Here is a 72,089-nt window from a genome sequence, read left to right on the forward strand (position 1 = left end):
CCGGTGATACTGGAACCCGATGAACCCGACACTGGCATTCAAGCCGAATCAGCCTTGCCAAAAGAACCTACTACACCACCAGAAACTACTACACCACCGAGGCGTTACCTGGACCGAGTCAGGAAGCCTCCAGAGAGACTGACTTATAATTAATTAACTGCAGCAATGTGTAGATTATTTTTCTTGTAACATGTAATTAATAATTACTTAAAATATTATGTACTGGTTGGCTAAAAGGGGAGGAATTGTAGTGTATGTGCCTTTAAGAGCCCCCTGTGTACTGTAATGCCGGTAATAGCCACTCGGGCTATATAAGCCTGTATATTGTGTTGTATCAGTTAGTTCCCCACCAGACTTTGTTCAGTAAACACCTGTGAAACCAACTCCTGTCTTCAGTGTCTCTATTAACACACGGATACAACAAACGGGACAACCAGTGGTACCGCCACACTATAAACATAAAAAAATTAAAATTCACTATTTCAAAAATCTATGGAATATTTATCATGGAATGGAAGCAATGACACTCCACACATATCAAATTAGTTTTTCAGGGCCAGAGAGGTTGTTCAGCTGTAATTATGACTTAGTACACTGTTAAAATCTCAGTTACACCTCATTCAACAAGACTTAATTTTTTCAATTATTTTTACAGTGAGAATAGTGCGTAAAAAGTTCATGTCAGATCAGTGATTTCTAATTGATTCCATCTGCAAAGATTGCAACAGCACACCCTATGGATGAGCAGGGTATCACTGGCAGCAATTTCTGGATTTCCACATTTAACTGCCCATGTGTGGACGTCAGAGGTTGCTGTCAGTTTTACACAGTTATGACGGCGAACACTGACAGATGTGTCCTACACCAAGTAGCTCATGCAAGCAACTGTGTATCTCCTTAACCAACCAGATTGAAGAATCGTTAGGGAGCCGTGCAGAGTCTAAACCAGGAAGTGTCAGTTAGAATATTGAATTCAATGTCAAATCAGGTACAGAAAGTGAAATAAAGAGGTGAAAAGAAATATTCGATTAAGATAGAGAGGTCCAAAAGCCAGCTGTTAGATCCGTGATTCTGAAAGTATGATGTTTCCAAATAACTACACAGATGCTGTAACTTAACAATCAACAGGTGTTTACTGGAGTAGGGTAGTCTCAAGACTGGGGGTACAGAGGCATCCTCAAGGCTTATATACAGGTGTGGTCACTGCCGGTACTACAGTATACAGGAGCTGTAAAAGTAGATCTCTCTTAAAGGTACATACACTACAATTCCTCCCCTTTTAGAATATCAGTACCCATAATATTCAAATAACAATTAACATTTTAACATGTACATTAAACAACAATAGTCCATTTATAGATTCAGTCTTTGGGGCGGCTTCCTGATCCTTTCGGGATAGCGCCTTTCCTGCAGTTCTTGTTCTTGGTGTGGAGGCGATTCTGGCCCCTTTTCATCGGTTAGTTCATCGGGTTCCACTGCTACTGGTTCGGAGGTAGATGCTACCGGTATGTCGGGTTCATCCCTAGGTACACAAGACATGGGGTTGACTCATTCCTGTGACGCTAAGATCTGATCAACGTGGCGTCTCACAATGTTCTCCCCGACATCCACTGTGTACATTAATGGCCCCTGCCGTGTGCATATCGTTCCGGGTTGCCATTTCTCTGTTCGGTAGTCACGGGCCAAGACTGGTTGTCCTACGTTGAAGCTCCTTGTCGGCTTCTCATTGATGTGCTGGAATTGTTTATCCTCAACATTTCTTCGCACATTTGGTCTAAGCAAATCCAGACGAGATCTCAACCTTCGGTTAAAGAACATCATGGCCGGGGTCTGGTTGGTAACTGCATGTGTCGCATTTCTGTAGGCTAAAAGGAAATTGTCCACCTCATGCTGCAGTGGAATTTCATCGTTGCACACAGCCTTTATCGCCTTTTTAAAGGTTTGTACGAACCTCTCAGCCAATCCATTTGTGGCTGGATGATACGGGGCAGATGTGTAATGCCTTACCCCATTCCTTCTCATAAATTTCCGAAACTCTTCGGACACAAACTGTGGTCCATTATCAGAGCAAATCTGCTCTGGCAAGCCGTTCCTGGCAAATATGGTCCGTAGGACTGCAATCGTTTTCTCTGTAGTGGTTGAGGACATTTTTATCACCTCAGGCCATTTCGAGTGAGCATCCACTCCTATTAAGAACATTGAGTCCATGAATGGACCAGCAAAATCAATATGCACCCGTTGCCATGGAGAGGAGGGCCACTCCCATGGGTGTAGAGGGGCATGTGGTGGTGTATTTTGGACCTTCTGGCATCCTGAGCAGCTCTTGGTCAGGTCCTCGACTTGTTTATCGATTCCCGGTCACCACACATAAGCCCTGGCTAGGCTTTTCATTTTTACCCCTCCCAGATGACCCTCATGAAGCTCATTGAGCACTCTATCCCTTAACTTGGGTGGAATCACCACTCGGGATCCACACATCACTGTCCCCTGGCATAATGACAGCTGTTCTCTTCTGGATGAGAATGCTGGCAACAGTGAGTCGCCCTGTGTTGGCCATCCCCTCACCGTCAAATCATATACCCGAGACAGTGTCGGATCATTGCGGGTCTCCTTCTCTTTATCCGCGTTAGTTACTGGCAATCGTTCAATTATTGATGAATAAAATATCTCGATAGGGTCCACTGCTGGTGCTTCCTCCACAGTAGGCAGTGGCAGGCGTGATAGCCCATCAGCGTTTCCATGCTGTTTCATGCCTTTATATTCTATTTCATATTGGTTCGCCCCTAGAAAAAGGGACCATCTTAGTAACCATTGTGCAGTCATCACCGGAACGCCCTTCTGGATTAAAGATGGAGACAAGTGGTTGGTGGTCAGTCAGCAAGGTGAACTTCTGCCCATGCAGATAGTGGTTGAATTTTTTTACTCCCCATACTAGGCTGAGGGCCTCCCTGTCAATCTGGGCATAGTTGCGCTCGGCTGAGGTTAGTGACCGAGATGCAAAGGCTACTGGCCTCTCCAACCCATCTGGGAATTTGTGCGACAGCACCGCTCCAATACCATAGGGTGATGCATCACATGCCAAACGAATTGGTAGTGCTGGGTTGAAATGGGCCAACACCTCTTTTGATGTGATCAATTCTTTGCACTTCTGGAAAGCTCGTTTACGTTCGTCATTCATTCCACTTCCATGGTACCCCTGTTTGCAGTAGGGTGTTCAGTGGGTGTAATACCGTGGACAAATTTGGTAAGAACTTATGGTAATAGTTTACCAGCCCAAGGAACGACCTCAGTTACGACACATTTTCCGGTGCTGGAGCCTTGACTACTGCCTCAATCTTTTCAGGGGACTTATGTAACCCCTCTTCATCGATAACGTGGCCACAATACGCGATCTGCTTCTGGAAAAACTCGCACTTGTGGCGATTAGCTCGTAGCCCATATTCCTTTAATCTAGTGAGCACCTTCTCCAGGTTGGCGAGGTGATCACTGTCATTTTTGCCCGTGACCAGGATGTTGTCCAAATAACATTGGGTCCCTGGAATCCCTTGCAGGACTTGATCCATCGCCCTTTGCCAAATAGCCGGAGCTGATGCTACCCCGAACACCAGCCGGTTGTATTGGTAGAAACCTTTATGAGTGTTGATCGTGAGGTATTGTTTTGAGGCTTCTTCTACCTCCATTTGCAAGTACGCCTGGGCTAGATCAATTTTGGTGAAGCGTTTACCTCCAGATAGCGAGGCGAAAATATCCTCAATTCGTGGAAGCAGATATTGTACCGTGTGAAGGACTGGGTTCACTGTCACCTTAAAATCCCCACAGATGCGGACCTTCTTTGGTTCCCCAGGCATATTACTCAACGACCTCATCATTACAGGAACGATGGGTGTAGCCCACTCGCTCCAGTCTACTTTGGACAGTACTCCTGAACGTTCCAACCCTTCCAGCTCAGCTTTGACGGCTGGTCTGGCCTTAAGAAACTTTGGGCTTGCATTTTCCTCTATTTTAATCGTTGCTGTTATGCCTTTTAGTGTTCCGAGTCCCTCCTGGAACACTTCTTTTGTGTCAGTTAGCATTTTTGACAGTCGTCCAGGTGTGATGTCATCATCCTTTTTGGCCTCAACCTTCAGTGCCTGTATGGAATGCCAATCTAATTGTATCTTCCGGATCCATTCACGTCCTAGTAGTGGTGGTCCTCCATCTGGCAATACATATAGGTCCATTTTAGGTATTTCCTGGCCTTTGTATATCACTTTCACCCTTATTTTTCCTTTGGGGTAGACTTTTTGCCCCGTGTACGTCTTCAAGACAATCTCTGTAGCTTTCAAGGGTATGTGTGAAAATAGCCGCTTGTAGTCCCTTTGGTTTATGACTGTTAGGGCTGATCCTGTGTCCAATTCCATTTTCACTTGGGCTCCGTCTATCTTGAGTGTGACCCAGATAGTCTGGTGATCCTCCATTTTGGTTACCTTATGTAGTTTCAGGCAACCCAGCTCCTTGCTTCCGGAGTCTATCACTTTTCTGTTCGTCTGAACTACTGTCCATCACCTTTTTTGTACTTCTCCTGTGGAGATTTCTTGCTGTTGGTTTTCTTCCCTGACCTGCAGATTCTTGCTATGTGTCCTGCTTTTCCACACTGTCTGCACACTTGGTCCTTGAACCAACAATCCTTCTGGTCATGTGTTGTTCTGCCGCAGCGATAACACTTCCCTGTTCCATATGACATTTCTTTGCTGCCATATTCTTGCGGTCTCCGTTGTATCTCTGCAGCGCCCCTTGCGGCTGCTTCATGTGATACTGCCATGCTGAAAGCCTTGTCCAGCGTAAGATCCTTTTCTGATAGAAGCCATTTCTGGGTTCCCTCACTTTGAAGCTGTGGTGATTATTCTTTATGTTAGTAAGAAGTATTGTGATTGGTTGTTTGTTTCCTGCCTTGGGATATATGCTGTAATCTCATTGGTAGTTGATGTCATGTGATTTGTGGTGGCCATCTTAAATTCAGTTCTTTCTAGCTTTGATTGGGACTATGTGTGGAAAGATGTGCTACAGGACTTTAAAGTTAATAAAGCCTAGATTAGAAAGGCAAATCTATTCTTTATTTCAATTTATTAACTTTATGTCAGAATGGAGCGATATCTTCAACCAGAATGATTCAATGCTGACCCTAATTCTGCTGGAGTGGATGATAAATGGAAACACTGGTATTGTACATTTAAAAACTTTTTGGGCGTGTTTGATCAAGAGTCTCTAAATAAGTTGAATATGCTGATCAACTACATTGCTCCGGATGTGTATAAGTATATTTTCGACTGTAAAACTTACGAAGTGGCTATTTCTACATTGGAAAAGATTTTTGTTAAACCAAAGAATGAGGTATTTGCACGTCACCTTCTATCTGCCCGTAGGCAGCAGGTGGGAGAATCTTTGGATACTTATTTACAAGCACTTCGGTGCCTTAGTGTTAACTGTAATTATAAGGCCGTGACGGCTGAAGAATATAAGGAAGAATCGGTACGGGATGCTTTTATTAATGGATTACTGTCTAGATCAATTCGTCAGCGGTTGTTAGAAAATAAGACTTTGGATCTTAAGAGTGCTTTTGAGCAAGCTTCTACATTGGATGTGGCTCAGAGAAGTTCGGATTCTTATGCTCTTTTTAATCGGCCTGCGACTGTGGTTTCGGCAGTTCCGGATGAAAAGGAATTATGTGGACTTAATAGGAGTGGTTTACTAGATTCTGAAACAGTTTCTACTTCGGCGGCTGTTGCCTCTAGGATTCAGAAGTGTTATTTTTGTGGGAACGTCCGGCACCCTCGTCTGAAGTGTCCTGCTCGGGAGGCTGTGTGTAGTAAATGCGGCAAGAGAGGTCATTACGCACGTGTGTGTAAATCATCAGGTTCAATTACCTCCTCTGTGACTATTCAGCCTTTAGATAGGGCGTTTATTGCATCAATTTCTGCTGCATTTGCTCATGGCCTAAACAAAGCTATAGTTACGGCCCAAGTTAATGGGTTGGAAGTGAAGGCCCTTATAGATACGGGCAGTACCGAGAGTTTTATAAGTCTTCAGTTTGCAAAGGAGAAGCATTTGAAAATTTCACCTGTTTCCTATCAGGTGTGTATGGCTCAGACGACTCTCACTTCACAAGTAGCTGGTTGTTGCCTTGTGAAATTGATTCTTCTAGGTAATACGTATACTGATATACGCCTATCTGTTTTGCCTAATCTCTGTGCGGATATTTTGATTGGTCATGATGTGCTTCAGTTACACGAGTCTCTTAGTCTTTCATTTGGAGGGACTAAGCCACCTTTATCTATTTGTGGATTAACCTCTTTATCCATTTCTCCATTATCACTTTTTTCCAATTTGATGCCGGATTGTAAGCCAATTGCTACCAAGTCAAGAAGGTATAGCAGTCAGGATAGAGAATTTATTAATTCTGAAGTTCAACGTCTCTTATTGGAAGGAATCATTGAACCTAGTTGTTCGCCTTGGCGAGCACAGGTAGTTGTCACAACTAACGAGAGACATAAGAAACGAATGGTGATAGACTATTCCCAAACTATTAATAGGTATACTCAATTAGATGCGTATCCCTTGCCTAAGATTGATGAGCTTATCAATAAAGTATCTTAGTATAAGGTTTTTAGCACTATTGATTAAAGAGTGCTTATCATCAGATTCCTATTGTTAAGAAGGATCAACCATATACGGCCTTTGAGGCTGGTGGAAAACTGTATCAGTTTTGCCGAATACCATTTGGTGTTACTAATGGTGTTGCTTGTTTTCAACGGGCAATGGATGCTTTTATAAGTGATAACTCTCTCTCTGACACCTTTTCATACTTAGATGACATCACAGTGTGTGGCAAATCAAGGGTGGAGCATGATTCTAATTAAAAAGATTCCTTCAAGCTGCGGAAAAAGTTGGTTTAACTTTTAATAAAGAGAAGTGTATCTTTTCAACCACTGAGGTAAATCTATTGGGGTATATCATCTCGGGAAACAAGATTAAACCAGACCCAGAACGTCTGCGACCATTGATTGATTTACCTTGTCCTACTAATTCTAAGGCTTTGCAACGAGTTGTTGGACTGTTTTCTTATTATTCTAATTGGATTGCAAATTTTTCACAGAAGATCCGGCCTCTTATTCGGGTTACGACATATCCTCTATCATGGGAGGCCAGGACGTGTTTTGATAATTTTAAAAAGGATATCCTTGGAGCAGTTGTGCATTCTATTGATGAGCAGGTTCCTTTTGTGATTGAGACGGTCACTTCTGATTTTGCAATTGGGGCTACTCTGAACCAAAATGGAAGACCTGTGGCCTTTTTCTCACGTACCTTGAACAATAGTGAAAAAAGGCATTCTTCAATAGAGAAAGAGGCGTATGCAATAGTAGAAGCACTGCGTAAATGGAGACATTATTTATCGGGGCGACATTTTACGTTGGTAACTGATCAAAAGTCTGTGTCCTTTATGTTTGATGTCAAACATTTTGGAAAGATTAAGAATGATAAAATAATGAGGTGGAGGATTGAGTTGGCATGTTACCATTTTGATATAGTTTATCGTCCGGGGAAGTATAATGTTGCTGCTGATGCGCTGTCGAGGGCTTATTGTTCTGTGATTCACGGAGATACACTTATTAATCTTCACAATGCCTTATGCCATCCAGGGGTTACGAGGATGATACACTTCGTACGCAGTAAGAATTTGCCCTTTTCAGTTGAAGACGTCAAGCGGATGACTTCATCATGTTCTATCTGTGCTCGGTGTAAACCAAATTTTTTTAAGCCTCAACGAGCTCATCTTATAAAGGCTACTTCTCCTTTTGAACGTTTGAGCGTCGATTTTAAGGGGCCTCTTCCTTCAACTACTCAAAACCGATATATATTTACTGTTGTGGATGAGTTTTCAAGGTTCCCTTTTGCTTTTCCTTGCGCAGATGTATCAGCTGCTACAGTTATCAAATGTCTGACTCAACTTTTTGTTATCTTTGGGATGCCTGCGTATATCCATTCGGATCAGGGAAGTTCTTTTATGTCTTCCCAGTTGAAAGAATACCTTCAGAGTCGGGGAATTTCTACTAGTAGAACTACCCCGTATAATCCCCAGGGTAATGGACAGTGCGAACGATACAATGGGGTGATCTGGAAGGCAGTTATGTTGGCTTTGACATGCCGGAACCTTAAGAATACACAGTGGGAAATGGTACTGCCTGATGCCCTGCATTCCATTAGATCATTGCTTTCAACGGCTACTAATGTGACCCCCCATGAAAGTCTCTTTAACTATCCGCGGAGATCTACTACGGGATATTCGGTACCTTCATGGCTTACTATGCAGGGACCTGTGCTGCTTCGACGCCATGTTAGATTGTCAAAATATGATCCTTTAGTGGAGGAGGTGGAGCTGTTGGAGGCAAATTCCCAATATGCTCATATTCGATTCCAAGATGGGAAAGAAAGTACCGTTTCAATTAAAGACTTGGCTCCTTGTGGTGGCCAGCCCTCTTCTGAGGATATTAACAATAGTCATGATTCAGATAATGTGGATGCTGTTACAGATACTACGAATATTTCCAATCCGATTGCAGATAATTATACTTCTATTAGTCAGCCCTCGATGGATGTTTATGACCGTCCCAGTTTACCTCCTGATGGGATTTCTAATCCGGAAACCGTTGAGAATCGGGATATGGATAGCCTTCCTGCAGAAGATACTTCTGTGTCTCCTGGTGTGGGAGGGCAAGGAATTTCACCAAGGTTAAGAAGGTCGACACGAACAAGATATCCGGTCGACCGATTGAAAATGGACTTTTAAATTGATAGTGGTGTTTTAAAATTGTTGAAATATTATATTATATTGTTTTAGTTGAGAGATACTTAATACTTATGTGCAATGTTACTATTTGTTGTTGTCACTTAGTATTGTGTCATGTTGAATAGTTTTATTCTTGTCTGTGCATAGTTTTAGTTGTAAATAATTAATTATAAATTGTAAAGGTTATTTAGGTTGGAGTATATTTTAAAAGGAGGGGTGAATGTGGTGATTATTCTTTATGTTAGTAAGAAGTATTGTGATTGGTTGTTTGTTTCCTGCCTTGGGATATATGCTGTAATCTCATTGGTAGTTGATGTCATGTGATTTGTGGTGGCCATCTTAAATTCAGTTCTTTCTAGCTTTGATTGGGACTGGGTGTGGAAAGATGTGCTACAGGATTTTAAAGTTAATAAAGCCTAGATTAGAAAGGCAAATCTATTCTTTATTTCAGAAGCCCACACACAAACTTGCCCCTTAACGTATCTGCTAGTCCCACTCCAAACTGGCAGTGTTTCGATAGCTTGCGCAGTTCCGTTAAGTACTCAGCATTACTTTTGTCTTTATGCTGGTTCCTTTTGTGGAACTTAAATCTTTCTGCTATCAGCAGTGGTGTGGGGTTTAAGTGGTCCTGTAGGATTTCTACTATGCTTTCGAAATTCTTATCCACAGGCTTCTCTAGGGTTATTAGATTTCACAGTAAGCCATAAGTTTTTGCACCCATGGAATTTAACAAAACCAGTGCTTTCCTAGCATCTGGCACTTCATTCGCCCTGCAGTACACCTCAATACGTTCCACATATGTCGCCCAATCTTCGACTTCATTGTCGAATGTAGAGATACTGCCACTCTTTGGCATCCCTGGGTGTGATTTAACTGTCAAAAATGGTGTTTCCCGCGCTCTCCCTTCTTCTCCGCTGGCACAAAATGGCGTCTCCCGCGCTTTCCTTTCTTCCCGTGCTCGCCCTTCTTCTCTGCTGCGGCTTCTAAAAATGGCGTCTCCCGCGCTCTTCCTTCTTCTCCGTGGCTCAATGGCATCTCCCGCGCACTCCCGTCTTCTCCCCGCGGGCACTGTTCAGCCCTTGAGCCCGGGCTGTGCTCTGCTTTTTTTTTCCTGTGCGCCTTTCCCGTTTCCGCCGCTCAGTCCTGAACCCGGCTGCTGCTTTACCCTCTCTCTCTCTGTTTTGTTTTTCCTCGACGCCGCTCGGTTTTCAACCCCCGGCTGCGCCCTGTGCGCTTCACCCTCTCTCTTACCCTGTCAACGCTGCTCGGCTTTTTCTCTGCCGTCGGTCGGCTCCAGCCGCCGATGTCTGGGAAGGGTCTGCGCTGTACCTGTTGTCAGTCTGTTGCTGGATCGTCGTGGCTGGGGAACCAAGCCCAGCTCTCAACAGCCTCCCCTGCGATGTTCACTCTCTGCCGGACGACTGGGTGGTTGCTTGTGGTCGACGCCCGTGCTTCTGGCCTCGACTTTCTTCCACTGCCCTCCCGGAGCAAATCCTTGAAGGGAAATGCAGAGTTGCAGGTAGATTCGAATCGACACTCGTCACCACTGTTAGATCCGTGATTCTGAGAGTATGATGTTTCCAAATAACTACACGGATGCTGTAACTTAACAATCAACAGGTGTTTACTGGAGTAGGGTAGTCTCAAGACTGGGGGTACAGAGGCATGCTCAAGACTTATATACAGGTGTGGTCACTGCCGGTACTACAGTATACAGGAGCTGCAAAAGTAGTTCTCTCTTAAAGGTACATACACTACACCAGCGATAGAAACAAAATCTAAAAAAATAATTAAAATTTGTAGGAATGAGACTCCATGCTATAAAAAATTAATTTTCAGTGCCAGAGAGGTGTTTTAGCAATAATTAAGACTTATCACGTCATTAAAAGGGTACTTACACTGGATTGTACAAGCCCTAACTTTTTCTGACGAGATTAGTCTGTATCTATGAGGTAAGTACGGCAACTTAAGGGAAGCCAGATGGCGAGATGACATTTTCGGGAAGCTTTTGGTGGAGCAGGGCATATCAGATTACCTGATTTCTGATTTAACTGCACATGTCCGGTCACTGGAAGTTGCTGTCTGATTTCCACATATATAATGGTGAACGTTGTTAGCCTCACCATTAATTCTACCGCAAAATCCAGCCCAATGTAACTGCATGACACAAGGGACAGGGGGTGGGGAGTGAATTTCCGAGAGCCTTTTCCCACTATGCCACTGTAACTTCGGCAGAAACTCTATTTATGCATGTAAATAGGATTTATGCATGTAAATGGGAATTCTGCCAAACTTACAGCAGCAAAACGGGAGAAGCTAGGTAGACTTCATCCTCATGGTCATAGATTTGCAAACGCATAGCTATAGGATGGCTACTTTGGCCACTGTATATGTTCTTCAAACTTACAACATCTCAGAACAACTTTTCTGTTTACTTGTTGAATTGGTTCACAGTAGGAGAGAGCAGACTTGCATAAGAACATAAAAATTAGGAGCAGGAGAAGGTCATACAGCCCTTCGAACCTGCTCCGCCATTCAATAAGATCATGGCTGATCTTCGACCTCAACTGCACTTTCCTGCTTGATCTCCATATCCCTTGATTCCCTTAGAGTCCAAAAATCTATCTATCTCAGCCTTAAATATGCTCAATGACTCAGCATCCACAGTCCTTTGGGGTAGAGAATTCCAAAGATTCACAACCTTCTGAGTGAAGAAATTCCTTCTCATCACAGCCTTAAATGGCCGACCCCTTATCCTGAGGCTATGCCCCCTAGTTCTACACTCTCCAGCCAGGGGAAAACAACTTCTCAGCTGTTACCCTGTCAATCCCCTTCAGAATCTTACATGTTTCAATGAGATCACCTCTCATTCTTCTAAACTCCAAAGATTACAGGCGCAATCTAGTCAATCTCTCCTCATAGGACAACCCTCTCATCCCAGGGATCAATCTAGTAAACCTAAAGAGAGGGTTCTGCTGGGATTGGAGAAGGGCTGGTTAATCACACACCACTGACATCATTTGAGTAGGCCATGCTGGACAAAATCAGCTACAAGCGCATACAAGAATTTGAACTAAGACATCAAGGTTAGTGAACACAACACGGGACTATTGGGATCTCGAGTAGTTAAACAGAAACTGGGTTTTTGTGGAACAGAAGCAGGATCTGACGACAAGAAAAACTTTCATCCTGTCCTAGTTAATATCCTAACTAGAAAGAGCCAAGAGACTATAATAGATCTTAGAGAAAAGACGGATCAACACTAATACAGAATATTAAGATGAATATAATCTTTTTCCTTTCAACTCTTATCTCTAGTTTAAATAAGTTTCACTGTGTTGCCATTTTACGTCTGTTTTGTTCCTGTCAGGAAGTTTTTTAATAAAGCAGTATGATTTAAATAAGACTTACAAAAGGCCTCTGTTCATGAAAATAGAAATGTTGAACCTCGTCTCCAAACAAATCACCATGCAGTCTGTGTACAGCTGTTAGTAGCTTTATAATGTAATCTTTTAAGCATTGCAGTTTTGATAAAGTACTCCTCATAATATACAAACATTGCAAATATGGTATAAATGTCACAATCAAAACATAACATGTTTTTACTCTTTACAACTTGCTGACTGACCTTCTATTTGCAGCATTTTCTGTTTTTATTACAAATGTGCTCTGCCTGAAACAAAGCAGAGGTGATCTAGCAACGTGCCCCTTTTTATGTCCTAGTACTCAACTGAAAGAGCCACTGAGAAATGTAATTTGCAATTAGGTGTGAAGAGACAGTGCTGCTTTTTTATAATTAGTTCTTCACTCCATTTCCACTATTTCTGCTACCAAAATCCTGTACAAACAAGGCCTGAGCAAAAGGCCATTAAAGCCAACTTGCGCACTCTATCACCATAGTTCTTTTTTCTGGAGCCAAAGTAGCAATTTGTTATTGTTCTAATACACTGTCCCAGACCCACTCACTATTAAATCAAGAATTGATCCACTTCAATCCTTTAAGTGAGTCAGGATGTATTGCACTAGGTGTCAGCCTATTCCATAAATTGGCAAGTCATGGAGTGTTATTAAGAACATAAGAAATGTCAGGGATGAGAAAAGGTCATTCAGCCCATCAAGAAGATAAGACAAAGAATACAAGGGCAGATAGAAATTGCAACTTTGACATAGCAAGAAGTATTGTATCTCCGTTTTTAATTGTGGAGCATGGGATTTGTACCAAATGGTTTTGCATAACAAAAATGCCAAGGTTTATCTTTAGTTTTCCACACATTTCACCATTTGCATTACTGATTTGTACTGAATATTAGTAAGTCACAGACGTTGTTAATCACTTGAAGCTGTATTTACTTTTAAGTAATATTCTGGCATGGATAGAGGATTGGCTATCTAACAGAAGGCAGAGAGTTGGGATAAATGATTCATTCTCAGACTGGCAATCAGTAACTAGTGGTGTTCTGCAGGGGTCAGTGCTGGGTCCCCAACTCTTTACAATCTATATTAACGATTTGGAGGAGGGGACCGAGTGTAACATATCAAAGTTTGCAGATGATACTAAGATGGGAGGGAAAGTAGTGAGTGAGGAGGACATAAAAAACCTGCAAGGGGACATAGACAGGCTAAGTAAGTGGGCAGAGATTTGGCAGATGGAATACAATACTGGAAAGTCTGAGGTTATGCACTTTGGCAGGAAAAATCGTAGAGCAAGTTATTATCTTAATGGCAAGAAACTGGAAAGTACTGAAGTACAAAGGGATCTGGGGGTCCTGGTGCACGAAACTCAAAAGGTTAGTATGCAGGTGCAGCAAGTGATTAAGAAGGCCAATGGAATGTTGGCTTTCATTGCTAGGGGGATAGAATATGAAAATGGGGAGGTATTGCTTCAGTTGTTCAAGGTATTGGTGAGACCGCACCTGGAATACTGCATACAGTTTTGGTGTCCATACTTAAGAAAAGACATACTTGCTCTCGAGTCAGTACAAAGAAGGTTCACTCGGTTAATCCCGGGGATGAGGGGATGGACATATGAGGAGAGGTTGAGTAGATTGGGACTCTACTCATTGGAGTTCAGAAGAATGAGAGGCGATCTTATTGAAACATATAAGATTGTGAAGGGGTTGGATCGGGTGGATGCGGGGAGGATGTTCCCGATGATGGGTGAAACTAGAACTAGGGGGCATAGTCTTAGAATAAGGGGCTGCTCTTTCAAAACTGAGATGAGGAGGAACTACTTCACTCAAAGGGTGGTAGGTCCATGGAATATGCTGCCCCAAAAAGCTGTAGAAGCTACATCATTACATAAATTTAAAACAGAAATAGACAGTTTCCTAGAAGTAAAGGGAATTAAGGGTTACGGGGAGCGGGCAGGAATTTGGACATGAGTCTAGGTTCGGATCAGACATGGCCCTGTGGGTAGCGGAGCGGGCCCAGGGGCCGTGTAGCCTGATCCTGCTCCTATTTCGTGTGTCTAATTCTGTTAGATTCAGGAGATGGTTCTGTGATAGTAGATTGGCGGTTAGGATCAGATCAGCCATGATCTTATTGCATGGCGGAGCAGGCTCGAGGGGCCGATTGGCCTACTCCTGCTCCTATTTCTTATGTTCTTATGTTCTTATGTTCTAAGAGTAAGCCATATCAAAACCAGTTACATTTTCTAAACCAAATGACTCTCACTCCAAATGACTGAGACATGATAGGCATACATTTTTCACAGCAGTTTTTGGAACTTCTTGATATTTCTATGATATATTAAAAATCTTGCACATATTTCAATTGCCATCAGCCTCTTATTTTACACGACCGCTTAACACCATGCTCTTGTCTTTTGGAATAATTCACTGTCACACATTGATTTTGCCCGCCAGCTACTTGCCACAGTTCTATTTGACATAATAGCACCACCCACTCTTCATACTCTTGTTTTGCATGAAGATAAAATGTAATATTCACCCATTAACTTATTTCTTCCGGAAGCCTGCTGCTACACTCTAATTGTTGTAATTTAAAATGCTATGTTCTCATTTCTTGTAGGGAATCCAATTCATCCATGTATATTTTATGCTCAGTTTGGTACCTGATGCATGTGCAAACCCATCACAATACTTAAGAGTCTCCAAAATAAACTGCATAAGTAGCATTTCTGTTTGCCTGATACAGAATGTATGCTCTTTCTCCCTCGGAACATATCTCACTTACCTAAATCCAGAGAAGTTAGGTGGAGATTGGCAAGCGCCTAGGCGAAGGGATCCCCAAGCATATGTAAGAGTACAACTGGAGTTCAACATAAGAACATAAGAAATAGGAGCAGGAGTAGGCCATTCAGCCCCTCCACCCTGCTCCGCCATTTAATGAGATCATGGCTGATCCGATTTTGGCCTCAATTCCACTTTCCTGCCTGCTCCTATAACCCTTGACTTCCTTGTTGCTCAAAAATCTGTCTATCTCAGCCTTGAATATATTCAATGACTCAGCTTCAACAGCTCTCTGGGGTAGAGAATTCCAAAGATTCACGGCCCTCTGAGAGAAGAAATTCATCCTCATCTCTGTCTTAAATGGGCAACCCCTTATTCTGAGACTATGCCCCCTTGTTCTAGATTCCCCCACGAAGGGAAACATCCTCTCAGCATCTACCCTGTCCAACCCCTCAGAATCTTATATGTTTCAATAAGATCACCTCTCATTCTTCTAAACTCCAATGGGTATAGGCCCAACCTGCTCAACCTTTCCTCATAAGACAACCTTTCCATCCCAGGAATCAAACTAGTGAACCTTCACTGAACTGCCTCCAATGCAAGTATATCCCTCCTTAAATAAGGGGACCAAAACTGTACGCAGTACTCTAGGTGTAATCTCATCAGTGCCCCGTACAGTTGTAGCAAGACTTCCCTACTTTTATACTCTATCCCCCTTGAAATAAAGGCCAACATTCCATTTGCCTTTCTAATTACTTGCTGCACCTGCATGTTAACTTTTTGTGTTTCATGTATAAGGACACTCAAATCCCTCTGTACCACTGCATTCTGTAGTCTTTCTCCATTTAAATAATATTTTTCTTTTCTATTCTTCCTACCAAAGTGGATAACTTCACATTTTCCCACATTATACTCAATCTGCCAAATTCTTGCCCACTCACTTAACCTCTCGATATCCCTTTGCAGACTCTTTGGGCTGGACTTTGTGAATGGAGGCGAGTTGGAGGCAGAACTGCTGCTTGTCATGTCAATGTCCCGTTTCCATCCTCGCCTGACAAACCAGAGAGATTTTCCCTTGATTGAGCTTGTTAAGCCGGCCCTGCGGGCTCAGCAGGCCAATTAGGGAGGAAGTCACTGACAGAGCACGTCAACGTCTGATGTGCTATCTGTCAAGACTTCTTGAAAGAAGAAATGTCAGCGTTTGACAGCTCTGTGAAGCTGTCAAACACTGACATTCTCTTTAGTTTGATGAGTCCTTGTGTTCAGGACTCATCAAACCTTTCAACTTTGTTGATTTCACATGGCTGTTGGTTCGGAGGTTCCAACAGCCAATCTGTGAAATCGACAAGGAGGATGTCAGCTCTCTCGATCCAGCACGGCTGAAGGCTATAGGAAGAAAACAAGGTAAGTGAACATTTTAAAAAACATCACTCACCTTGCATACTTACCACTCCACACTTGCACCCATCACTCACCTCTACATCTTACTTCCAGGTGCCTCCGACCGCCGCAGACCTCCTTCACGTCTCCTCCAATCCGGCGGGATTCTCCGAGGTCGGGAAGCCTTTACCTTGTTATATCTCAAGAGTGTATAACCTTGCTTGTATAACAATTAAAAGAGTACGCAGGAGACAGAGTTCAGTTAACAGCCATCTTTACTTCCAGAAAAATCTCTTCCTTAATGCACTCTATTTCCCATAGTGCATTGCACATCACAACTACGGTAAGCTATGTGGAACAATTCAAATACAACATTCAAAATACACATCTCCTTCCCTCTTACATTAGATGTCCCAATAGAACCACACATTTTTTTAAACACATTGACCCAGAAATTCGGGTTGGGGGCTTCCCGCGGGTGCAAGCCCCTGACCTGCACTTACCTTGCATGCCGGCAGTTGAGCTGTAGGGCCCCGTGGAATTCCGCTCCGGGGCCTGGCCCAGCTGCTGGCACGCTGTGCTTGTGTGTCCCAGGGGCGTAGTTATTGCGATGCGTCCCCTGGGATCACGTGAGCCATGGGCAGCCAATCGGAGGAGGGAAAAGCCCATTCATAAGATTGATAGGAAGACCTGTCAAAACTTATAAATACTACGGGCCTCAAAATAACAGTAAACCTTCAAATAAATTTTTTAAAAACATTACACTTTTTAAATAAACTATAAATTACATTAAATAACTATTTTAAACAATTTAAATTTTTGAAAAAAATAATTTTATATTCTAACAGGGCTAAAAATAAACTTGCCTTGCTTTAAAGTATTTAAAAATAATAAACCTGTGGAAAAAATGTTTTAATTTTAATTAATTGACCACTTACCTTGTAAAAAGCAGGCCTTATGCCTGCTTTTTAAATGTGTAAATCCTGCAGGCTTAACCTCGCGTGAAAACCTGCAAAAAAAAACCTAAGTTCAAAGCGCACATGCAGCCTCCCCTGCGCGCGCGTTTGACCTCTGAACCCCTTCGTTCAGTGGAACGGAAGTGCCGGTTTCCTGCGCAGTGCATGCAGGAAACCGACACTTCCATTCGGCCTACGGGTGAGTACCCCGTGCGTACTCACCCGTGGAGACCCGAATTTCTGGGCCAATAACCTGTTATACCCATGGGGATTATTCTGCCCCAGATAAAGGGTAAGTCTCTGAACTATAAGTTCAAATGTATAGGGGCCCGCCGCTCTCTGGTAGGACACCGGCGGTCAACCTGGCTCTCCATTTCATTGTCTCTCACTGGTGACGTCACCACAGGTGTAGGCGGCTGGGGTGCCTGTATACAGGTCTCCCTTGCTGATGAGATAGGGGCTGAAGCGGCTGCTTCCTCCGAAGGTGAGCCTCTCGGTGTAGAAGGCGGATGACCCACAGCGTCACCCAATGGCAGATAAACTGCTGTTGGTGGTTCAGTGGGTGTTGCTGCACTTCGTAGAAGCTGATCGGTGTGTCTCTTCCAGACAATGTCCTTGGGTGTCTGTACAGTGTAGGATACTGGACCAGTCTGTGCAATGACAGTAGCAGGAACCCACTTAGGTCCACCACTGTAGTTCCATGCCAACACATGTTCACCTGGACTGAAGACTCTGGCCTAGAAATTCGGTAGGCTTAGCGCCGCTTTTGAGGCGCTAGAGTGCCTAGCGCCGGAGTTATGGCCAGTTTAGAAATTGAGTGGGTCCCTAAATCGGCGTTAGGCCGTTAGCGCTGCGCCGGCACCGATGACGTCATCGGTGTGCGCAGCGTCCCGGTTGCCATGGTAACCCGCCCGAACTCCGAAATTGACTTGCGGCCGCCTCGCCCGTGGCAGCCGCAAGCAACGTTCTGGCAGAGGTGCCTTACTGGACTTTGCGCCGGCGCATTAAAGGCCCCGCGGCGGCCGGCCGCTTTCCCGCCGGCCGCCTGGCTGCAGCTCCCTCCCCGGACTTCTCCCCCCCCCCCCCCCCCCCGGGACAGATGCAAGCCCGGCACTTGTCCGAGGTGCCGGGCTCATTTTTACAATGATTTTCGCGGGCCGCGGCCGGGTGCAGGCAGCTCCTCCTTAAGGGAAGGAGGAGGCCTGCACTTCCCGAACCTGCCGCACCGCAGCGGGCGCCGCAGCGCCGGAATAGCACCGCAATTCAGCGCGTAGCGCCAGTTTTCAGGCGCAAACAGCTTTCAGCAGCGCCGGCAGCCGTTTGGGCGCAGAACTAGTGAATTTTTGGCCCGCCCAGCGCGACTTAGCTCCGGCACTAACTTCCGGCGCTAAAGCCGTCGCTGTGCCAAAACCCAATTTCTAGGCCAGTCTTTGGAGCATTGTTCACGTCGCTTGATCTGCTTGTCCTGCTGATACTGTACCACGTCTTTCACCTTTGGCGGTTTCAGCAGGTCGAAGTTGGTTCATAGCTCTCTTTTTAGCAGTAGAGTGGCAGGTGATGCTTTTGTGGTCGCATTCGCATGTGGTGTGTTCCTGTAACTCAACAGGAAACTATTCAGGCGCTGATGAAGCGTTCCCATGCCTTGCGATGCCTTTAGAGAGTGTTTCATGGTCTAAACAAACCTCTCAGCTAGACCATTGGTCGCAGGGTGGTATGGTGCAGCCCTGATATGTTGTACGCCATTCACCTACAGGAATGTAGCCATTTCTTGTGACACCCACTGTGGACCGTTGTCTGAGACAAGTTGCATCGGAGACCCAAATCGGCTGACACCTCACCTAACTTCTCGATGGTCTTCTCAGCGGTGGTGGACCTCATTATAACAACCTCTGGCCACTTACTGTGCACGTCAACAGCCACCAGGAACATTCTCTCCTCGAATGGACCTGCAAAGTCTACATGAATGCGGTGCCATGCTTCCTCCGGAAAGTCCCTGGGGTGAAGAGGTGCAAGCTGTGGCACATTACGAACTCTCTGACATGAGGAACAGGTTTTAGCTTTGTCCTCAATCTGTCCATCCATACCTGGCCACCAGAAGTAGCTCCTCACTATTTCTTTCATACGAACCATTCCGCAGTGTCCGGAGTGTAGTTGCTGTAACACTGGTTTCCATAGCGATGGTGGAATAACCACTCTCCTCCCCCACAGCAAACATCCAGACTGCACCGACAGTTCGTTTCTCCTTAAGAGATATGGTTTCAGGTTTAAAAAAAAAAAAAATTATTCATTGATGGGATGTGGGCATCGCTGGCTAGGCCTGCATTTAGTGCCCATCCCTAATTGCCCTTGAGAAGATGGTGGTGAGCCGCCTTCTTGAACCGCTGCAGTCCATATGGTGTAGGTACACCCACAATGCTGTTAGGAAGGGAGTTCCAGGATTTTGGCCCAGTGACAGTGAAGGAACGGCGATACAGGTCCAAGTCAGGATGGTGTGTGGCTTGGAGGGGAACTTGTAGGTGGTGATGTTCCCATGCGTCTGCTGCCCTTGTCCTTCTAAGTGGTAGAGGTCGCGGGTTTGGAAGGTGCTGTTGAAGGAGCTTTGGCGAGTTGCTGCAGTGCATCTTGTAGATGGTACACACTGCAGCCACAGTGCACCCGTGGTGGAGGGAGTAAATGTTGAAGGTGGTGGATGGAGTGCCAATCAAGCGGGCTGCTTTATCCTGAATGGTGTCGAGCTTCTTGAGTGTTGTTGGAGCTGCACTCATCCAGGCAAGTGGAGAGTATTCCATCACACTCCTGACTTGTGCCTTGTAGATGGTGGAAAGGCTTTGGGGAGTCAGGAGGTGAGACACTCGCTGCAGAATTCCCAGCCTCTGGCCTGCTCTTGTAGCCACAGTATTTATATGGCTGGTCCAGTTCAGTTTCTGATCAATGGTAACCCCCAGGATGTTGATAGTGGGGGATTCAGCGATGGTAATGCCATTGAATGTCAAGGGGAGATGGTTAGAGTCTCGCTTGTTGGAGATGGTCATTGCCTGGCACTTGTGTGGTGCAAATGTTACTTGCCACTTGTCAGCCCAAGTCTGAATGTTGTCCAGGTCTTGCTGCATATGGACACGGACTGCGTCAGTATCTGGCGAGTCTCGAATGGTGCTGAACAGTGTGCAATCATCAGCGAACATCCCCACTTCTGACCTTATGATGGAGGGACGGTCATTGATGAAACAGCTGAAGATGGTTGGGCCTAGGACACTGCCCTGAGGAACTCCTGCAGTGATGTCATGTGATTGAGATGAATGACCTCCAACAACCACAGCCAACTTCCTTTGTGCTAGGTATGATTCCAACCAATGGAGAGTTTTCCCCTTGATTCCCATTGACTTCAGTTTTGCTAGGGCTCCTTGATTCCACACTCGATCAAGTGCTGCCTTGATGTCAAGGGCAGTCCCTCTCACCTCACCTCTTGAGTTCAGCTCTTTTGTCCATGTTTGGACCAAGGCTGTAATGAGGTCAGGAGCTGAGTGGCCCTTGCGGAACCCAAACTGGGCGTCAGTTAGCAGGTTATTGCTGAGTAAGTGCCGCTTGATAGCACTGTCGACGACACCTTCCATCACTTTGCTGATGATTGAGAGTAGACTGATGGGATGGTAATTTGCCGGGTCGGATTTGTCCTGCTTTTTGTAGACAGGACATACTTGGGCAATTTTTCACATTGCCGGATAGATGCCAGTGTTGTAGCTGTACTGGAACAGCTTGGCTAGGGGTGCAGCTAGTTCTGGAGCACAAGTCTCTAGTACTATTGCCGGAATGTTGTCAGGACCCATAGCCTTTGGGTCATCGCTGTCAAGCTTGCCCCTGACGATAATGTCCAGCACTGCAGACAACACTGGGTCATTTCTGGTGTTTCGTCAGACCTGTGTTGAAGTAACAGGCGCGTTCTCCACCTGCCTAAAATAGCAGATGTCCATGCTACGCGTCATAGGCTTGGTGACAGGCAGCGGCAACCTGGAAAGACCGTCAGCGTTGCCGTGCAGGTCAGACTTGCGATATCTAATGTCAAAGGTGTGTGCAGACAACAGCAGCGCCCACCTTTGCATTCTGCTCGCAGCAAGTGACGGAATCCCTGTATGTGGCCCGAAGATGGTCGTGAGGGGGCGGTGATCTGTTAGTAAGGTGAACTGTCTCCCGTACAAATATTGGTGAAACTTGCGAACGCCAAAAACGATGCTCAGTGCTTCTCGTTCTATTTGGGCGTAGTTAGTTTCAGCTCTGTTCAAAGTCCTAGATGCGAATGCTATCGGCTTCTCTTCTCCGTTTGGCATGATATGAGAAACGACCACTCCCACACCATATGACGATGCATCACAAGCTAACTGTATTGGTAATGAAGGGTCAAAATGCGTCAAAGCCTCTGACTTCAGGAGCGTGTCCTTTGCTGTCATAAACGCCTCCTGGCACTTGTTAGTCCATTCCCACTTCTTGTCTTTACATAGCAACCAATGCAGCGGCCTCAGCATCGAGGCTAGTTTCGGTATGAACCGTCCATAGTAGTTCAGTAACCCTAGAAAAGAACGCAGCTGGCTGATATTTTCAGGTGCTGGGGCATCCACGATTGCCTTGGTCTTGGACGGTGCCTTGTGAAGGCCTGTGGCATCGATCACATGACCGAGGTACTCAACTGATGCCTGAAAAAAATCGCATTTATCCCTGCGAACTCTGAGTCCATAATCCCTCAGTCTCTGTAGTGTTGCGCCCAAGTTACGCAGATGGTCTTGGTCATCACACCCAGTAACTAAGATATCATCTAAGTAGCACTGAACTCCAGGCAATCCACTAAGAATCTGGTCCATAGCACGTTGGAAAAGCGCTGGAGCTGATGTAATTCCGAAAGGAAGTCGACGATACCTAAATAGGCCCTCGTGCGTCACAATAGTCAGCATTTCTCGTGACTGTTCATCCACATGCATTTGCAGGTAGGCTTGACAGAGGTCGATTGTGCTAAACTTCTGGCCCCCAGCAAGTCCCGCAAACAAATCATCAATATGGGGGAGTGGATATTGCTCCACTGACAATACAGGGTTAACAGTTACTTGAAAATCTCCACATATCCTAACTCCACCCCCTTTCTTGAGCACCGGTACGATGGGTGTTGCTCATTCACTCACGCTGACTGGTTCTAGTACTCCGCTTTCAACTAGTGCTTCTAAGTCAGCCTCGACTTTTGGTCTGATGGCATAAGATACGGGTCGTGCCTTCATGAACTTGGGTTTGCTATCCTGCTTAATACGAAGCTTCACAGTAATATCTTTCATGCTACCCAGTTCTCCATTAAAGACTTCTGCATGTTTCTTTAAGATGGTGGGTAAGCCTGGATTATTGTGTGACATCATGTAGACTGATGACCAGTCTAATTTTATTCTCTCCATCCATGAACGTCCCAGTAGGGAGGGGTAGTCTCCTTTAACTACGTAGAGTGGTAACTTCCTAGTTTGTCCATTCAACTGAACTGTGACCTCAGTGATACCTCTCATGGTTACTCTTTCACCGGTATATGTCTTTAACGTTAGGTTAGCTGGCTGAAGTGGAAGGTGCTTTAATGTCTTTTTGTAGACTGTCTCTGACATAAGAGATACTGCTGCCCCGGTATCGATCTGCATTCGCACAGGCTGCCCTCTAGCAAGGGTGAGACCCAGTAGCCATGCGAATCCCCAGCTACAGTCAGCACGTTCAGTGACATTTCCTCCTTTGAAGTGTCACTTGCCTCTGTTTTGTCCTGTTCTACAGAGCGGACATGCTTCTTTGTCTTTTGTCTGAATGTTTTTTTTCTTCCTTCCGTCTTTGACGTTTTCTCTGTGTCCTTTTTATTTCTGCATGCGCGCTGAATATGTCCCTTTTTACCACAGCTGTGGCAATCCATGTCCACACATCAGCATGCAGACGCAAGATGCCCCATTTTGCCACAACGGAAGCATGGCCCTTGGCTCTCTGTTCTTACTTTGTGCACTTTTTCTGTTGCACCCAACTGTTGAGCTTCCTTAGCTGCCAATTCCATGGAAATACTGATTTCAATGGCCTTTTGTAGAGTCAGATTACTCTCCGTTAATAGTCTCTTCTGTATGGCTTCAGTTCTCATACCACACACTAGCCTGTCTCTTATAGTATCATTTAGCACGTCATTAAACTCACAGTGCTCTGATAGTCTTTTTAGTGCAGCTACAAACATAGTCATTGTTTCTCCTTCTCCCTGGTTATGCCTGTGGAACCTAAACCTCTCAGCTATGACTAGGGGTTTGGGTGAAAAATGCCCTTTTAGTATCGCCACAATTTCACTATATTGTTTAGTCCCTGGTTTATCTGGATGCACTAAAGTACGCAAAAGATTGAAAGTCTTTGGTCCCATCACACTTAACAATGTAGGTACTACCTTGTTCCCTCCAATGTCATTTGCTTGTGTGAAGTATTCAAATTGTTCTGTGTATGAGCTCCATTGTTCGACATTCTCATCAAATGGTCCAATGTTACTGATAATTCCAGCCATTTTCCTTCTCTCAGGCTCCTAATTATCATTCACTAAGGATCCTTCCAATGCTGAACTCAACTAAAATCACTATCAGTTGTTTAGTGCTTCAATTCACAGATCGTTTCACAGTTGAATAAATGTCCTTCCCGATTTACTCACTGCTTTTCCTCCCCTTCCTCAAGTCCACGTAAGTTCAGACGTCCTCGTCGCCACTTTTGTTATATCTCAAGAGTGTATAACCTTGCTTGTATAACAATTAAAAGAGTACGCAGGAGACAGAGTTCAGTTAACAGCCATCTTTACTTCCAGAAGAATCTCTTCCTTAATGCACTCTATTTCCCACAGTGCATTGCACATCACAACTACGGTAAGCTATGTGGAACAATTCAAATACAACATTCAAAATACACAACACACCTGTGAAGGTAAAATGGCACTAACCCTTTTTTCTGCCTGTTAACTACCTGTTAACAGGCAGTTAAAAGGATTAAATGCCTTTCCTGTCTCCAGGAGATGGGACCCGAAACAGCACATCTTCCCGCCTCCTGGCAAAAGAGCACGGAGGTGGGATGGGGGCGGGTTTGCCATCCACCCCCACTTTCTCCAAATTTACTGGCTGACCCGCCTCCATGCCTGCCTCCTCGGAAAATCCAGCCCTTTATGTCCTCCTCACAACTTGCTTTCCCAACTACCTTTGTATCGTCCACAAATTTAGCTACAATGCACTCGCTTCCTTCATCCAAGTCATTAATATAGATTGAAAATAGTTGAGGCCCCAGCATTGATCCCTGTGGCACCCCACTAGTTACAGATTGCCATCCTGAAAATGACCCATTTATCCTGGCTCTTTGTTTTCTGTTAGTCTATAGGCCTCCTAACAGTTGCAACTCTGTTGGTCGGAGTATAAATCAGGAAATAGTTGGGGCTTGTAATAAGGGAACAGCTATAATCATGGGGGATTTTAACTTTCATATTGACTGGACTAATCAAATTGGGCATGGCAGCATTGAGGAAGAGTTCATAGAGTGTATTAGGGACGGGTTCCTTGAGCAGTATGTAACTGAACCAACCAGGGGGCAGGCAATCTTAGATCTGGTCCTGTGTAATGAGACAGGATTAATAAAAAATGTCCTAGTAAAGGATCCCCTTGGAATGAGTGACCATAATATGGTTGATTTCCAAATTCAGTTTGAGGGTGAGAGAGTTGGATCTCAAACCAGCGTACTAAGCTTAAATAAAGGAGCCTATGAAGGTATGAGAGTAGAATTGACTAAAGTGGACTGGGAAAACAGATTAAAGTGTAAGACGGTACAAGAGCAGTGGTCTACATTCAAGGAGATATTTCACATCTTTCAAGATAAATATATTCCACTGAGGAAAAAGGGGAGTAAAAGAAAAGACAGCCATCCGTGGCTTAGTAAAGTAATAAAGGATAGTATTCGACTGAAAACAAGGGCATATAAATTAGCCAAATCTAGTGGGAGGATAGAAGATTGGGAAGCATTTAAAAGCCAGCAAACAATAACTAAAAGATTAATTAAGAAAGGGAAGATAGATTATGAAAGTAAACTAGCAAAAAATATAAAAACAGATAGCAAGAGTTTCTACAGCTATATAAAAAGGAAAAGGGTGGCTAAAGTGAACGTTGGTCCCTTAGAGGATGGGACTGGGAAACTAGTGGTGGGGAACATGGAGATGGCAAAGACGCTGAACAAATATTTTGTATCAGTCTTTATAGTAGAGGACACTAAAAATATCCCAACACTGGACAAGCAGGGGGCAATGGGGGGGGGGGAGGAGCTAAACACGATTGAAATCACTAAGGAGATGGTACTCAGTAAAATAATGGGACTTAAGGCGGATAAATCCCCTGGACCTGATGGCCTACATCCTAGGGTCTTGAGAGAAGTGGCGGTAGGGATTGTGGATGCATTGGTGATCATTTTCCAGAACTCCCTGGACTCAGGAAAGGTCCCGGCAGATTGGAAAACTGCTAATGTAACACCCTTATTTAAGAAGGGAAGTAGACAAAAAGCTGGAAACTATAGACCAGTTAGCCTAACATCTGTGGTTGGCAAAATGTTGGAGTCCATTATTAAGGATACAGTAACAGAGCATTTGGATAAACATAATTTAATAGGACAGAGTCAGCATGGTTTTACGAAGGGGAAGTCATGTTTGACAAATTTGCTCAAATTCTTTGAGGATGGAACATACAGGGTGGATAAAGGGGAACCAGTGGATGTAGTGTATTTGGACTTCCAAAAGGCATTTGACAAGGTTCCACACAAAAGATTACTGATCAAGATAAAAAATCACGGGATTGGGGGTAATATACCGGCATGGGTGGAAGATTGGCTATCTAACAGAAAACAAAGAGTTGGGATAAATGGTTCGTTCTCGGGCTGGCAATCAGTAACTAGTGGTGTTCCGCAGGGGTCAGTGCTGGGACCCCAACTCTTTACAATCTATATTAATGATTTGGAGGAAGGGACCGAGTGCAACATATCCAAGTTTGCCGACGATACAAAGATGGGAGGGAAAGCAGTGAGTGAGGAGGACATAAAAAACCTGCAAAAGGACATAGACAGGCTAAGTGAGTGGGCAGAGATTTGGCAGATGCAATATAATGTTGGAAAGTGTGAGGCTATGCACTTTGGCAGAAAAAATCAAAGAGCAAGTTATTATCTAAATGGAGAGAAACTGCAAAGTGCTACAGTACAAAGGGATCTGGGGGTCCTGGTGCATGAAACACAAAAAGTTAGTATGCAGGTGCAGCAGGTGATCAGGAAGGCCAATGGAATCTTGGCTTTTATTGCAAGGGGGATGGAGTATAAAAACAGGGAAGTCTTGCTGCAGTTATACAGGGTATTGGTGAGGCCACACCTGGAATACTGCGTGCAGTTTTGGTTTCCATATTTAAGAAAAGATATACTTGCTCTCGAGGCGGTTCAGAGAAGGTTCACTCAGTTGATTCCAGAGATGAGGGGGTTGACATATGAGGAAAGGTTGAGTAGGTTGGGACTCTACTCATTGGAGTTCAGAAGAATGAGAGGCGATCTTATCGAAACATATAAGATTGTGAGGGGGCTTGATCGGGTGGATGCGGTGAGGATGTTTCCACTGATGGGTGAGATTAGAACTAGGGGGCATAATCTTAGAATAAGGGGCTGCCCTTTCAAAACTGAGATGAGGAGAAACTTCTTCACTCAGAGGGTAGTAAATCTATGGAATTTGCTACCCCAGAGAGCTGTGGAAGCTGCAACATTAAATAAATTTAAAATGGAGATAGACATTTTCCTAGCAGATAAGGGAATTAGGGGTTACGGGGAGAGGGCAGGGAAGTGGACGTGAGTCTAGGTTCAGATCAGCCATGATCCTATTGAATGGCGGAGCAGGCCCGAGGGGCCGTATGGCCTACTCCTGCTCCTATTTCTTATGTTCTTATGTTCTTATGTTCTCTATCCAATCTAATATATTAACCCCAACACCATGAGCTCTTAACTTATGCAGTAACCTTTTATGTGGCACCTTGTCAAATGCCTTTTGGAAATCCAAATACACTTCATCTACTGGTTTCCCTTTATCCACCCTGCATGTTACCTCCTCAAAGAATTCTGATAGATTTGTCAAACATGATTTCCCTTCCATAAAATCATGTTGACTCTGTTTGATTGTATTATGATTTTCTAAATGCCCTGCTATTACTTCCTTAATAATGGATTCGAGCATTTTGCCAATGACAGATGTTAGGCTAACTGGCCTTTAGTTTCCTGCTTTCTGTCTCTCTCCTTTTTTGAATAAGGGCGTTACATTTGTGGTTTTCCAATCCACTGGGACTTTTCCAGAGTCAAGGGAATTTTGAAAGATTACAACCAATGCATCCATTATCTCTGTAGCCACTTCTTTTAAGACCCTAGGATGCAGGCCATCAGGTCCAGGGGACTTGTCAGCCTTTAGACCCATAAGTTTGCCTAATGATAGTGATTGTTTTAAGTTCCTCCCTCTCTTTTGCCCCTTGATTTTCTACTATTGCGAGGATGTTTTTAGTGTCATCTACTGTGAAGACACATACAAAATATTTCTTCAATGCCTCTGCCATTTACTTGTTTCTCATTATTATTTCCCCAGTCTCGTCCTCTAAGGGACCAAAGTTTACTTTAGCTACTCTCTTCCTTTTTATATACTTGTAGAAGCTCTTACTGTCAGCTTTTATATTTCTTGCTAGTTTACTCTCATAAGCTATTTTCTCCCTCTTTATTTTTTTTTAGTCATCTTTTGCTCGTTTCTAAAATTTTCCCAGTCTTCTGGCCTACCACTAATCTTTGCAACATTGTGGGGGAGAAATTCAGTTGTTAACGTCACCGATTAACGCCTAAAGAGGCCGAGAAGTGGGGCATTAGCCAATTTACGGCCGAGCGCAAGGCGCCTAGCACCTCGCCCCATATTGAGCATGCATTTAGCGCCGGCGCTAAATCTTAGCGCCCGTTCATGGGCGCAGGCTGATTATGATGTCATTTGAGTGTGCAACGCCTTTTGGGCACCCCGGACCAGAAATTCAGTGGCGCCCCCCCCCCCCCGTAGCGCCTGGCGCTATTAGTGACAGCTTACCTGGACCTTACCAAGTCGCTCTTGGGCTGGAGGAGCGTTATTTAAAGGGGACTGGTGTGGTTTAAAAGCGGCAGCCATTTTTGGAGCACAACTTCCTCGAGAGCTACAAAGAGTTGCTGAGCTGCACACTGAGAGCCATTTGACCACTGAGCCAGCGCAGGCAGACGATCTTCAGCCTTCTGACCATCACTTTGCTGTTGGTGAGCCTTGACAACGGGGAACCTTCCTGTGGGCACTTATTATGGGGGCTGCATTGGAGGGGAACGTCCTGCTGCTGAATCATCTGGAAAGGGCACTGAGACGCTGGGAGAGGGGGGCGGGCATGGCCAAACGGAGGAGGGCCAACAGACATTGCCACAGCAGACCTTACGTTGGCAGGGTTTTCCGACAGCAGTTTTCCTACATGAACATGCCGGAGGAGCAGTGTGTCAGAAGGCTGTGATTTAGAAAGGAGGTGGTGACTGAGCTGTGCCAGCTGCTTCAGCCGGGTCTGCAGCCTCAGATAAGGTGCAGGACATCTCTGTCGGTGGCTGAGAAGATGCCTGCTGGCCTGAACTTCTACGCGAGCGGCTCTTCTCAGGCTGCGCGCCAGAGGCTGATCAGAAGTAGCTTCTAGGCCCCTCTCACGGAATGCTTGCTGCCATTCCAAGAACAGGAATGGAACCGGTCTGATACCCTCAAGCCTGTGACGGGCAAGATGCATGTAAATAGAAGGCATGGCCATTGTAAATGAAGAAAGTGTTTCATTATACAAAATGTGGTTCCTTCAAACATGAGAAAGCTATGGCAACAGAAAGCAAAACTAATACACTGACACATAACTGCCTCTCACACCCAGGAGACTGTCCAAAACATAAATCACATTCTGACCATCTTCCTTGGCCTTGATTCCACTGCGCCAACCAAAGCATCCAATGCCCCATCAGTGAGGCGTTCCGCCCTCTGCCTCACCCTTTCCATGTCTTGCTAGGCTGGTGCGCCACAGGTAGGCTCCCACCGCTTTGAAGGCCTACAAGGCAGTGAGTGTGTCTGGTGATGCCAATTGACCTGCCCCTTTAAGAGCTGGCCGGCGCCAGTGTGTCTCAGGGAAAGTGATTATTGACAGCACCCTCGCTGCGCCCCGCCGCCGCGAAATTGGGTTGCGTCGCCGGGTTAGCACCTTAAGAGTAGCGTGCAGCGCCTGATTTAGCGCTGCAATCACCTTTAGGGGCGCTGCAACCCAATATCGCGCTAGGTGGCGCTAAATTGCGCCTAGCGCTAAACTTTGCGCATCGCCAGGACTAGCGCCCCAAACGCGGCTATACCGAATTTCTAGGCCTGTATGTTTTTTCTTTCAATTTTATACCATCCTTCACTTCCTTGGTTAGCCATGGTTGGTTCATCCTTCTCTTTGAGTCTTTCTTTCTCAATGAAATATATCTTTGTTGAGAGTCATGAAATATCTCTTTAAATGTCTGCCACTGCTTTTCTACCGTCTTACCTTCTAATCTATTTTCCCAGTCCACTTTAGCCAACTCTCTCCTCATACCTTTGTAATTGCCTTTATTTAAGTTTAATACTCTAGTTTCAGACCCAAGTTTCTCAACTTCAAACTTAATGTGGAATTCTATCATGTTATGATCAATCGTCGCTACAGGATCCTTTACTATGAGATCATTAATTAATCCTGTTTCATTACACATTACCAGATCTAAAATAACCTGTTCCCTGGTCGGTTCCACAACATATTGTTCCAAGAAACTGTCCCAAATATGCTCTATGAACTCGTCCTCAAGGCTGCTTTTGCAAATTTGATTTGTCCAATCTATATGAAGATTAAGATTGCCCATGATTATTGCAGTACCTTTCTTACAAGCCCCCATTATTTCTTGATTTATACTCTGTCTTATAGTGTAGCCACTGCTAGGGGGCCTATAGACTACTCCCACAAGTGCCTTCTGTCCCTTACTATTTAATGGCCCAGAAATTCATGTCAGGGGCTTCCCGCGGGTGCAAGCCCCCGACCTGCACTTACCTATTGCGCCGACATTTGAGGCCTGGGCCTGCGTGGATTTCCGTTTTTCTGAGGATCACTCCCGGGCAGCGTCTGATGTCACACCGCCCAGGAGTGCAGCCAGTGCGAAGCGTCCAGCGCGGAGTGTAAGTGAGACACGCCCTGTGAAGCCGCATTAGCATAGGACACGCCCCCAATCTTTCTCACAAGCTGCAAAGCCTTGTTACATGCAGAGCAGGATTTTTAGTAGGTTCTTTGTATTTTTATGAATCTTTGGTAACTTTATAAACTTTTAAATTCTTTTACATGATTTTGAAGAGTCTGAAGTAGTTTTAAACAGAATTTAAGCAATTTTAAAATTTTAAAAGCCCTGAAAGCATTTTTTTCATTCAATTTATTTAATTAGCAACGTGAAATGGCTAGAATGAGCACAATTCACGTCATTAAAAGAACTCAAAATTTCACTGACGATGACCTCAGCAATCTCCTCAACGAGGTGCAGACACAGCGCCTGCGCATCATTGGGAATGAGAAGTCCAGGGCACCGCGAAAAGGACAGATGATAGCTTGGTCTTTCAAGTGGCAGCATAGGGCTCCAGTCATGGGGAGGGAAAAAGCCCAGGAAACGTTAGGATGTCACCTTTTGCGCGGAGTGGGCCTTTGGCGTAGCGGTAAGCATCCTCGCCGCTGGGCCAGAAGGAGTAGGGTTTCGATTCCCGCTCCACACAGTCCCGGCAAGTGGAGTCGGAGCTCCGACTCTAAATTCTGGGTTGACATCCAGCGGAATACTTGCGTCCATGGGTGTGGGTGCACCCCCCCTCGTATGGGTTGTGGGAGCCCGTAAAACCCTCCCTCCATAGGGCTAACCACCCTAATGGCTGGTATGAAGATGGTTACGGTCACGGAAGGAGCGTTAATGCGGCCAGAAATCCTTCCACCACTTCATACAGTTCCCCAAAGGGAACAGTGCGAAGAAACGTACGAAGACGACCTTTTGCACAATGCATCTCCTTGGACCCTCAGTCACAGATGCGAGGGGGCAAATTGTTCAATTGTTAAATTTTTCATTTTATTGACATGTTAAATGTTGTCTTTGCTTTTTTCATTGAAATGTATATTTGTGACTGAAAGGATATGTAACCTTTTCGTTTAAACAGTACAGCATGTAGTCACTTTGAAAAAAAATTCAACTTTTATTGGAGCAGAAGTATTTTTACAACAACTGTTTGAAAATTAGAAAATAGCTAGTTTCCACCTTGAATGTCTTTATTGCACTAAGAAACCAGAAAAAGTCACGTTAAACTGTTTACAATTTTTTTTCTGTACTATTCATGTTTACAAATGTTTGAAAAGTAGAAAATAGCTAGTTAACATTTAAAAGTTATAAACTATCTACATCAAAACTGAACCTGAAAACTGTTTGATGATGCAATAAAAGTTCACTGCTTCACTTTAAATTGTGTCTGCTCCTTTCCTTGCTTTGCGGGGGGAGGGGTAGGTACAAGGCGACACTACCTCGTGAAGGTGTTGGCTACGAGCAGCTCCCGAGCAGCGTTACTTTCGGAAGCACTTGGCTCCTCCCCATGAGGCCTGGCCACAGGCACATTGGCATTGCTTAAGTCCTCCATTTCAGCAGGGAGCTCTTCTGCAGTGTTAAGGGTCAGTCCTTCCTGCAGGGCAAAGTTATGCAAAGCACAACAGGCCATCACAATCCTTGTCACTTTCTGGTGAGAATACTGCAAGGTCCCCCCTGACCTATCCAGACACCGGAAGCGTGATTTCAGGACTCCGATTGTCCTCTCCACCACTTGACGTGTGGACACGTGTGCCTGGTTGTATCTCTCCTGAGCCTCATTATTGGTCTTGCGGTAGGGAGTCATCAGCCATGGTCTTAGCAGGTAGCCCTTGTCTCCCAATATCCATGCGGATCCTTGAGGCAATTTGCTGAGGGCAGCATATAAGTTAGAGTTACGGAGGACGAAGGAGTCATGATTACTTCCCCGGTGCGCTGCATTCATGTTTAGGATCCTGAGGTGCGCATCACATACTATCATAACATTCAATGAATGATAGCCCTTCCTGTTGATGTATGTCACAGGTACATCCAGTGGTGCCTTCAATGCAATATGGGTTCCATCGATGGCACCAATCACTTTGGGGAATCCAGCAATGCGATGAAATGCAAGGGCCATCTCCCTTTGATGTCGAGTGGACAAGTCATACTTAATGAACTCTGAAAGCCTACGCATAATGGCATCTGTGACCTGGTGAATGCAGACCCTCGCAGCATTCTTAGAGATGCTGCTCATGTCACCGGTGCCTGCTTGAAATGACCCACTTGCAAAGAAGTTCAATGCTGTGGTTACCTTCATGTTCACTGACAAGGCAGTGCGGGTCTGCGAGTGTGGTTGAAGGTCCTCCTTCAACATGTCACACAGTCGGCCGATTGCCTCTTTACTGAAGCACAGCCTCCTCACACACAACTCCTCGGACAGCATCTCAAATGATCGCCTCTCCCTGTACACTCTCTGGGGTGGGTAGTAGTTCCTTCTGATCAGGAGACGGTTATGGTTCCTCAGTCTTCTATGTTGTTCCCTGGTGTTTCGAATTCTTTGAAGCAAAATCACACACAGCATCAGGGCAGCATTTCTGGAGCGCATTTTTCTCGCTCACAGGCCTCCTCCTTACACAGACGTCCTTGTAAGGAAAAAATGGAAGGAGTTGTTAAAGTAATTTTAATGAACTGACTGGCTAGAAAATCACCACGGGCTATGGCAGGAAAAATGCGTTATCGGCTTGGTAACACGTCATACCCGCCTGATGAATATCACAGCCCGAGATGATTTTCCAATAACTAACATTTTCTGAAAGTCATACATACATACATTCATACACATACATAAAGGAATATATACATACATACATACACATACGTAAAGGAATATATACAGACATACATACATACTTACTTAAAGGAATATATTACTGATGAAAACTTTCTTTCTTAAAAATTTTGGAAATGATACATTATTCATTTTCTAACAGTCATTTTCACTTTTAATAAACACATCAGATTCAATTAGGCCTTGCAGACAGCCTGAGTTGCTCCCTGTACCTACATTACTCAAAACCCGTTTAAAAAAAATTAAAGTAGCAAACTTACCTCAGACTTTCTTAAAATAACTTTTCTCCCTTTCACAACCAAAAATGTGCCGTTCAGAAGCTCCACTGATGAAAGAGTTCTTCCTCCTGAGTGTTACGGAGCTTCTCGGGGGCTTTACTCATCCTTTTCAGATGTGTAAATGCTGGGGACTTACCCTCACTGCAGCAATTCACAAAAACGCCTAAGTTCAATGCGCACGCGCTGCCTCAAAGGTCGCACGCGTTCCACCTCTTAACCCCTGCTTTCAGGGGAACGGAAGTGCCGATTTCCCGCGCATGCGCTGTGCATGCAGAAAACCGGCACTTCCATTGGGCCCACGCGTGAGTACATGGTGCTTACTCGCGCGTTGGGACACTAATTTCTGGGCCCTTACCTCCACCCAAATTGATTCTACATCTGGAACTTCCAAGCCAAGATCATTTCTCACTATTGTACTGATCTCATCCTTCATTAACAGAGCTACCCCACCTCCTTTTCCTTTCTGGCTATCCTTCCGAAATGTCAAATACCCCTGAATATTCAGTTCCCAGCCTTGGTCACATTGCAACCATGTCTCTGTGATGGCTATTAGATCATACCTATTTATTTCTATTTGTGCCATCAATTCATCTATCTTGTTACGAATGCTGCATGCATTCAGATAAAGAGCCTTTTATTTTGTCTTTTTATAATTTTTCCCTACTCAGACCTTATTTGCCGGTGCACTCTTATGTTTGTACGCTCTGTCCCGTCCCGTCACACTCTGGTTTTCATTGCCCATATCGCTACCCTGCAATATTGCCCTGTCCTTTCTCTTTAACTTTCTAAATTTCCCCTCGCTTGAACCCTCCCCCCTTACTATTTAGGTTAAAGTCCTATCTACAGCCCTAGTTATTCGATTCACCAGGACACTGGTCCCAACATGGTTCAAGTGAAGGCCAGCCCAACGGAACAGCTCCCTCTTTCCCCAGTACTGGTGCCAGTGCCCCATGAATTGAAACCCATTTCTCCCACACCAATCCTTGAGCCACGCATTCAATCAGCTGAAACTGTGCGGCTTACCAGCAGAGAACACAGGTAAGCTTCTTTCTGCTTGTTCAATGGAACCATCCTAACTATATCTGCTAAAATGGTATGTAACATGAGAGAAAACGCTGGACTTCAGCAACATAGAATCACCAGCAACATGGTCCTTGTGTTCAGCTCGACCAATAACTGCTCCAGACCAGCAGAAGAAAGAAAGCCCAGCTAATAACGAGCAGCTCCAACAAGGCACGTCATCGCAAAGGACAAGCAGCATCCAACCCAAGTGCATCAGTTTGCAGAGCTGACTGATGACCCTGGGAGCCTCCAGTCAAAAAAAGGGCCCAGATTGGACAAAAGTTGGACACATATTTTATGATGAATGGAAAATTCAGTTTTCAGTTGTGAAAAATGATGAGAAGCCTTTTTGACTTCTGTGTAGAGTCATTTGTTGAGAATAAGGTGGATAATTTTAAGAAACATTTCAAAAATGCATTCTGAATTTGACAGATTGGTTTGTAGAAAAGAATGCATGAAATTTCTCAACTAAAATCCACTCACAATCAATAGGAAATGGTTCTGAAATCATTTTTCTCATGATCAGAACTTTGTTCAGTTACAAAACCGCTTGGGTTCTGGTACAGAAAAAGAAACCATTTTCTGACGGAGAGGTGGTGAAAGAGATTGTGGTGACAGCCTCAGACACTTTACTGGAGAACTATGAAGTGAAAATCAGAAACGATGCTCTGCAGAAAACCTGAGAGCTGCACTTGAGTCATCAGGCAGTTAGTCATTGTTTACTGATTTTGTCTGGCAGCAGTAAATCTCAACTGAAAGCTGAGCAGAGGGTTTCTCTTACATTTTCACTTGCACTGGATGACTCCTGCGACATTCGTGGCATTGCCCTGTTGGTGCTCTGGATACGATTTATTAAGCAAGACTTTGAACTGGGAGAAGAGCTGTTGCCGCTTACAGGACTGAAAGACTGGATATGTGTTTCTGACATTTTGGCTGCTGGAAAGCTTGTCATCAAAAGATTTCAGTTGAACTTGAACAAGCTGGTCTCAGTCACCACTGATGGTGCGCTGTTGAGAAACACCAAGTAAACACCACTGATTCAACAAAAACATCATCGATATAAGTAATCTGTAATAAAGGTTTTCTTACAATTTTATGACATTTTGCAATACATAGCAAGTAATAAAAACAATAAATAAAAATAAAACCAAACCTAATTCAATTCACAGACTCCCACACCCCACCACTGAAGCCCAGCTTCAGGGAGGTGAGGGTCAGTCCTCAGCGAGAAGCACCAAAGCTGTCTGACTCCTGTAATATAAACATTAAACAGCACACATCACAGGCTGACATAAACTCTCCCTCTGTAGGAATTGACGAATTCCTAACCAATAACTGAGGTCGACTCAGGAGATCAATCAAACAGGTCTTTAATGTAAGACTAAACGAGTTCAAACAGTTTGTTGAGATCGATACAGGAGAGCCACGAAAACAGGTCTTAACAAGATGGAGATTCCACGAGGACTGCCCGGACAGTCACGTGGTTTGCGACGTGACATCATCGCGTTTGCCCGCATTTTCCCGCGCTCTTAAAGGGGCCACGCCCCTTACATACAAACACTATATACAAAACACAGTAATGTCTAACACAATGGTACAGGCTTAGGCTGGTGTTAGAACATCGTTAAAGGGAATTATATACAGTTGCCCAGAGTCATTCAGTGGCTCCGCCACATGCGCGCCCCCAGAATTCGCTTTAACAGACAAAGTCAAACAGTGAGGGGGTCTGATGAGCCTGTCAGAACGACTCCTGTACTCCTGAGGCGGAGGCTGATGGGCGGGCGGTGGTCTGGCGGGCGGTTGCACTTGGTCTGCTGTAACGGCGATGGGTGGCCGACCTCGTCTCGGCGGTTGTGCTGTCTTGACGGGGCAGTCGAGGTCCAGATGTGCTGGCTTTAAGCGATCAACCGAAATGTGGTCCGGTTTACCACCGACATCCACCATGAAGGTTTTGTCCCCTGCCTCCAACACGCGGAAGGGACCAGTATATGGGGCCTTGAGTGGATCCCTATGAGCATCATGGCGAATAAAGACGTACTCAGCCTTGTGAAGCTCCGGGGGAACATGCGAACTCTGCAGCCCGTGTTGCGAAGTGGGCACTGGTGCGAAGCATCTGGCCGCCTCCTGGTGACTAGTAAACTGGTCAGATGCGGACCATGGCTTCGTCGATGCTGGTAGGAAATCCCCCGGGACTCGCAGCGGCTGACCGTACACCAGCTCCGCTGATGAAGAGCAAAGGTCTTCTTTGGGGGTCGTGCGAAGGCCCAACAGGACCCACGGTAGCTTGTCTGCCCATCCAGCGTCCTGGAGGCTGGCCCTCAGGGAGGCTTTCAGTGATCGGTGGAAACGTTCACAGAGGCCATTCGCCTGTGGGTGGTAGGCTGTGGTGAGATGTAATTTGACACCGAGTCCTTGTGCCACTGCATTCCAGAATTCGGAGGAAAACTGCGGTCCTCTGTCGGAAGAAATATCTGCAGGCACTCCGAACCGGGCGACCCAGGTGGAAATGAATGCCCTGGCCACGTCTGCCGAAGTAGTGGATGACAGGGGAGCCGCCTCCAGCCATCTGGTGGTGCGGTCAACCATGGTCAGGATGTGTGAAAAAACATGGGAGGGTGGGAGTGGTCCTCCCAGGTCCACATTGACATGGTCAAACCGTCGCTCCGGAACTGTGAAGGTGGCCAACGGAGCTTTGACGTGGTGCCGTACTTTGGCCTTTTGGCAGACCACGCAGGTGTTGGCCCAGTCGCGGACATCCTTGTGCATGCCATGCCATACAAATTTCGCTGACATCAGCTTCTGAGAGGCCTTCATTCCTGGGTGTGACAACCCATGTATGGCATTGAACACTTTACGGTGCCAGACGACCGGCACGACTGGGCGAGGGTCCTGTACGGAGACATCACACAACAGCGTGGTACCTGCCGAATGGAACTTGACGTCGGCCAACTGGAGGCCAGTGATGGTCGTTCTGCAGGCCTGGACTTCTGGGTCTGAAGCTTGGTACACTGCCATAAGGGCGTAATCGATGCCCAAATGAACCGTATTGATGGTCACGTGGGAGAGGCAGCCTGCCACCAGGTTGTCCTTACCGGCCACGTGCTGTATATCTGTGGTGAATTCGGATATGTGGGTCAGTTGACGTTGCTGTCGGGATGACCATGGTTTGGCGGTCTTGGCCATGGCAAAAGTTAGTGGCTTATGGTCTACAAAGGCGGTGAAAGGACGTCCTTCCAGGAGGAAGCGAAAATGGCAGATGGCCAGAAAAAGGGCGAGCAACTCCCGGTCGAACGTGCTATACACTCTCTCGTTCCGCCGTAGTTGACGGTTGAAGAATGCCAATGACTGCCACGTCCCGTTCACCCACTGCTCTTGCACGGCGCCGATGGTGTAGTCTGACGCGTCGGTGGTGAGGGCGATGGTGGCTCCTGGCAACGGGTGCACCAGCATGGTTGCGTTGGCTAAGGCGCTTTTGGTGTCGTTGAACTCTTGGGCCATGTCGTCCGTCCAGTCTACCGGGTTCTTGCCAGTCTTGCCCTTGAGGGCCTCATACAGGGGCTGCATGAGTAGTGCTGCCTTTGGCACGAAACGGTGGTAAAAGTTTACCATGCCTAGGAATTCCTGCAGGGCCTTAATGCTTTGCAGGCGTGGGAAGGATATCACCGCCTCTACCTTCGCATCTAAAGGAACCGCTCCCTCTGCGGTGATGCGATGTCCCAGGAAATCAATTTGACGCAGGCCAAACTGACATTTGGCCGGGTTGATAATCAGGTCGTGTTGGCTGAGGCATCGAAAAAGGGTGCGTAGGTGACAGATATGTTCTTCTTTAGTGGGACTGGCAATTAGGATATCGTCCAGGTAGACGAAGAGGAACTTGAGGTCCCGCAGCACGGAATCCATCAGGCATTGGAAAGCCTGGGCGGCGTTCTTTAACCCAAATGGCATTCGCAGAAACTCGAAGAGGCCAAATGGGGTGATGACTGCGGTCTTCTGGACATCCTGTGGGTGCACTGGGACCTGGTGGTAGCCCCGTACGAAGTCGACTTTCGAGAAGACGGTGCTCCCTGCCAAATGGGCAGAGAAATCCTGGATGTGGGGGATCGGGTACCGATCAGGAGTGGTGGCGTCGTTTAGGCGTCGATAGTCGCCGCATGGTCGCCATCCGCCGCCAGGCTTCCGGATGATATGGAGGGGTGAAGACTATTTGACCGGCGAGTAATCCCTAACCGTTCCATGGTCACGAACTCCGCCTTTGTGACCGCCAGCTTGCCAGGTTCCAGGCGCCGGGCCCGCGCGTAGACCGGGGAGCCGTTGGTGGTGATGTGGTGTTCCACACCATGTTTCGTGGCTGTGGAGGAGAACGTGGGTCTTGTGAGGTCGGGAAATTCGGCGAGCAGATGAGCGAACTCGTCAGGAGTCGGGAAAGCACAGACGACGGTGCGCGACGTAGTGTTACTGCGGTAACAAGGGATAGAACTGAAAGTTGCCGCGTTGATCAACCGCCGGTTCTTCACGTCGACCAGGAGGCTGTTGGCGCACAGGAAATCCGCACCGAGAATGGGTTGAGAAACCTTGGCCGTCACAAACTCCCAGTGAAAACGTTGCCCCCCGAAGCACACCTCCACTCGCCGTCTGCCGAAGGTCCGAAATGCTTCGCCATTGGCCGCTTCAAGGGCAAGGCCGTGATTCCCTGCCTGCACATCGAGGGCGGACGCGGGCAAAATGCTGCACTGCGCTCCGGTGTCGCACAGAAAACGACGACCGGAGAGCGTATTGGTGATGAAAAGCAACTTGCACGCATTGCCGATCGCCATGGCGGCCACGGGGCACCCATTAGGCCCGTTCCTCAGTAGTGGCAGTTGTTTTTTTGGGGGGAAAGCTGCAGGGAGGGCGGCAACGTCGCGCCTTCGCGCCGAACTGTGCGTGTTAGAAACACAGCCCAGCAGGCTGATGAGCTGGGGTGGCGTCTGTGGGGGATGGGCACCTCGTGGCGGTGCAGTGCTGCTGCGTTACCGCGAAAATTTTGTCCGCTTCTGCTGCGAGTGCCGCGCAGTCTTCCACCTTGGATCTGGCCAGGGCAGCTTGCACCTGCTCAGGCAGCTGGCTGAGGAATAGTTCATGGAATAGGAAGCATTCCGGTTCTGAGCACAGGAGTGTGAGCATTTGGCTCATCAACTCCGAAGGCTTGGAGTCCCCGAGCCCGGGCATAGTGAGCAATCAACAGGCGTGCTCCGATTTAGTGAACCCGAAAACTTGCAGCAACCGCGCCTTGAGGGTTACATACTTGCGCTCCGTTGGAGGGTTCTCGAGAAGGCTGATGATCCACGAGGCAGTAGAGCTGTCGAGTACGGAGACCACATAGAGATATTTGGTCTGATCCGCAACGATGTCACTCAGGGCGAACTGTGCCTCGACCTGAATGAACCACGGGGTCGCTTGCTGCTCCCAGAACTGCAGTAGCTTCAGCGAAACGGCATTGGCCTCCATGCTGTGTTCTTTTTGCGAAAAACGTTCACAAAAAATGGGGTCACCAATGTAGGAATTGACGAATTCCTAACCAATAACTGAGGTCGACTCAGGAGATCAATCAAACAGATCTTTAATGTAAGACTAAACGAGTTCAAACAGTTTGTTGAGACCGATAAAGGAGGGCCACGAAAATAGGTCTTAGCAAGATGCAGATTCCACGAGGACTGCCCGGACAGTCACATGGTTTGCGACGTGACATCATCGCGTTTGCTCGCATTTTCCCGCACTCTTAAAGGGGCCATGCCCCGTATATACAAACACTATATACAAAACACAGTAATGTCTAACACAATGGTACAGGCTTACGCTGGTGTTAGAACATCGTTAAAGGGAATTATATACAGTTGCCCAGAGTCATTCAGTGGCTCTGCCACACCTCCCCAATTTGTGTTTTTCTCTCCCACCCTCCCAGTTTGTGTTACTCTCTCTCCCTCCTCCAGTTTGTGTTGCTCTCTCCTTCCTCCAGTTTGTATTCCTCCCTCCGGCCCCAGTTTGTGTTGCTCTCTCTCCTTCCCCCAGTTTGTGTTGCTCTCTCTCCTTCCTCCAGTGTGTGTTGCTCTCTCTCCTTCCCCCAGTTTGTGTTGCACTCTCTCCTTCCCCCAGTTTGTGTTGCTCTCTCTCCCTCCCCCAGTTTGTGTTGCTCTCTCTCCTTCCCCCAGTTTGTGTTGCTCTCTCTCCTTCCCCCAGTTTGTGTTGCTCTCTCTCCTTCCCCCAGCTTGTGTTGCTCTCTCTCCTTCCCCCAGTTTGTGTTGCTCTCTCCTTCCCCCAGTTTGTGTTGCTCTCTCTCCCTCCTCCAGTGTGTGTTGCTCTCTCTCCCTCCCCCAGTTTGTGTTGCTCTCTCTCCCTCCCCCAGTTTGTGTTGCTCTCTCTCCTTCCCCCAGTTTGTGTTGCTCTCTCTCCTTCCCCCAGTTTGTGTTGCTCTCTCCTTCCCCCAGTTTGTGTTGCTCTCTCTCCCTCCTCCAGTGTGTGTTGCTCTCTCTCCCTCCCCCAGTTTGTGTTGCTCTCTCTCCCTCCCCCAGTTTGTGTTGCTCTCTCTCCTTCCCCCAGTTTGTGTTGCTCTCTCCTTCCCCCAGCTTGTGTTGCTCTCTCTCCTTCCCCCAGTTTGTGTTGCTCTCTCCTTCCCCCAGTTTGTGTTGCTCTCTCTCCCTCCCCCAGTTTGTGTTGCTCTCTCTCCTTCCCCCAGTTTGTGTTGCTCTCTCTCCCTCCTCCAGTTTGTGTTGCTCTCTCTCCTTCCCCCAGTTTGTGTTGCTCTCTCTTCCTCCTCCAGTTTGTGTTGCTCTCTCTCCTTCCCCCAGTTTGTGTTGCTCTCTCTCCCTCCCCCAGTTTGTGTTGCTCTCTCTCCTTCCCCCAGTTTGTGTTGCTCTCTCTCCTTCCCCCAGTTTGTGTTGCTCTCTCTCCTTCCCCCAGTTTGTGCTGCTCTCTCTCCTTCCCCCAGTTTGTGTTGCTCTCTCTCCTTCCCCCAGTTTGTGTTGCTCTCTCTCCTTCCCCCAGTTTGTGTTGCTCTCTCTCCTTCCCCCAGTTTGTGTTGCTCTCTCACCTTCCCCCAGTTTGTGTTGCTCTCTCTCCTTCCCCCAGTTTGTGTTGCTCTCTCTCCTTCCCCCAGTTTGTGTTGCTCTCTCTCCCTCCCCCAGTTTGTGTTGCTCTCTCTCCTTCCCCCATTTGTGTTGCTCTCTCTCCTTCCCCCAGTTTGTGTTGCTCTCTCTCCTTCCTCCAGTGTGTGTTGCTCTCTCTCCTTCCCCAGTTTGTGTTGCTCTCTCTCCTTCCCCCAGTTTGTGTTGCTCTCTCTCCCTCCCCTAGTTTGTGTTGTGTGATGAAATATTCCATTCATCACTCATTGGTATTCTCTGCCTGTGACTGTGGTTGGTTTCAGTTTCATTTCCCTTACCTCAGTTCCGTTTCCTCACCATTGTATTGTACTGTGTGTAGGGCTCCGCCCATACCTGGCCCCTATGTAAGCTGGCCCAGCCTGCATCACATCCAGTACGGCAGACCTCTGGATGGAAGAAACCTCTCCTCTGTGTGTTACCTTCTAAGTCAATGAAAGCCTTGTTTTGTTTCGCTAACATCGAGTCTCGGATTTATTGAGGCACATCAATTTTATTGACTTAACTTTCAACACAATGGATCAACTCTTGAAACCCGAACGTTTGGATTTGGACCAGCATGCTTCGGACGCATCGGCACGCTTCGGACACTGGTTTATGTGTATGGAATTCTTCCTGGACAATTCCGCAGCCGTCAAAGACGCTACGGACGCTGCGAGTATGAAACTCGGAATTCTGCGGAATTGGGTAAGCCACCAGGTTTACCCCCTCATCCAAGACGCCGACACGTACCCGGCCGCCTGCGACATCTTAAAGGCGCATTACCAGCAGCCTACGAATGAGGTGTATGCTAGGCATCTGCTCGCTACTCGCGCACAGCGACCTGGGGAATCGGTGGAGGAGTTCCTAGGCACCCTGAAAACGCTTGGCAAAGACTGCAAGTGCCAAGATGTAAAAGCCGCAGTGTACACTGACGAGCTTGTTCGCGATGCCTTTATCACAGGCCTCAGCTCCACTTACATCCGGCAGAGACTGCTGGAAAAAACGGGATTGGACCTGAAAGAGGCTGCGGACACAGCGCGATCCCTGGATGTGGCCCAGAGAAACTCGGACGCCTACTCTTCAGCCTGCGCCATCCACGCCGCCACGTGTGCACCAAGGGCGCCGCCATCTTGGAAGGCATCTTCCCCGCCCGGCAGCCCGACACCGTCGGGGCCCCGCTCTCCCCCCAGAAGCCCTACGACAGCCACGACGCGTCGGGGACCCAACTGCTACTTCTGCGGGCAGCCGAAGCACACCAGAAACCTGTGCCCGGCGAAAGGCACCACCTGCTTTAAGTGCGGTAAGAAGGGGCACTTCGGGAAGGTGTGCAGAGGGAACCCCGCCGGAAAACCCGCCACCGCCGCGTGTGCGCCGTGGGAGCGGCCATCTTGGACGCCATCTTGCCCGACCTCGTGGGGTCCGCCATCTTGTGAGCAGACAGCGTGGACGCCATCTTGTCTTGATCAGGGCCCTACAGTGGCATCGGTCACAGTGGACCAGACCAGGCCGCACCCGCTATCCAAATCAATGGTGGACATCGAGGTAAACGGGTGCGGGGTTAAATGTTTAATTGACAGTGGAAGCACGGAGAGTTTTATCCACCCTGAACTGGCACAACAACTCTCCCTAAAGGTGGTCCCTACTCGGGGTACCATCTCTATGGCTGATAAAACCCAGACATCGACCATTATGGGTTACTGCACGGGACAATTGTCTGTTAACGGAACTGTATACGATAATTTTAAAGCACTAATCATGAAGAATCTATGTGCGAGCGTGATCTTGGGCCTGGATTTCCAGTGCTACCACCAAAGCATCACGCTCAATTACAGTGGGTCCCAGCCGCCCCTCACAGTGTGCGGTCTGGCTACCCTGAAGGTAAAGCCGCCTTCGCTATTCGTGAACCTTACCCCTAACTGCCGGCCAATAGCGACCAAAAGCAGGAGGTACAGCTGGGAGGACAGGCGGTTTATCGCGACCGAGGTAGACAGGCTCCTGAAAGAGCGCATTATTGAACGCAGCAACAGCCCGTGGCGCGCCCAAGTGGTAGTGGTAAGGGGTAGCGAGAAGAAACGGATGGTGATCGACTATAGCCAAACGATCAACAGGTACACCCAACTAGACGCCTACCCGCTACCCCGCATATCAGAAATGGTGAACCAAATCGCCCAATACCGGGTGTTCTCCACCATCGACCTCAAGTCAGCGTACCACCAGCTCCCTATCAGACCAGAGGACCGCCCGTACACCGCCTTCGAGGCGAACGGACGCCTCTACCAATTCCTCAGAGTCCCCTTTGGGGTGACGAATGGGGTCTCGGTCTTCCAGAGGGAGATGGACCGCATGGTCGATGACCACCACTTGCAGGCAACCTTCCCCGACCTCGACAACGTCACCATCTGCGGTCACAACCAGCAGGATCACGACTCGAACCTCAAGAGTTTCCTGAAAACCGCACAAAAACTCCTCACTTACAACGAGGACAAGTGCGTTTTCAACACCACGCGCCTCTGCATACTAGGCAGCGTGGTGGAGAATGGGGAAATCGGACCAGACCCCGACCGATTGCGCCCCCTACGGGAGCTCCCCCTGCCCAACACTCCCAAAGCCCTGAAAAGGTGCCTGGGGTTATTTTCTTATTATGCCCAATGGGTCCCCAACGACTCCGACAAAGCCCGCCCCCTCTTGAAAGCATCCTCTTTTCCGCTCTCTGCTGAGGCCCATGCTGCCTTCAAAAGCATTAAGCAGGATATTGAGCGGGCCACGCTACAGGCAGTGGACGAGAACACTCCCTTTCAAGTGGAAAGTGATGCGTCTGACTTTGCCTTGGTGGCCACCCTCAACCAAGCGGGGCGGCCCGTAGCTTTCTTCTCGAGGACCCTCCAAGGGCCCGAGATCAGACACTCCTCCGTAGAAAAGGAGGCCCAAGCCATCGTGGAGGCAGTGCGCCACTGGCGCCACTACCTAGCCGGCAAACGCTTCACCCTACTTACCGACAAGCGGTCGGTAGCGTTTATGTTCAATAATAAACAGAGGGGGAAGATTAAAAATGATAAGATTCTTAGGTGGCGGATCGAGCTCTCCACCCTCGATTATGACATCATTTACCGGCCAGGGGCCCTTAACGAATCCCCCGACGCCCTCTCACGAGGGATGTCTGCCAGCGCCACCGGGGATCGGCTACAGACCCTCCACAATGACCTCTGCCACCCAGGGGTCACGCGGCTGTTCCACTTCATAAAGTCCTGCAACTTACCCTACTCGATTGAGGAAGTTTGGTCCCTGACCAGGAACTGTCGCACTTGCGCTGAGTGCAAGCCTCGGTTCTACCGCCCAGATAGAGCCCACTCAGTCAAAGCTACACGGCCCTTTGAGCGGCTCAGCTTAGATTTCAAGGGCCCCCTCCCGTCCGTCGACCGCAATGTTTACTTCCTGAACATTGTGGACGAATACTCTCGTTTCCCATTCGCCTTCCCCTGCCCAGACATGACCAGCGCCACGGTCATTAAATGCCTCAACAGCCTGTTCTGCCTGTTCGGTATGCCGAGCTACATCCATATGGATAGGGGGGCGTCCTTCATGAGTGAAGAGCTACGCCAGTACATGCTGTCCAGGGGGATTGCCACGAGCCGTACCACCAGCTACAACCCCCGGGGTAACGGTCAAGTGGAGCGAAAGAACGGGACAGTATGGAAAGCAGTCACTCTAGCTCTAAGGACCAAAGGCCTCCCTATCTCCCGCTGGCAGGAAGTCCTCCCAGATGTGCTCCATTCGATACGGTCGCTATTGTGTACTGCCACTAATGCCACGCCTCACGAGCGAATGTTTGTCTTTCCCCGGAAATCCACTTCAGGCGTATCCATGCCGTCATGGCTCTCCACCCCAGGTCCGGTATTCGTGTGAAGGCATGTGAGGGGCCACAAGACGGACCCTCTCATGGAGTCAGTGCACCTACTCCACGCCAACCCCCAATACGCGTATGTCCGGCACGCCGACGGAAGGGAGGACACCGTGTCCATAAAAGACGTCGCCCCAGCCGGTAACGACAACAACCACGACAACAGCAGCAACAACGACCACAGCAACTCTTACCCACCCACTACTCTTTCATCACCCCCGGGAGAACATCGACCAACGGTACCCCCACCAACTACCCCTTCAACAACCCTGGCGGCACCCCCGGCAGAGACCCAGGAGGCCACTGGGGACACCCAGCCGACACCCGTGGCACCACAACAGCCACGTCGGTCGCAGAGGACTATCAAACCCCCAAACAGACTAAATCTATAGAAGGGATGAATGTGATGAAATATTCCATTCATCACTCATCAGTATTTCTCTGCCTGTGACTGTGGTTGGTTTCAGTTTCATTTCCATTGTATTGTACTGTGTGTAGGGTGCCGCCCATACCTGGCTCCTATGTAAGCTGGCCCAGCCTGCAGCACATCCAGTACGGCAGACCTCTGGATGGAAGATACATTCTCCTCTGTGTGTTACCTTCTAAGTCAATAAAAGCCTTGTTTTGTTTCGCTAACATCGAGTCTCGGATTTATTGAGGCACATCACTCTCCTTCCCCCAGTTTGTGTTGCTCTCTCTCCTTCCCCCAGTTTGTGTTGCTCTCTCTCCCTCCCCCAGTTTGTGTTGCTCTCTCTCCTTCCCCCAGTTTGTGTTGCTCTCTCCTTCCCCCAGCTTGTGTTGCTCTCTCTCCTTCCCCCAGTTTGTGTTGCTCTCTCCTTCCCCCAGTTTGTGTTGCTCTCTCTCCCTCCCCCAGTTTGTGTTGCTCTCTCTCCTTCCCCCAGTTTGTGTTGCTCTCTCCTTCCCCCAGCTTGTGTTGCTCTCTCTCCTTCCCCCAGTTTGTGTTGCTCTCTCCTTCCCCCAGTTTGTGTTGCTCTCTCTCCCTCCCCCAGTTTGTGTTGCTCTCTCTCCTTCCCCCAGTTTGTGTTGCTCTCTCTCCCTCCTCCAGTTTGTGTTGCTCTCTCTCCTTCCCCCAGTTTGTGTTGCTCTCTCTTCCTCCTCCAGTTTGTGTTGCTCTCTCTCCTTCCCCCAGTTTGTGTTGCTCTCTCTCCCTCCCCCAGTTTGTGTTGCTCTCTCTCCTTCCCCCAGTTTGTGTTGCTCTCTCTCCTTCCCCCAGTTTGTGTTGCTCTCTCTCCTTCCCCCAGTTTGTGCTGCTCTCTCTCCTTCCCCCAGTTTGTGTTGCTCTCTCTCCTTCCCCCAGTTTGTGTTGCTCTCTCTCCTTCCCCCAGTTTGTGTTGCTCTCTCTCCTTCCCCCAGTTTGTGTTGCTCTCTCACCTTCCCCCAGTTTGTGTTGCTCTCTCTCCTTCCCCCAGTTTGTGTTGCTCTCTCTCCTTCCTCCAGTGTGTGTTGCTCTCTCTCCTTCCCCAGTTTGTGTTGCTCTCTCTCCTTCCCCCAGTTTGTGTTGCTCTCTCTCCCTCCCCTAGTTTGTGTTGTGTGATGAAATATTCCATTCATCACTCATTGGTATTCTCTGCCTGTGACTGTGGTTGGTTTCAGTTTCATTTCCCTTACCTCAGTTCCGTTTCCTCACCATTGTATTGTACTGTGTGTAGGGCTCCGCCCATACCTGGCCCCTATGTAAGCTGGCCCAGCCTGCATCACATCCAGTACGGCAGACCTCTGGATGGAAGAAACCTCTCCTCTGTGTGTTACCTTCTAAGTCAATGAAAGCCTTGTTTTGTTTCGCTAACATCGAGTCTCGGATTTATTGAGGCACATCAATTTTATTGACTTAACTTTCAACACAATGGATCAACTCTTGAAACCCGAACGTTTGGATTTGGACCAGCATGCTTCGGACGCATCGGCACGCTTCGGACACTGGTTTATGTGTATGGAATTCTTCCTGGACAATTCCGCAGCCGTCAAAGACGCTACGGACGCTGCGAGTATGAAACTCGGAATTCTGCGGAATTGGGTAAGCCACCAGGTTTACCCCCTCATCCAAGACGCCGACACGTACCCGGCCGCCTGCGACATCTTAAAGGCGCATTACCAGCAGCCTACGAATGAGGTGTATGCTAGGCATCTGCTCGCTACTCGCGCACAGCGACCTGGGGAATCGGTGGAGGAGTTCCTAGGCACCCTGAAAACGCTTGGCAAAGACTGCAAGTGCCAAGATGTAAAAGCCGCAGTGTACACTGACGAGCTTGTTCGCGATGCCTTTATCACAGGCCTCAGCTCCACTTACATCCGGCAGAGACTGCTGGAAAAAACGGGATTGGACCTGAAAGAGGCTGCGGACACAGCGCGATCCCTGGATGTGGCCCAGAGAAACTCGGACGCCTACTCTTCAGCCTGCGCCATCCACGCCGCCACGTGTGCACCAAGGGCGCCGCCATCTTGGAAGGCATCTTCCCCGCCCGGCAGCCCGACACCGTCGGGGCCCCGCTCTCCCCCCAGAAGCCCTACGACAGCCACGACGCGTCGGGGACCCAACTGCTACTTCTGCGGGCAGCCGAAGCACACCAGAAACCTGTGCCCGGCGAAAGGCACCACCTGCTTTAAGTGCGGTAAGAAGGGGCACTTCGGGAAGGTGTGCAGAGGGAACCCCGCCGGAAAACCCGCCACCGCCGCGTGTGCGCCGTGGGAGCGGCCATCTTGGACGCCATCTTGCCCGACCTCGTGGGGTCCGCCATCTTGTGAGCAGACAGCGTGGACGCCATCTTGTCTTGATCAGGGCCCTACAGTGGCATCGGTCACAGTGGACCAGACCAGGCCGCACCCGCTATCCAAATCAATGGTGGACATCGAGGTAAACGGGTGCGGGGTTAAATGTTTAATTGACAGTGGAAGCACGGAGAGTTTTATCCACCCTGAACTGGCACAACAACTCTCCCTAAAGGTGGTCCCTACTCGGGGTACCATCTCTATGGCTGATAAAACCCAGACATCGACCATTATGGGTTACTGCACGGGACAATTGTCTGTTAACGGAACTGTATACGATAATTTTAAAGCACTAATCATGAAGAATCTATGTGCGAGCGTGATCTTGGGCCTGGATTTCCAGTGCTACCACCAAAGCATCACGCTCAATTACAGTGGGTCCCAGCCGCCCCTCACAGTGTGCGGTCTGGCTACCCTGAAGGTAAAGCCGCCTTCGCTATTCGTGAACCTTACCCCTAACTGCCGGCCAATAGCGACCAAAAGCAGGAGGTACAGCTGGGAGGACAGGCGGTTTATCGCGACCGAGGTAGACAGGCTCCTGAAAGAGCGCATTATTGAACGCAGCAACAGCCCGTGGCGCGCCCAAGTGGTAGTGGTAAGGGGTAGCGAGAAGAAACGGATGGTGATCGACTATAGCCAAACGATCAACAGGTACACCCAACTAGACGCCTACCCGCTACCCCGCATATCAGAAATGGTGAACCAAATCGCCCAATACCGGGTGTTCTCCACCATCGACCTCAAGTCAGCGTACCACCAGCTCCCTATCAGACCAGAGGACCGCCCGTACACCGCCTTCGAGGCGAACGGACGCCTCTACCAATTCCTCAGAGTCCCCTTTGGGGTGACGAATGGGGTCTCGGTCTTCCAGAGGGAGATGGACCGCATGGTCGATGACCACCACTTGCAGGCAACCTTCCCCGACCTCGACAACGTCACCATCTGCGGTCACAACCAGCAGGATCACGACTCGAACCTCAAGAGTTTCCTGAAAACCGCACAAAAACTCCTCACTTACAACGAGGACAAGTGCGTTTTCAACACCACGCGCCTCTGCATACTAGGCAGCGTGGTGGAGAATGGGGAAATCGGACCAGACCCCGACCGATTGCGCCCCCTACGGGAGCTCCCCCTGCCCAACACTCCCAAAGCCCTGAAAAGGTGCCTGGGGTTATTTTCTTATTATGCCCAATGGGTCCCCAACGACTCCGACAAAGCCCGCCCCCTCTTGAAAGCATCCTCTTTTCCGCTCTCTGCTGAGGCCCATGCTGCCTTCAAAAGCATTAAGCAGGATATTGAGCGGGCCACGCTACAGGCAGTGGACGAGAACACTCCCTTTCAAGTGGAAAGTGATGCGTCTGACTTTGCCTTGGTGGCCACCCTCAACCAAGCGGGGCGGCCCGTAGCTTTCTTCTCGAGGACCCTCCAAGGGCCCGAGATCAGACACTCCTCCGTAGAAAAGGAGGCCCAAGCCATCGTGGAGGCAGTGCGCCACTGGCGCCACTACCTAGCCGGCAAACGCTTCACCCTACTTACCGACAAGCGGTTGGTAGCGTTTATGTTCAATAATAAACAGAGGGGGAAGATTAAAAATGATAAGATTCTTAGGTGGCGGATCGAGCTCTCCACCCTCGATTATGACATCATTTACCGGCCAGGGGCCCTTAACGAATCCCCCGACGCCCTCTCACGAGGGATGTCTGCCAGCGCCACCGGGGATCGGCTACAGACCCTCCACAATGACCTCTGCCACCCAGGGGTCACGCGGCTGTTCCACTTCATAAAGTCCTGCAACTTACCCTACTCGATTGAGGAAGTTCGGTCCCTGACCAGGAACTGTCGCACTTGCGCTGAGTGCAAGCCTCGGTTCTACCGCCCAGATAGAGCCCACTCAGTCAAAGCTACACGGCCCTTTGAGCGGCTCAGCTTAGATTTCAAGGGCCCCCTCCCGTCCGTCGACCGCAATGTTTACTTCCTGAACATTGTGGACGAATACTCTCGTTTCCCATTCGCCTTCCCCTGCCCAGACATGACCAGCGCCACGGTCATTAAATGCCTCAACAGCCTGTTCTGCCTGTTCGGTATGCCGAGCTACATCCATATGGATAGGGGGGCGTCCTTCATGAGTGAAGAGCTACGCCAGTACATGCTGTCCAGGGGGATTGCCACGAGCCGTACCACCAGCTACAACCCCCGGGGTAACGGTCAAGTGGAGCGAAAGAACGGGACAGTATGGAAAGCAGTCACTCTAGCTCTAAGGACCAAAGGCCTCCCTATCTCCCGCTGGCAGGAAGTCCTCCCAGATGTGCTCCATTCGATACGGTCGCTATTGTGTACTGCCACTAATGCCACGCCTCACGAGCGAATGTTTGTCTTTCCCCGGAAATCCACTTCAGGCGTATCCATGCCGTCATGGCTCTCCACCCCAGGTCCGGTATTCGTGTGAAGGCATGTGAGGGGCCACAAGACGGACCCTCTCATGGAGTCAGTGCACCTACTCCACGCCAACCCCCAATACGCGTATGTCCGGCACGCCGACGGAAGGGAGGACACCGTGTCCATAAAAGACGTCGCCCCAGCCGGTAACGACAACAACCACGACAACAGCAGCAACAACGACCACAGCAACTCTTACCCACCCACTACTCTTTCATCACCCCCGGGAGAACATCGACCAACGGTACCCCCACCAACTACCCCTTCAACAACCCTGGCGGCACCCCCGGCAGAGACCCAGGAGGCCACCGGGGACACCCAGCCGACACCCGTGGCACCACAACAGCCACGTCGGTCGCAGAGGACTATCAAACCCCCAAACAGACTAAATCTATAGAAGGGATGAATGTGATGAAATATTCCATTCATCACTCATCAGTATTTCTCTGCCTGTGACTGTGGTTGGTTTCAGTTTCATTTCCATTGTATTGTACTGTGTGTAGGGTGCCGCCCATACCTGGCTCCTATGTAAGCTGGCCCAGCCTGCAGCACATCCAGTACGGCAGACCTCTGGATGGAAGATACATTCTCCTCTGTGTGTTACCTTCTAAGTCAATAAAAGCCTTGTTTTGTTTCGCTAACATCGAGTCTCGGATTTATTGAGGCACATCACTCTCCTTCCCCCAGTTTGTGTTGCTCTCTCTCCTTCCCCCAGTTTGTGTTGCTCTCTCTCCCTCCCCCAGTTTGTGTTGCTCTCTCTCCTTCCCCCCAGTTTGTGTTGCTCTCTCTCCTTCCCCCCGGTTTGTGTTGCTCTCTCTCCTTCCCCCAGTTTGTGTTGCTCTCTCTCCCTCCCCCAGTTTGTGTTGCTCTCTCTCCTTCCCCCAGTTTGTGTTGCTCTCTCTCCTTCCTCCATTTTTTGTTGTTGTCTCTCCTTCCCCCAGTTTGTGTTGCTCTCTCTCCTTCCCCCAGTTTGTGTTGCTCTCTCTCCTTCCCCCAGTTTGTGTTGCTCTCTCTCTGGCCACAGGGGATGTGCCAGAGGACTGGAGAATAGCTGACATAGTATCATTATTCAAGAAGGGTAGTAGGGATAAACCAGGGAATTACAGGCCAGTGAGCCTAACATCAGTGGTAGGGAAATTATTGCAAAAAATTCTGAGGGACAGAATTAGTCTCCACTTGGAGAGGCAAGGATCAATCAGGAATAGTCAGCATGGCTTTGTCAAGGGAAGATCATGTCTGACTAATTTGATTGAATTTTTCGAGGGGGTGACTAGGTGTGTGGATGTGGTATACATGGATTTCAGAAAGGCTTTCGATAAAGTCCCGCTTAGGAGACTGGTCAAGAAGGTAAGAGCCCATGGGATCCAGGGCAATTTGGCACATTGGATCCAAAACTGGCTTAGTGGCAGAAGGCAGAGGGTAATGGTCGAAGGTTGTTTTTGTGACTGGAAGCCTGTGTCCAATGGGCTACCGCAGGGATCGGTGCTGGGTCCCTTGCTGTTTTGGTCTACATTAATGATTTGGATGAGAATGTAAAAGGTATGATCAGTAAGTTCGCAGATGACACAAAAATTGGTGGAGTGGTAAATAGCGAGGCGGGAAGCCTCAGACTACAGGACGATATAGATGGGTTGGTCAGATGGGCGGAAAAGTGGCAAATGGAATTTAACCCTGAAAAGTGTGAGGTGATGCATTTTGGAGGGACTAACAAGGCAAGGGAATACACAATGAATGGAAAGACCCTAGGAAAGACAGAGGATCAGAGGGACCTTGGTGTGCATGTACATAGATCCCTGAAGGCAGCAGAACAGGTGGATAAGGTGGTTAAAAAGGCATATGGGATACTTGCCTTCATTAGCCAAGGCATAGAGTATAAGAACAGGGAGGTTATGATGGAGCTGTACAAAACGCTGGTTAGGCCACAGCTGGAATACTGTGTGCAGTTCTGGTCGCCGCACTATAGGAAGGATGTGATTGCTTTGGAGAGGGTGCAGAGGAGATTCACCAGGATGTTACCTGGGCTGGAGCGCTTCAGCTATGAAGAAAGACGGGACAGGCTGGGGTTGTTTTCCTTGAAGCAGAGAAGGCTGAGGGGGGACCTGATTGAGGTGTACAAAATTATGAGGGGCATAGATAGTGTAGTGTATGTACCTTGAAGAAGGAACTATATTCTGCAGCCCCTGTATACTGCAGTACCAGTAGTGACCACCCCTGTATATAAGCCTGTGTAGTAACTTCGTATAGTAGTTCCAGTTTTCTCTCCATTCAGTAAACACCTGTTATAACCAACTTCTGCAGTCCGTGTCTCAATTACACACGGACATTACATTGGCGACGAACAGATCCGAACTTACCTACAGTTCTGCACCACCTTACGGGGATCCATCCCTGAAGCGAAGTTATTAGAGGTCGAAGCCAGAAGGAAGAAATCCAAAAAGAAAAAAAAGCAAACAGAAGAAATGGGCGTCAACCGTGGGCAACCGCCCTCTGATTCATCGAATTCGAAGATTTGCAGGAGAGGCTGTCGAGAGCTGGGCTTGGTTATCCAGTCTATGGTGTTCCAGCTATTCAGGCTGGTGGCAGGTAGTACACTGATCCTTCCTGGGCTGCGGCAGGCTAGAGCTCGATCGGGTGGCTTTTCAACGGGGCCGAGCAGCGTTGTCGGGAAGAGGAGAGAGAGAGAGAGGGTGGAGCACACAGGGTGCGGCCGGTGCTACGAAGCCGGGCAGCATACAGACCCGAGAAGAGGGAGGGAAGTGTCCCATAGGGTCTGCTCTGACGATGGGAACAGTAATTAAAATAAAAGAAAAAGAAATTAGAAGCGCAGAAAGCCGCGAGGAGCTGCGGGGAGGATGAGCAACCTGGCCACAGCACCGTGGAGCGGGGGGCCATTCAAGTGGGGGGAGTTAAAAGAAATGTTGTAGTGGTAGGGGATAGTATCATTAGGGGGATAGATAGAGTTCTTTGCAGCCGAGAGCGAGAGTCCCGAAGGCTGTGTTGCCTGCCCGGTGCCAGGGTTAAGAACAGCTCCTCTGGACTGGAGAGAAACTTGGAGTGGGAGGGGGAGGATCCAGTTGTCGTGGTCCACGTTGGTACCAACGACATAGATAGGACAAGGAAGGAGGTTCTGCTGAGGGAGTTTGAGCAGCTAGGGGCCAAATTAAAAAGCAGAACCACAAGGGTAATAATCTCTGGATTATTACCTGAGCCACGAGCGAATTTGGCTAGGACAAATAAAAAGGGCAGTAGACAGAAGGCTGGAAACTATAGACCGGTTAGCCTAACATCTGTGGTAGGTAAAATTTTGGAGTCCATTATTAAGGAGACAGTAACAGGACATTTGGATAATCATAATTTAATAGGACAAAGTCAGCATGGTTTTATGAAGGGGAAGTCATGTTTGACAAATTTACTGGAGTTCTTTGAGGAAGTAACATATAGGGTGGATAAAGGGGAACCAGTGGACGTAGTGTATTTAGACTTCCAAAAGGCATTTGACAAGGTGCCACACAAAAGATTATTGCTTAAGATAAAAAATCACGGGATTGGGGGTAATATTCTGGCATGGATAGAGGATTGGCTATCTAACAGAAGGCAGAGAGTTGGGATAAATGGTTCATTCTCAGACTGGCAATCAGTAACTAGTGGCGTTCCGCAGGGGTCAGTGCTGGGTCCCCAACTCTTTACAATCTATATTAATGATTTGGAGGAGGGGACCGAGTGTAACATATCAAAGTTTGCAGATGATAGTAAGATGGGAGGGAAAGTAGTGAGTGAGGAGGACATAAAAAACCTGCAAGGGGACATAGACAGGCTAAGTAAGTGGGCAGAGATTTGGCAGATGGAATACAATACTGGAAAGTGTGAGGTTATGCACTTTGGCAGGAAAAATCGTAGAGCAAGTTATTATCTTAATGGCAAGAAACTGGAAAGTACTGAAGTACAAAGGGACCTGGGGGTCCTGGTGCACGAAACTCAAAAGGTTAGTATGCAGGTGCAGCAAGTGATTAAGAAGGCCAATGGAATGTTGGCTTTCATTGCTAGGGGGCTATTGCTTCAGTTGTACAAGGTATTGGTGAGACCGCACCTGGAATACTGCGTACAGTTTTGATGTCCTATTTCTTATGTTCTTATGCAGTTTGCCACGGGGACCGCGGAGAGTGGCGTTGGCAGCAGCGCGGGGGGAAGTGCGCGAAGACCATAGGGCGTCGCCATCAAGGCATAAAAACGCCAGCAACAGCGCTGGCAGCAGCGGAAAAGGCAGAAAGCGCGGGAGGCGCCATCTTAATCCAGCAGGGAAGAAGGCAAAGCGCGGGAGGCGCCATTTTGTTCAATCGGGGAAGAAGGCAAAGCGCGGGAGGCGCCATCTTAGATCTCCAAGATGCCGAAGACTGGCAATATCACTGCCTTCGATAATGCAATAGAAGACTGGACCACGTATGTGGAAAGAGTCGAAGTTTATTGCAAGGCAAATGAAGTAGCCGATGAGAAAAAGGCATCGGTACTACTAAACTTAATGGGCGCAAGAACGCACGGCCTATTGCGGAACCTGATCACTCCAGTCAAACCAATGGAGAAGAGTTTTAACGAAATTGTTGATATCCTACAGTAACACCTAAATCCTACACCGCTGCTGATAGCAGAAAGATTTAAATTCCACAAGAGAAATCAGCATAAAGATGAGAGCAATGCTGATTACCTTACGGAACTACGCAAGCTATCAAAGCACTGCCAGTTCGGAGCAGGACTGGCAGATACCCTCCGGGACAAATTTGTCTGTGGACTCCTGAGTGAAGGAACCCAGAAGAGGTTACTCTCAGAGAAAGAGCTGACGCTAGATAAGGCTTTCAGCATGGCAGTATCGTACGAAGCAGCAGCAAGGGGAGCTGCAGAAATACAGCAAAAGCCACAGGAATACGGCACCCATGAAATGACACGGGGATTTGAAAAATATTATCGCTGCGGCAGAACAACCCATGACCAGAAGGACTGCTGGTCCAAGGACAAAACATGCAGGCAATGCAGAAAGATGGGACACATTGCACGAGTTTGCAGGTCTGGGAAGGAGACTAACGACAACAAAAAGACTACTAAGGAAAAGTACAGGAAAGTACAAAAGATGACGGACAGTAGTTCCGAAGACCAGAAGAGCGATAGTGAATCCGGGAACAAGAGACTAAGCTGTCTCAAACTACACAACGTAATCGCAAAAGAGGATCACTGAACCATTTGGGTCACCCTCACGATAGCAGGGTCCCAAGTCAAAATGGAATTGGATACAGGATCAGCCCTGACCATCATGAATCGATGAGACTACGAGCGGCTATTCTCACACATACACTTGAAAGACACATCCATTGTCTTGAAGACATATACGGGGCAGAAAGTATACCCCAGAGGGAAAATAAGGGTGCCTGTCGAATACAACGGCAAGGAAATACAGAAATTGTATCTGTACATACTGCAAGATGGTGGACCACCGTTATTGGGACGTGAATGGATCAGAAAGATAAGTTTAGACTGGCACTCCATTCAGGCACTGACTGTGGCTGGTAAAAAGGATGACGACGTCACACCTGGACGATTGTCAAAAATCTTAGCTAACGCTAAAGAGGTATTTCAACAAGAACTGGGAACTCTTAAAGGCGTAACCGCCTCGATAAAAATAGAAGAGAATGCAATTCCCAAGTTTTTCAAAGCAAGACCGGTACCGTATGCAATTCGCCCAGCCGTCGAGGCAGAGCTGGAGAATCTGGAGAATGCAGGTGTGTTATCTAAGGTAGACTGGAGCGAGTGGGCGACACCCATCATTCCTGTCATGAAGAAAACGTTAAACAATAAGTCTGAGGAGCCAAGGAAGGTTCGCATCTGTGGGGTCTTCAAGGTGACTGTGAACCCAGTCCTTCACACAGTACAGTATCCTCTTCCGAGGATAGAAGATATTTTTGCCTCACTATCTGGAGGGAAACGTTTTACAAAAATTGACCTAGCGCAAGCATATTTGCAGATGGAGGTTGAAGAATCCTCTAGGAAATATCTCACGATAAACACTCACAAAGGTCTTTACCAGTATAATCGACTGGTATTCGGAGTAGCATCAGCTCCGGCTATATGGCAAAGAGCGATGGAACAAGTCCTGCAAGGGATTCCGGGGACTCAGTGTTACTTGGACGACATCCTAGTGACAGGTGAAAATGACAGTGAACACCTTGCCAACCTAGAGCAGGTGCTCACTAGACTAAGAGAACATGGGCTACGAGCCAATCGCCCCAAGTGCGAGTTTTTTAAGAAACAAATATCGTATTGTGGCCACGTGATTGATGAAGAGGGGTTACATAAGTCCCCTGACAAAATGGAAGCGGTAGTTAAGGCTCCAGCGCCTGAAAATGTGTCGCAACTGATGCACTATCAATTGCTACAAAAGACTGGAGATTGAGTAAGTAATAAACAGGCTTTTATTACCAAAGAACAGAGCATGCCTCTTGGGGTTGCCTGGTATCCAAAAGGGCCGGAGGCTTCTGAGCAGCGACCTTTATACCCAGCCATGAGGGTGGAGCCAGGGGCGGAGTCAGCTGAGGCATGCACAGACAAGTACAACAATACTAACAACAGTGGTTTACCACATTCACCCCTTGTTTAGAATTGAGTCCGGCGGGGTGAAGTGCACTAAAAATTCGTGTACTGAAGTCTATCAGGAGGCCTTGTAAGCCGTCCTGAGCGTCGCAGCAGCGGCGGTGATGGTGCAGCATCCAACGGTGAACCCGGTGTCTCGTTCAGAGGAGGTGTAGCAGGTGGCGGACCCTGGGGCTGCTGCATGCCGTCTACAGGGGTCAGAGCATGGGTAATGGGAGGTAGCGATGGTGGTCTCTCAGAGGCACCCGAAGGTGCGAGGTCTCGTGCGGGGACTGTGTCCTGGGGGTAGGCAGGAGTAGCGGTGGGTGGCGAAGAGGGTGTTTCAGGAGCACCTGCAGGTGCGAGGTCTCGAATGGAGACTGTGTCCTCCCGCCCGTCCGGGTACACCACGTAAGCATACTGCGGGTTAGCGTGGAGGAGGCTCACCCTCTCGACCAGGGGGTCCGCCTTATGGGTCCTCACGTGCTTCCGCAGTAGGACGGGACCTGGAGAAGTCAGCCATGTTGGTAGCGAAATCCCCGACGTGGACTTCCTGGGGAAGGAGAACATTCTCTCGTGAGGAGTGGCATTGGTGGGTGTACAGAGCAGCGACCGAATGGAATGGAGCGCCGCAGGGAGGACCTCCTGCCAGCGGGAGGTCGGAAGGCCCTTAGATTTTAAGTTTAAAAGGACTGCCTTCCAGACTGTCGCATTCTCCCTTTCCACCTGGCCGTTACCCCGGGGGTTGTAGCTGGTGGTCCTGCTTGTAGCAATGCCTCTCGCGAGCAGGTACTGCCGAAGTTCGTCGCTCATAAAAGATGAGCCCCTGTCGCTATGGATATAGCTAGGGAAACCGAACAAGGCGAAGAGGTCATTCAGACATTTAATGACCGTGGTACTGGTCATGTCCGAGCAAGGGATGGCAAACGGGAAACGGGAGTACTCATCAATTATATTGAGGAAGTACACATTGCGGTCAGAGGAGGGGAGGGGCCCTTTAAAATCGATGCTCAGCCGCTCGAAGGGGCGCGTGGCTTTGATCAGGCTCGCTCTGTCTGGCCTATAAAAATGCGGCTTGCACTCGGCACAGATCTGGCAGTTCCTGGTCATGGTCCTGACCTCCTCGATGGAGTAGGGCAGGTTACGGGATTTGATAAAATGGAAGAACCTGGTGACCCCCGGGTGGCAGAGGTCATTGTGGAGGGTCTGTAGCCTATCAACCTGCGCGTTGGCGCACGTACCACGTGATAGGGCATCTGGGGGCTCATTGAGTTTCCCGGGCCGGTACAAGATATCGTAATTGTAGGTGGAGAGTTCGATTCTCCACCTTAAGATCTTGTCATTCTTGATTTTGCCCCGCTGCTTATTATGAAACATAAAAGCCACTGAACGCTGGTCAGTGAGCAGGGTAAATCGTTTTCCGGCCAGGTAATGCCGCCAATGTCGCACGGCTTCCACAATGGCCTGGGCCTCCTTTTCGACAGAGGAGTGTCGAATCTCGGGGCCCTGGAGGGTCCTTGAGAAAAAGGCCACGGGTCTCCCCGCCTGGTTAAGGGTTGCAGCTAGGGCAAAGTCGGATGCGTCGCTCTCCACTTGAAAAGGAAGGGACTCATCCACAGCGTGCATTGTGGCCTTCGCAATGTCTCCTTTTATGAGAGTGAAGGCTGCACAGGCCTCTGCTGTCAGGGGGAAGGAGGCGGACTTGATGAGGGGTCGGGCTTTATCCGCATAGTTGGGCACCCACTGCGCATAGTAAGAGAAAAACCCCAGGCATCTCTTCAGTGCTTTCTGGCAGTGGGGGAGGGGGAGCTCCATAAGGGGGCGCATTCTATCGGGGTCTGGGCCGATGACTCCGTTCTCCACTACGCAGCCAAGAATAGCAAGGCGCGTAGTACGAAACATACATTTGTCTTTGTTGTATGTGAGATTCAGCCGCTGGGCCGTCCGGAGGAATTTCTCTAGATTAACGTCGTGGTCCTGCTGGTCGTGGCCGCAGATGGTGACGTTGTCTAGATATGGGAAAGTGGCCTGGAGCGCGTTCTGGTCAACCATCCGGTCCATCTCCCGTTGGAAGACAGAAACTCCGTTGGTGACGCCGAAGGGAACTCTGAGAAAGTGATAGAGCCGACCGTCAGCTTCAAAAGCTGTGTACTGGCGGTCCTCAGCCCTGATGGGGAGCTGGTGGTATGCCGACTTCAGATCAATCGTCGAGAACACCCGGTATTGTGCTATCTGATTGACCATGTCAGATATGCGGGGGAGTGGATATGCATCCAGCTGGGTGTAGCGGTTGATCGTCTGGCTGTAGTCAATAACTAGGCGCTGTTTGCCGCCAGCCTTCACCACCACCACTTGTGCTCGCCATGGGCTATTGCTGCTCTCGATAATCCCTTCCTTCAGGAGTCTCGCTACCTCGGATTTAATGAAACCCCTATCCCCGGCACTGTAACGCCTACTTTTGGTAGCGATGGGCTTACAGTCGCGGGTGAGGTTAGCGAACAAGGAGGGGGGGGAGACTTTAAGGGTGGAGAGGCTGCAAATGGCGCGCGGCGGGCGATTTAAAAACTGCTGGCTGCAGACTGTGAGAGGGGGGAGGGGTCCACCATACGCTAAAGTGACACTCTTAAGGTGGCACTGAAAATCCAACCCCAGTAGGACGGCAGCGCAGAGATGGGGCAGGACCAGAAGTTTAAAATTTTTGTATTCAGTACCCCGCACTGAAAGAGTCACCATACAGTAGCCACCGACGTCCGCTGACTGGGCTTTGGAAGCCATAGAGATGCGATGACGCGTCGGCAGGACCGGGAGAGAGTAACTGCGCACCGTGTCGGGGTGTATAAAACTCTCCGTGCTCCCGCTGTCAAAAAGGCAGGTAGTGGCGCAGCCGTTTACCGTAATGTCCATCATGGACCTGGACAGTTGATGCGGGAGAGATTGATCCAGCGTCACGGAAGCCAGCGTATGTTCAAGCGTGTCGATGCGGTCGTCCGATGAGGCGGTGGTGGAGTCCGGGTCCCCCGTAACCGAAGTCGGAGGCGTCCAAGATGGCGGACAAAATGGCGGCGCCCACGGTCCCCACGCGGCTGGGGGAGCCCAAGATGGCGGACAAGATGGCTGCGCCCACGGTTCGCACGCAGCGCTGCTGGCGTTAGCGGTCTTCCCTTTGCAGGCGCTAACGTAGTGACCTTTCTTCCCGCAGCCGGAGCAGGTAGCATTCTTCGCGGGGCAGCGTGCTCTAGGGTGTTTAGCTTGGCCACAAAAATAGCATTTTTGTGCCTTGGACATCGCTGCAGCAGTTGGAGGTGGCGGTCCCATGGCCCAAGATTGCGGCGTCCACGGCGCGGGGCGATGAGGGGAGAAAGCGTCCATATTTCTGTGGGCCGCGTCGAGCGAGAGCGCGAGGGACACTGCCTTTGTCAGGTCTATTTCACCCTTCTCCAGCAGCCTCTGCCGGGAGTAGTCGGACCTTAGACCCGCAACGAAAGCGTCTCGTATCAGTCCCTCCGCATGTGCCGCGGCCGATACTTCCTTGCAGTCGCAGCCGCGTCCGAGTACCCGCAGTGCCCGTAGGAAGGCTTCCACCGATTCCCCGGGCTGCTGTCTGCGAGATCTTAAAAGGTGCCTGGCATAGACCGTGTTAACCGGGCGTGCATACTGCCCTTTCAGTAGGTCGATAGCCGCCGCGTAGGTCGTCGCATCTTGGATTAAAGTATAGACTTGGTGGCTCACCTTCGAGGCCAGGATTTTCAGTTTATTTTCATCAAGAGTCACGGTCGAGGCTTCCAGATACGCCTCAAAGCAACGCAGCCATTGTGCGAATTTAGTCGACGAACCCGCTTCTTGGGGGTCTAGGTCCAGGCATGTTGGTCTGAGGGCTCGCAGCAGCGCCTGCTGCTCAGCGTTTTGCGCCATCGGTTGATCAGCATCCGCAGCCAACATTTAACTTTGGTAATAAAATTGATGCACTATCAATTGCTACAAAAGACTGGAGATTGAGTAAGTAATAAACAGGCTTTTATTACCAAAGAACAGAGCATGCCTCTTGGGGTTGCCTGGTATCCAAAAGGGCCGGAGGCTTCTGAGCAGCGACCTTTATACCCAGCCATGAGGGTGGAGCCAGGGGCGGAGTCAGCTGAGGCATGCACAGACAAGTACAACAATACTAACAACAGTGGTTTACCACAGTAGTTAAGGCTCCAGCGCCTGAAAATGTGTCGCAACTGAGGCCATTCCTCGGATTGGTGAATTACTACCATAAGTTTTTGCCGAATTTGTCCACAATTCTGCACCCACTTAACGCCCTGCTACAAACTGGAGTAGCATGGAAATGGAGCGATGAATGTAAGCGGGCCTTGCAGAAGTGTAAAGGCCTGATCACTTCAAGAGAAGTATTGGCTCACTACAACCCATCACTACCGATAAGACTGGTGTGTGATGCGTCTCCCTACGGCGTTGGAGCGGTACTGTCACATAAATCCCTTGATGGTTCAGAGAGGCCGATAGCTTTTGCGTCACGCTCGTTAACTGCAGCCGAGCGTAACTACACCCAGATTGACAGAGAGGCCCTCAGCCTGGTGTGGGGGGTGAAGAAGTTCAATCACTACCTGCACGGACAGAAATTTACTCTACTAACTGATCATCAACCTCTTGTCTCCATTTTCAACCCTAAGAAGAGCGTCCCGATAATGACAGCACAACGGCTACAGAGGTGGTCCCTTTTCCTAGGGGCACACCAATATGACATCGAGTACAAAGGAACTAAACAGCATGGGAATGCTGACGGATTGTCGCGCCTACCGTTGCCGACGGTGGAAGAGGCACCTGCAGTGGATCCTGTGGAGATATTCCACTCGACCATAGTCGAATGTCTACCTGTGACGAATGCAAACATAGAAAAGGAAACACGAAATGATCCGACACTCTCCAGGGTCTATGATTTAACGGTGAAGGGATAGCCAGCACATGGCGAACCACTGTTGCTAGCATTCTCGCCGAGAAGAGAACAGCTGTCAGTGTGCCGAGGAACCTTGATGTGTGGATCCAGAGTAGTAATTCCACCCAAATTGAAGGATAGAGTGCTCAATGAGCTTCATGAGGGTCATCTGGGAGGGGTAAAAATGAAGAACTTAGCCAGAGCGTTTGTGTGGTGGCCGGGAATCGATAGAGAAATCGAAGAGATGACCAAGAGCTGTACAGGATGCCAGAAGGTCCAAAACGCCCCACCACAAGCCCCTCTACATCCATGGGAGTGGCCCTCATCTCCATGGCAAAGGGTACACATTGGTTTTGCTGGTCCCTTCATGGACTCGATGTTTTTAATTGCGGTGGATGCACATTCAAAGTGGCCAGAGGTAATAAAAATGTCCTCAACCACCACAGAAAAAACTATCACAGTCTTACGAACCATATTCGCCAGAAATGGGCTGCCTGAACAGATTTGCTTCGACAATGGACCACAGTTTGTGTCTGAAGAGTTCCGGAGGTTCTTAAAGAACAATGGTGTTAAGCATTACACATCCGCCCCATATCATCCAGCCATCAATGGATTGGCTGAGAGGTTCGTTCAAACATTCAAGAAGGCTATCAAGGCAATGTGTAATGAAGACATACCGCTACAACACAAGGTGGATAATTTCTTGTTTGCCTACCGGAATGCGACACATGCGGTTACCAACCAAACTCCAGCCATGATATTCTTCAATTGAAGACAAAGATGCTGCTTGGATTTGGTTAAGCCAAACATCAGAAGAGATGTGGAGAACAGGCAGTTTCAGAATATGAAGGAAAGGCCAACCAGGAGTTTCAAGATAGGTCAACCAGTTTTGGCCCGGGACTACCACACAGAGAAATGGCAGCCAGGAACGATCTGCACACGGCAAGGATCTCTAATGTATACCGTGGACGTTGGAGAGAGCATTGTAAGACGCCATGCTGACCAGATTCTAGAGTCACTGGAAAACGTCAAATCTACACCACGATCCTATACACCTGGTGATGAAACCGAAGTACCAATTGCATCTACCTCAGAATCGGTGATATTGGAAGCAGACGAACCAAACAACGACGTTGATCCCGAATCAACTTTGCCAGAAGAACCTAATACCCCAAAGGGGCATTATCCGGACAGAATCAGGAAGCCTCCTCAAAGACTGAATTTATAATTGATTAACTTCAGCTAATGTATATAGCAACTGTAATTGTAAATATGTTATTTAATTATTAATTGAATGTTATGTACTGTTTAGCTAAAAGGGGAGGAATTGTAGTGTATGTACCTTGAAGAAGGACCAATATTCTGCAGCCCCTGTATATTGCAGTACCAGTAGTGACCACCCCTGTATATAAACCTGTGTACTAACTTTGTATAGTAGTTCCAGTTTTGTCTCCATTCAGTAAACACCTGTTATAACCAACTTCTGCAGTCCGTGTCTCAATTACACACGGACATTACAGATAGCGTAGATAGAAAGGAACTTTTTCCCTTAGTAGAGGGGTCAATAACAAGGGGGCATATATTCAAGGTAAGGGGCAGGAGGTTTGGAGGGGATTTGAGGAAGAACTTTTTCACCCAGAGGGTGGTTGGAATCTGGAACTCACTGCCTGAAAGGGTGGTAGAGGCAGGAACCCTCAAAACATTCAAGAAGCATTTGGATGAGCACTTGAAATGCCATAGCATACAAGGCTACGGACCAAATGCTGGAAAATGGGATTAGATTAGACAGGGCCTGATGGCCGGCGCGGATGCGATGGGCCGAAGGGCCTCTTTCTGTGCTGTATAACTCTATGACTCTCCTTCCTCCAGTTTGTGTTGCAGTCTCTCCTTCCCCCAGTTTGTGTTGCTCTCTCTCCCTCCCCCAGTTTGTGTTGCTGTCTCTCCTTCCCCCAGTTTGTGTTGCTTTCTCTCCTTCCGTCAGTGTGTGTTGCTCTCTCTCCCTCCCCCAGTGTGTGTTGCTCTCTCTCCTTCCCCCAGTTTGTGTTGCTGTCTCTCCTTCCCCCAGTTTGTGTTGCTGTCTCTCCTTCCGCAGTTTGTGTTGCTCTCTCTCCTTCCCCCAGTTTGTGTTGCTCTCTCTCCTTCCCCCAGTTTGTGTTGCTCTCTCTCCTTCCCCCAGTTTGTGTTGCTCTCTCTCCTTCCCCCAGTTTGTGTTGCTGTCTCTCCTTCCCCCAGTTTGTGTTGCTGTCTCTCCTTCCCCCAGTTTGTGTTGCTCTCTCTCCTTCCCACAGTTTGTGTTGCTCTCTCTCCTTCCCCCAGTTTGTGTTGCTCTCTCTCCTCCCCCAGTTTGTGTTGCTCTCTCTCCTTCCCTCAGTTTGTGTTGCTCTCTCTCCTTCCCCCAGTTTGTGTTGCTCTCTCTCCTTCCCCCAGTTTGTGTTGCTCTCTCTCCTTCCCCCAGTTTGTGTTGCTCTCTCTCCTTCCCCCAGTTTGTGTTGCTCTCTCTCCTTCCCCCAGTTTGTGTTGCTCTCTCTCCTTCCCTCAGTTTGTGTTGCTCTCTCTCCTTCCCCCAGTTTGTGTTGCTCTCTCTCCTTCCCCCAGTTTGTGTTGCTCTCTCTCCTTCCCCCAGTTTGTGTTGCTCTCTCTCCTTCCCCCAGTTTGTGTTGCTCTCTCTCCTTCCCCCAGTTTGTGTTGCTCTCTCTCCTTCCCCCAGTTTGTGTTGCTCTCTCTCCTTCCCCCAGTTTGTGTTGCTTTCTCTCCTTCCCCCAGTTTGTGTTGCTGTCTCTCCTTCCCCCAGTTTGTGTTGCTCTCTGTCCTTCCCCCAGTTTGTGTTGCTCTCTCTCCTTCCCCCAGTTTGTGTTGCTCTCTCTCCTTCCCCCAGTTTGTGTTGCTGTCTCTCCTTCCCCCAGTTTGTGTTGCTTTCTCTCCTTCCCCCAGTTTGTGTTGCTCTCTCTCCTTTCCCCAGTGTGTGTTGCTCTCTCTCCTTCCCCCAGTTTGTGTTGCTCTCTCCTTCCCCCAGTTTGTGTTGCTTTCTCTCCTTCCCCCAGTTTGTGTTGCTGTCTCTCCTTCCCCCAGTTTGTGTTGCTCTCTCTCCTTCCCCCAGTTTGTGTTGCTCTCTCTCCTTCCCCCAGTTTTTGTTGCTCTCTCTCCTTCCCCCAGTTTGTGTTGCTGTCTCTCCTTCCCCAGTTTGTGTTGCTTTCTCTCCTTCCCCCAGTTTGTGTTGCTCTCTCTCCTTCCCCCAGTGTGTGTTGCTCTCTCTCCTTCCCCCAGTTTGTGTTGCTCTCTCTCCTCCCCCAGTTTGTGTTGCTCTCTCTCCTTCCCTCAGTTTGTGTTGCTCTCTCTCCTTCCCCCAGTTTGTGTTGCTCTCTCTCCTTCCCCCAGTTTGTGTTGCTCTCTCTCCTTCCCCCAGTTTGTGTTGCTCTCTCTCCTTCCCCCAGTTTGTGTTGCTCTCTCTCCTTCCCCCAGTTTGTGTTGCTCTCTCTCCTTCCCTCAGTTTGTGTTGCTCTCTCTCCTTCCCCCAGTTTGTGTTGCTCTCTCTCCTTCCCCCAGTTTGTGTTGCTCTCTCTCCTTCCCCCAGTTTGTGTTGCTCTCTCTCCTTCCCCCAGTTTGTGTTGCTCTCTCTCCTTCCCCCAGTTTGTGTTGCTCTCTCTCCTTCCCCCAGTTTGTGTTGCTCTCTCTCCTTCCCCCAGTTTGTGTTGCTTTCTCTCCTTCCCCCAGTTTGTGTTGCTGTCTCTCCTTCCCCCAGTTTGTGTTGCTCTCTGTCCTTCCCCCAGTTTGTGTTGCTCTCTCTCCTTCCCCCAGTTTGTGTTGCTCTCTCTCCTTCCCCCAGTTTGTGTTGCTGTCTCTCCTTCCCCCAGTTTGTGTTGCTTTCTCTCCTTCCCCCAGTTTGTGTTGCTCTCTCTCCTTTCCCCAGTGTGTGTTGCTCTCTCTCCTTCCCCCAGTTTGTGTTGCTCTCTCCTTCCCCCAGTTTGTGTTGCTTTCTCTCCTTCCCCCAGTTTGTGTTGCTGTCTCTCCTTCCCCCAGTTTGTGTTGCTCTCTCTCCTTCCCCCAGTTTGTGTTGCTCTCTCTCCTTCCCCCAGTTTGTGTTGCTCTCTCTCCTTCCCCCAGTTTGTGTTGCTGTCTCTCCTTCCCCAGTTTGTGTTGCTTTCTCTCCTTCCCCCAGTTTGTGTTGCTCTCTCTCCTTCCCCCAGTGTGTGTTGCTCTCTCTCCTTCCCCCAGTTTGTGTTGCTCTCTCTCCTTCCCCCAGTTTGTGTTGCTCTCTCTCCTTCCCCCAGTTTGTGTTGATCTCTCTCGCTCCTCCAGTTTGTGTTGCTCTCTCTCCTTCCCCCAGTTTGTGTTGCTCTCTCTCCTTCCCCCAGTTTGTGTTGCTCTCTCTCCTTCCCCCAGTTTGTGTTGCTCTCTCTCCTTCCCCCAGTTTGTGTTGCTCTCTCTCCTTCCCTCAGTGTGTGTTGCTCTCTCTCCTTCCCCCAGTTTGTGTTGCTCTCTCTCCTTCCCCCAGTTTGTGTTGCTCTCTCTCCCTCCTCCAGTTTGTGTTGCTCTCTCTCTCTGCTCCAGTTTGTGTTGCTCTCTCTCCTTTCCCCAGTTTGTGTTGCTCTCTCTCCTTCCCCCAGTTTGTGTTGCTCTCTCTCTCTGCTCCAGTTTGTGTTGCTCTTTCTCCTTCCCCCAGTTTGTGTTGCTCTCTCTCCTTCCCCCAGTTTGTGTTGATCTCTCTCCCTGCTCCAGTTTGTGTCGCTCTCTCAGGACTTAGAGTTTCCAGGCGATTTTCATTGGCTCCCCGATGCCGCTATCCTCACAACCAGCAATGAAGCAGTGTGTTCTGAAGATCAGGGGGACCATCATGGCTCAGACAACATGGTTTGGTTGCAAGCCACAATACCCAGGGTACTGTGCATGTGCGAACCGTGCATGCAAGAACCATTTCTCCTGAGTCGCCAGCAGCGGCGCTCAGGCAACTAATCACCCATTCTGGTAGTGTCCTGCGGAAAGCAGGGGAGGATGGGGGGTGGGTGTTGGGAATCCTATCTGCATGCGAGCAAATAGTTCTAATCACATTGACCCACCCTGTTTCCATTTCCCTTCAACCCCTTTTCCTTCATCCACCTATTCAATCTAATTTTGAATGTTGCCAGAGTTTCTGCCTCAACCACTAACCCTGGAAGTGAATTCCACCAATCATAACTCTCCGTGTAAAGAAGTTTTTCCTGCCCTCTGTTCTAGCTAAATTGTCATGGTGTTCTATATGGAACCATTAATGATACTGTAGCAAACCAGGTTCAATTCTTTACAAAAGGTAAATCATGCTTGACTAATCTACTGGAATTTTTTGAGGATCTAACTGGTAGAATAGATAAGGGAGAACCAGTGGATGTGGTGTATTTGGACTTTCAGAAGGCTTTTGATAAGGTCCCGCATAAGAGATTAGCGTGTAAAGTTAAAGCACATGGGATTGGGGGTAAGGTACTGTCTTGGATAGAGAACTGGTTGGTAGACAGGAAGCAAAGAGCTGGAATAAATGGGTCTTTTTCCGAGTGGCAGGCAGTGACTAGTGGGGTACCGCAGGGATCGGTGCTAGGACCCCAGCTATTCACTATATATATATATGATCTAGACGAGGGAACTAGATGTAATATCTCCAAGTTTGCAGACGACACAAAGCTGGGTGGGCGTGTGTACTGTGAGGAGGATGCAGAGAAACTCCAGTATGATTTGGACAGGTTGGGTGATTGGGCAGATGCATGGCAAATGCAGTATAATGTGGATAAATGCGAGGTTATCCACTTCGGTGGCAAAAACAGGAAGACAGATTATTATCTGAACGGCAATAGATTGGGAAAAGGGGAAGTGCAACGAGACCTGGGTGTCCTTGTGCACCAGTCGCTGAAGGTAAGCATGCAGGTGCAGCAGGCGGTTAAGAAGGCAAATGTTATGTTGGCCTTCATAGCGAGAGGATTCGAGTACAGGAGCAAGGATGTCTTGCTGCAGTTGTACAGGGCTTTGGTGAGACCACACCTTGAGTATTGTGTGCAGTTTTGGTCACCTTATCTGAAGAAGGATGTTCTTGCCATGGAGAGAGTGCAGCGATGATTCACCAAACTGATACCTGGGATGGCAGGAATGATGTATGAGGAGAGATTGGGTCGATTAGGCTTATATTCGCTAGAGTTTAGAAGAATGAGAGGGGATCTCATTGAAACTTATAAAATTCTAACAGGACTAGACAGACTAGATGCAGGAAGGATGTTCCCATTGGCGGGGGAGTCCAGAACCAGGGGTCACAGTCTAAGGATAAGGGGTAAGCCATTTAGGACAGAGATGAGGAGGAATTTCTTCACCCAGAGAGTGGTGAACCTGTGGAATTCTCTACCACAGAAGGCAGTTGAGGCCAATTCATTAAATATATTCAAGAAGGAGTTAGATATATTTCTTAAGGCTAAAGGGATCAAGGTATATGGGGAGAAAGCAGGGACAGGGTACTGAATTTGGCTGGTCAGGCTCGAGGGGCCGAATGGCCTACTCCTGCTCCTATCTTTCTATGTTAATTCAAAATATCTCCATCACAAAAACCGACTACTTCCACCTCCGTTATATTGCCCACCTACACCCCTGCCTCAGCGCATCCGCTGCTGAAGCCCTTAATCATACTTTTGTCACTTGACTATTCCAATGGCCTCCGATCCTGCACCATCTATAAACTTCATGTTATCCAAAGCTTTGTTGCCTGTATTCTATCCTGCACCAAATCTGTCTCACCCATCACCCCTGTCCTCATCAACTTACATTGGCTTCTGGTCCTCCAAAGCCTCCAATTTAAAATTTTCATGCTCGTGTTTAAATGCTTTCCTACCTATCTCTGTGGCATGGGCAGAAACCTGATTGGAAAGATTAAAACCTTGGGTTGTGGGAAAGATGGGCGCAGATGTGGGAGGCAACAATACATTTGAATGGACTTTGGAAAGGAAAGGGAAGTTGGACATGGGGCAGTAGCTTGCAAGGACAGAGGGTCATGAGTGGGCTTTTTGAGGAGGGGGATGATGACAGTAATTTAAAAGGCAGACAGGCAGAACTTGAGGAAAGGGAATCATTTAGAATACAAGGAAAGGAAGTAGGGGGATCAGCAGTTTCCTGGGAATTGGGTCAAGGGAGAAGGTGGTGGGTCACCTGGAAAAGATAAGGTTAGAGAGGGTATGACATGAGATAGGAAAGAAAGTACAGAAAGATGTAGGTTCAGAACTAGACCAAGGGGAAGCCTGGGGAAGGTTTGGCTTAGTGGCCAAGGGGAAGGAAGGAATGCAACAAAGATAGCTGAAGAGATAGTCTCAATCTTAGTGACAAAGAAGTCCATGAGCTCTTCTTATTTATTGTTGAGTGGAAGGGACAGTGGAGTCATGTTTAAGGCGATAGTTGGTAGTACAGAAAAGAAGCCAGTGGTTGTCTTTGCTCTACAGTAGTGGGCGGTTTTGGCAGAGGAGAGTAAGGCCTGATAGCGCTTGATGCAGTCCAAGCAGATCTGATGCTAGGTGGCTCAACGAGTTATATGCTAAATACGCTCAAATCTGTGCCCCTTTGACTTGAGGAGTGAAGATTGGGGCGATACTGGGGGATGACCGAGATGCGGGAGAGTAAAGATTTTGCTGGGAACAAGGACATCAAAGATTCAGCTGAGGGGGTTATTGAGCAGATTGACTACTGCATAAGTACTGTGATGGATGGAGGGTCAAAGGCTTGCCAGTTGCCAGTTTGAAGGTACAGTTGTAAGCGACTTAGGGGAGAGTTTTTTCCTCGAGCAGATGCAGAAGGAAATGAGGGTGGAAGGAGTTAAGGAGATGTAAGTGGTGAGGTATACAAGGAAATGTTTGCAGATGGTCTTGTCTGTCATTGAATAACAAGGTTGCATTCACCAAATAACATCACAGCAGAAGCCAGCATCCTTAGTTTCTAAGGCAACTCCTTTTGATTACATAGCAGTGTTGGCTTCAGTAGTAATGATACTTCTGAAGGCGTTTCACCTTTATTCTACTAAATAAACAAAAATAGCATGATCTTCTGACATAGTGCATAATTGAAGTTACAGTGGTAAAATGTCGTGCCACTTTGGTTTCTTATATGGTGAGCTTCTGACCTTGAGTACTTCCTTTGAAGGAGGGAGGGAGGGGAAAACTGGAGATTCCTTCAATCTGTGCTGTAGCCACACAATTCTTTGTGATTGGCCACAGAATAATGTTGATATAACAATAGGAACAGGTTTTATGGCTACTTTCTTGATAGTCATGGAAACAGTACATTGCACAGCAAGTGAGCAAGACCAAAAGATAGTGGGGTGAGGGGGACAAGTGTGGAATAAAGTAATTTGCAAAATGGATAGTGCTTTTAAATTAAATTTTAAATTAAACAAAGCTATAAAAAGCTAGTGATTTACCTCTTTCAGATTCACAGATATTAATAAAGTGACCATTGTCTTAATATTTCAAAATGCTAGCTTTGATGTGATTATGTTTAATTTTTACTTCATTTGATAGTTTATCACATTTGTTCATAAGGAACACAAATAGCATATTAGCACAGGCAGTTTTAAATTCCTTATAAGCTCCTTTTCAGAGAAGTGCAGGAGGCACTATTATGTGCCAAAAGATAGGAAGGAGAAAAACAAAGTGGCAGGTAAGTGATTGGTTGGTAAGTATTTCTCTCTTTTTTAAACTTTAACTCTGTGGTTTATAGTTACTAAGGTCTCTCTGGTGTAGCGGGGACTGTTGGTAAACCCGTTAACTGTAGTGTAATTAGTGGGATTGATTGATTTAATTTAAATTCAATTAATTAAAGGGTAAGTCGTGGCAGGACAGCCGGGCCACATGATATGCTCCTCCTGCGATATGTGGGAAATCAGGGACACTTCCTGTGTCCCTGACAACTATGTGTGCAGGAAGTGCATCCAGCTGCAGCTACTGACAGACCACATTGCGGCACTGGAGCTGCGATTGGATGCATACTGGAGCATTCACGATGCTCAGGACAGCGTGAATAGCATGTTTACGGAGTTGGACACACCGCAGGTAGATGTTGGACAGGAAGAAAGGGAACGGGTGACCAACAGGCAGAGTACTAGGCGCAGGCAGGTAGTGCAGGGGTCCCCTGTGGCCATCCCCCTCTCCAACAGATACACCACTTTGGGTACTGTTGGGGGGGATGGCTTATCAGAGGAATGCAGCAGCAGCCAACTTCCTGGCACCAGGGGTGGCTCTGCTGCACAGAATGGGAGGAAAAAGAGGGGTAGAGCTATAGTAATAGGGGATTCTATTGTAAGGGGAATAGATAGGTGTTTCTGCAGCCACAAACGAGACTCCAGGATGCTGTGTTGCCTCCCTGGTGCAAGGGTCAAGGATGTCTCCGAGCAGCTGCAGAACATCTTGGAAGGGGAGGGTGAACAGCCAGCTGTCATGGTGCATATAGGCACCAACGATATAGGTCAAAATCGGGATGAGGGCCTAAAAGCGGAATATAGGGAGTTAGGAGATAAATTAAAAAACAGGACCTCAAAGGTAGTAATCTCAGGATTGCTACCAGTGCCACGTGCTAGTCAGAGTAGAAATAGAAGGATACTT

The sequence above is a fragment of the Somniosus microcephalus genome, chromosome 10 (genome assembly GCF_052327205.1).
Source record: "Somniosus microcephalus isolate GS21.2 chromosome 10, FLI_Smic_1.0, whole genome shotgun sequence".
Taxonomy (NCBI): Eukaryota; Metazoa; Chordata; class Chondrichthyes; order Squaliformes; family Somniosidae; genus Somniosus; species Somniosus microcephalus.